At 43.6% G+C, this 72089-nt stretch overlaps 3 protein-coding genes across 4 annotated transcripts in view; 2 read left to right on the top strand and 1 right to left on the bottom strand.

The window, feature by feature from the left end:
• Positions 1-4271: 4271 nt before the first annotated feature.
• Positions 4272-5150, bottom strand: LOC133107562 (class A basic helix-loop-helix protein 9). Its single transcript, XM_061216553.1, has one exon. It carries the CDS (start codon positions 5148-5150, stop codon positions 4272-4274), a length of 879 nt encoding a protein of 292 aa, XP_061072537.1.
• A 27292-nt stretch (positions 5151-32442) lies between these two features.
• Positions 32443-49739, top strand: nufip2 (nuclear FMR1 interacting protein 2). Its single transcript, XM_061217559.1, has 4 exons — positions 32443-32797; positions 38866-40587; positions 43285-43317; positions 43685-49739. The coding sequence occupies exons 1-4, from the start codon at positions 32659-32661 to the stop codon at positions 43735-43737; spliced, it is 1947 nt and encodes a 648-aa protein (XP_061073543.1). The 5' UTR covers positions 32443-32658; the 3' UTR covers positions 43738-49739.
• A 12301-nt stretch (positions 49740-62040) lies between these two features.
• nlk2 (nemo-like kinase, type 2) overlaps positions 62041-72089 on the top strand; it is a 34843-nt gene continuing 24794 nt past the window's right edge. Inside the window, exons 1-2 of one of the 2 annotated variants that reach the window (XM_061216729.1) lie at positions 62041-62846; positions 63350-63909. In XM_061216729.1, coding sequence (XP_061072713.1) covers positions 63458-63909 — 452 coding nt within the window. In that variant the 5' untranslated portion in view covers positions 62041-62846; positions 63350-63457. Of the gene's footprint in view, positions 63910-72089 lie in introns of both variants that reach the window. The other variant, XM_061216728.1, reaches the window with a different exon arrangement.

Genomic DNA, 72089 nt, shown 5'->3' with positions numbered 1-72089 from the left:
AAGGAACAGTTCACCTAAAAATATAATTAAGGTATGGTTTCGCTAACCCAAAGTATCTCTGCATCCAGATAGCTTTGCTGAAATTTGTTTTCTAGATATTAGCTGCAGCTCTGTGGATGTATATCACGCCATTCGCAACAGTGAATGTCTAGGTATGAACTGTTCATATTCATAATTCATATGAATTCTATAGCTTATTGAAGTTCAGGGTGATTATTTCAAGAGGAAAACATGTGTTTGGGGTTTGCAGGCCTTTGCATCTTTCTCCTTGGTTATTTGAACTTGCACTGGACCCAATTACTTGATCTTGATTTTTAGGTTACCTGTCGACGTGGCCGGCCCTCCACACAAATAATAACAACAACACATGTTGTTGTTTCTTGGCCTCTTTGACATTGAGCAGAACCAGATGATATTTGCGAGGAAGATATGCTAGGGGATAAGTAATGCACTAAATGCAGCTTACATATACAGTACTGGCATAAATACTGGAAACATTGTGCAGTTTAATAGAGATAGACTGCCCAGTGATGTTGGTAGTAACCACATCATGGTAGGTGTCATGATCATTGCTTGTTTAAAACAAACAGCAATTATGTATTCACATATACTTTGATATTACAGTACATATATTATTATATATGACATATTATGCCAAAAGAGAAATTGTTAATATCGGATGAATCATCAAACAGCTTACAAATGTAGTCTATCTGTAATTTGCGCCAGTATACACTACTGTAGCTATGATTTTCACTACTGTCACATAATTCAAATGAAACCATTTTATGTGAGAAGAAAATAAGTTGCTTTATGCCATTCTTCTCATTACAGACGGGTGTAAGAAAAATAACAAAATACTGACAGAATTCTACAATAGGAATAGCCACAAACAATTAAAAGCTTAAAAACAAAGAAATACTGGAATTAAAATGATAAAGAAGAACAGAACAATAAATACAATGTATCAATGCATTTTTCCTGCTTGTAGGATATATATAAAAAACAAAACTGAGCTTGCATCATTAAACCTTTTATTTTGTTGTGTGCTTGTCTGTGCTTGGCTCCTCTGTTCCCCAGACCTGACAGATGCTAGCCAGGGAGAAGTGACAGGAGAGTGGGGAAGGATGGAAGTAACATCCCATGGAGGAAAATGCAGGGAATCAGAATTAGGAAGACACAGCAAGGTCTCTTTTCAACAGAGACATGCAAGCAGGCAGCACAAGATGTCCTAGTGGGAAAGCTATCTGTGCACACCAGCTTGTGTCATGTGACCTTTTCTAGATTAATAAAAAGGATGAAGAGCAGTCAGGGCACCTAGTTAATCAAAGAATGGTGGTGGAATTCAACAGCTAGAGGGCCCCAGGAGATGTTAAGGAACCACCACCACATAATGCATGTTTTTTGGTTTGCAATGTCTACCTGTTGCATGGGTGGAAAATGAGTCTACAAATATGGCATCATTAGAATTATGACTGCTTGATAAGCTTTGAGTCCTCACAACATACATTTATCTACAGGTTTAATAAAACGTTAGGCTACGATTCGATGGTCACTTTTGCCAAAATCAATGCTCATCAGGGACAAAAGTTCCATTCTCGGTCTATTTATGTTAAACTCATATATCCTAGAATGAAAATTACAGTTGATAAAAGTGAAGGACGTGTAAATGGGATCAAACTAAGAAGTGTTACTTTTGACCCAGCTCTCACCTACTTGGCGGCTGCCCCCCTTGAAGACACTTTAATTGATGCAACTGTTGATCTGCTCAGATTCAGTCTGCCCACAGTTGATTACATTATCCACAATTGTTGTTCTTATTTAATTTGCTATATATCAACTGTCATTTTTTCGGGCCTTTCGTAGCTCTCACATTCGCACACCCCTACCCCTACACCTCACCGCTGCGTCTCCTACTCCCTCTGTCTTTGATATAGGTGACCAACCTGGTGTGTCGCTTTGTGCGTGACTTCACAGTGGTTATTGAGTCAAGTGTTTTGTACCTCTGCATTTTCCCACACAGTGTATTCCCACACAGTGAGCTGACACAGTTGTAAAAGATTTCTCTATATTGGGAAAAGCTTGAGAATAAGCAAAATACTGTTGTGCAAACCGTGTTTTCAACGTGACAGTTGGTGAAAAATGGAGAGAATTGTGTGAAGAGAACCGGAAACCATTAAGAGTTCAGTTAATGCATTTGAAGTTGTGATCACTGCATGACTGCATTTGCAGTCGTAGATCACAGTTGCCAACAATGCATCTGAACAATGAATGAAAATAAAACTGTATTTAAAGTATACTTACATTTTTTTTCCTGAAGTACACTTATAATTAAATTGATTTCAGTAATTATACTATTAGTATTCACCATGATTAGAACACAGTGCACGTTTCAAAAGCAAAATACTCGGTATTTATTAAAAAATATATATATTATTCAATGTTTAATCCCTTATGTCGTATTTGCATTCATTCCTTTCTTCCATTCCAAATTTTCAATCAATATGGTCACATAATATACCGTCTGAAAGCATTGTTCTTTATAGAGAGAGGTTCTATCTCTATAAACTATTGTACTGTATTGACTATTCTAGATGAAGTAGTTGATACTTCAACCTGACATAAGGCCAGCGAGCCCTTTATTCATCCTAATCTGAATACCATATTCAGAAATGCACAGCTAATGCGTACACTTCAAAGTACACATACACATGCGCACACACACACACACACACATACACACACACACGTACACACTTCCCACGCATTTATAAACATGCGCGTGTGCACGTGCGCGCACTCCCAACACACACACACACACACACACACTCCACTCACATACTATGTGCACAATGAATGGATCAGAAAAGGCCGTAAAGGCAAGTTGATGACTAATGGGCGTTCGCACGCCCCTGTTGGGGGTGGTTGAGCTACTTCATTCAGTCTGTTCTGCGCTGACAGGCTTTCGTTGGGAACACAGGAATGTCGCCACCCCTGGTAATTATGAGATGAAGGGAAGGGCAAAGGTGCTCCAACACACACATTATTCACAGAGTTATGGCCGTACACGCTTTTTAATAACTCGCAACAACATGCTACTGTACCCCCCCCCGTTTCTCTGCCGTGCTAATGCTAACGGATAATGCACAGAAAGAACATCTTCATAGAAATCTTGGTAGGGCAGGAGCACTAATTGCGAAAGTAATATTTATAACGAAGGTCTTAAAAGTCTTTCATTCATTTGAATGATTGCTGAGCTTGGCAAATTATGTTTGTCACAAAATAAAAATCGAGACCTTAAAACCTTGAAGATTTTCTTCTTGATTCCTGACACTTGGCATAAAATGCACTAAAACAGCAGTTTTTAACTAGGTTTTGTTGGCATTGTCACTGGTTAGGAAGGCATATCCAACAAATATAAACCAAATAAGACCCAATCTCACTTAATGGTTCATGCTGTTTTCTCTGTTCTCTGTGCAACTTTAAATCTACAAAAAATAATAAAAAATCAGTTTCAGACAGAATCTCTGTTTCAGACATTATGTGAGCGATTTCTGTAAAGAAAAGATGGGACATGTTTGCGAATATAAAAGTTTTTATTAGTTAACAAGTTACATCTTTTGAGAACCAGTCATGAAAAAAATATATCGAGAAGTGAGGAAAAGGTATTGTGAGAGAGTGGTGGCGTGCCGGGCTGAAGGGCTCGCACAGGTGAGCTGGCCTCCCTCACAATGCATCTGTCTCTGACCCGCATTCCTACCTCACCTGCGTCAGTTTCTAGAGCATTCCGGCCGATGACATCTCTCTCGCCGTGTGATCAGAGCGTGTGCCACCCTCAGACAGGCTTTATTCAACACCCGCAAAGCACAGAGAAGTAAAAACAAATCCTTGCGCTTGTGCTACGGACGGCGCAAAGCCTTTGATGGTAACACTTTCATGCTCTTCTTTTCCTGTCAGAACTGTATGGCTGTTGCCGTGGCGTAAAATCCAGCTATGACCAGCTTGAAATGATCAATGACCGGCTGTTTCAAAACATAGCTTAAGTGGTCTCACCGTGTTGAGTATGGAGCTGGTCTGAACTGGCCAACCAGCTACCAGCTGTTTCAAAACCTTGAGCTGTTTGTTTTCAGCAGGGTGCAGGTTGTGTCCCTTGAGTCTCTGAGTGTTGTGTCCGTTGAGCAGGCCTGAGAGAGGGCCTGCCGGCTCACAGTTCCCTGTTTGCCTGTCATGCCGGTGTCACTGTGGAAGTCTCTGGAGCACCTGACAGGCTGTCAGTGCATGCTGAGGGACTGCTGGAAGCCGGACCCCCCCTGCAGGAACCCGCCCCCCCCCTGTATATAGCCCAGCTGCCAGGAGAGCGGGAGCGTGGGGTGGCCGTCCGCGAAGGTGTCCATGTGGTTCTGGTGACAAGAGGCCCGGACCCCAAACTGGTACCCGGCCCCCCCGCCGCAGCCCACGGCGTAGAGGGGGGGGCTGTGGAGCTCGTCCCTGGGGCCGGGGTATCGTTCGTGTGGGGCGAAGAGCTGGGCGTCCGCGGGGAAGTGGGCGTAATGAGGTGAAGGAGGGGCCCCCGGGGGTCCAGAGGGGTCGGCCGGGTAGAGCGGGGGCTCCCTGGGCATGGAGCTGTGGGGGTGGGGGTGGGCGGCGGGCGGGTGCCGGAGCAGGTAGCCCTCAGCCAGTCCGGGGAATCCGCTCTCCGTCTCGGCCCGGGGCCCGGGCGCGTCCGGCTGGCCGCGGCCCTCCAGGGGGGCGCAGAGCGGCGGGGGGTGGGCGCGCAGGAAGACGGACAGCGAGGAGATGCGGTTGATGGCGCGCCGCAGCGTGGCGATCTTGGAGAGCCGCTTGCCGCTCAGGTCGTGCCGCAGGGCGGAGCGCAGGGCGTTGAAGGCCTGGTTGTAGTCCAGGATGCGCTTGCGCTCGCGCACGTTAGCCGCCACGCGCCGGGCCTTGGAGCGCGCCGGCCGGCTCCTCCTCTTCCCGGCCCCGGGGTCCCGGGCCCCGCCCGGCGAGCCCTCGCTCAGACCCTCGCCGGCGTGCGGAGGAGACTCCTTCCCGCCGTCGCTGCTGCTGTCCTCCAGCTCCAGGCCGGGCGCCTCCGCCTCCTCGTCCGACAGCTCCGACTCCGTCATGCTGCTGCTCCGGCGCGACATGGACACGGCCGTCCCGGGGCGCGTGGAATCCCTAAAACAACCGCCCGCCTCGCCCGCTCGCCTGCCGTTTGGGGAAGGAACGCGTCTGCCAAACCGTCGTGCGAGAAGCAGCCGAGTTCCCCGTCGCCGGCCTGGACCTGCAGCTGTGATTGCTCCTCTGCCGGTGAGCAGGTTTTAAAGGCCGCTCCGGGCCGTGTCACATGACGCGGGCCGGCCTGTGAGGGGGAAGCGTGCCCCCTCGTTGTTTTTTACGGCAGCGCCTCGGGGAAGCGCAGGCGAGCGTCACTCAGCGGCCACGCCCACGCCCCGTCCGCACCAGCGTGTCAGTCACAGAATCAGCGGCAGGAGAGCATGCGGGGAACACACTGTCAGCGTGTGTAACGCCACAACAACATTCTTTTAAAATCACGAAACACACCGCAGTAAGTGGAGTTATTTTGTGCTGTTTTCAGTGTGTCGCGGCGAGGTGTTTAAAACTGTCCTGGATGTGTTGAGAATCCGTGGGAATTACCGCATACGTCCTTCATAAGAAATGCCGATAGTGAACAATATTTCATGACTAATTCCTTTTCCCCTGACTCATCACCTTCCTAATGATGTGTAAATAGTTTTCTTTCTTCTTAAAATAAAACAAATTATCTAACATACACTCAGTAAGCACTTCATTAGGTATTTATTAGACTTTTATTTTTTACTTATTGGTTTTCTGCTGCTGTAGTCTATCCACTTAGAGCTTTAACACGTTGTGTGTGCAGTCTGCATACCACTGTTGTAATGTGTGGTTATTTGCATTACTGTCACCTTCCTCTCAGCTTTGACCAGTCTAAGCCTTCTCCTCTGATCTCTCTTATTAACAAGGCATATCTGTCCGCAGAACTACTGCTCACTGGATGTTTTTTGTTTTTCACTGCATTCTCTGCAAACTCTAGAGACTTTGTCTAGCACCAACCATCATTCCACGGTCAAAGTCAGTTAGATCACATTTCTTTCCCATTCTGACATTTGGTCTGCAAAACAGCTGAAACTCTTGACCACAATTGCATGCTTTTATGCATTTAGTTGCTGCCACATGATTAGCTGATTAAATATTTGCATTAACAAGCTGGTGTATATGTCTACCTAATAAAGTGATCACTGATTGTATATTCAGTTGTTCTTATATTTTCTCCTTTTTTCATTTATTTTACTTCTTTTCTCTGGCATAAAACGAGCATATCATGGATCTTGTGTGGGAATAATTGCCTCGGGACCTTCATGACAAATTGTGATTTTATCAGATAACCGCCGTTTTATACATTTCCCTTTACACCTCGTCCCTGAGACAAAAAAGGGGAGGACACTTGTCTTCCTGTCTAAGCTGAGCATATCTCCCTGACTACAGTTAGCCAGGGCTATGTGGAGTGGCTAACCCATAGCCGCGCTGAAGGACAGAGTAATTTTGGGTGTCTGTTCCTGGGCCCATGTCATAAATCAGCGCCCCTAACATCGCCCCGGGACAGGAACTGACAAGGGTCGGGACTTCAAAGCCAAGGAAGAGGAACACAAATGTTTTACAATTATCACCTGTGTATGGCTGTGGGCTCCAGCGCCGAGCTTCTGCGTGCCCAGAGCGGAACTGTTTGTCCAAATTAATGGATTACGATACGGCCTAAATAATAGGAAACTTTCTTGTTATGATTTAGTGGGTCCCGCCAGCCTCTGCAAGGTGCCATTTTTCTCTTAGAGATCTGTCATTTTCTCTCTGGTTTTTGCACTGATATGGTTAAATACACCATGTACATACATATGTACTGTACATATACGGGTCTTTTTTTGTTTTCTTCTGTCATATTTTTCAGCATAGTCTGAGTTTCTGCATTCTTGTGAGAACGACGTTTTGGGACTATTGTCAAACGATTTGTTTAAAGGAGTTTTATTTTTTTCTTCTCAAATCAAAGTGCAAAAAAATCTCAATGTTCTCATTACTAAGGAAATAAAAAAGTGTGCCTGAGTGATTTATCTTCTTTTGGCCAAAGAAAATTCTTTCATAGCTTACATTTAAAATATTATCCTGCCCCACCGTTTCGCCAAGGATTTGAACCTGCATGCACTCAGCTATGTGTCTAGGACCGTGCTGCCAAACGAATGACAATAACGATAATGCCCATTCTACAGGCATTATCAGCGCATATTACTCTGATCCTGGATCAGACATGAACAATAGAGAAGGCCTTATTTTGTTCCAAATGCATTCTGGGTTTTAATGCACTTTACTAAAAGAAACACACACAAAACAGAACAAAAAGGTAATCTACCTGTTTAACTGTCTCATTTTCTCAGTTTTCTCTTTTTATTTCACTTCTAAGGCTTTGTCATTAAAGCAAAGGATTCCAGGACTATTAGCAAAAACATTTTACAACCAGACTCCAAAGAAAGTAGCTCTGAGCCATTTTCGGGAAACAGCCCCCCGTCCTGAAGACGGAGGTTAAACCGTTATGTTCTACAGCCTGCCGTTGCCCCCACCCGTATGTGCAAAGGGCAGCTGATGAGGCTTTTGTAGCGGCCCGTGTCGGGCGTGCAGGGGGCAGCAGGCCCTCCAGCCAGTCACTCTGCTGATGGTATCAGCGCAAAGGGGCCGCGTGTCATTACCATCACACAGGGAGTGAGAGGACATCAAGGCCATCGCCTTCTTCCTGGACCGGGTTTATGGTACCGCTCCTAGCCCGGTTAGACCTGCACACAGGCATATGTCTGTTCAGTTTCTGTTCATTAACAACATCTAGACTGAAAAATAAATGACAGGTTTTAATCTACAGACATTAACCTACAGAGTCTGGGTTTTTTATATTAAAGCAGTGTTTCTTAAGCTTTGGGATGGTTATCTAAGGCTAGCTAACAAGCTAGCTATAACTTTAGTTATTTTTGCTGGATTCCCTCCTGTCATTTTTCCGCTGATACAGATATATTCTATATGTATTTTAACGACCTCCTGAATTGTCCTCTTCACGGCTAGATTTCTAGCATTAATCTAATCTGCTATTTCCTCCCACATCTTCTGTTTTTTTTGGTCGCTGTCAGTCGGATTGAGTTCGCTTTTTAAGATTGTTTTTCTTTTCCCGTATTCCTCATCCATCCAATTTAGTTTCCTTTTTTTGTTGTCTGTATTTTCCATTTTTGCAAAATAAAATTTAATATCGCTAGGCGTAACCAATCAGAATGCATCCATGGTTACAGTCAAATTTTGTTCCAGTAAAACATCAACCACTGCAGCAATGCACTTAACTGTTTCCATGACCTAAGAAAACCGTATAAGTGTTTATATGCAACACCCTTAGGTAATTCCCTTAGCTACGGGGAAACCCTTCAGTGTCAGAGTTAAGGAAGAAACTGAAGGTGTTTTATGCAACCAGGCACTGGTTAAGTGCAGCCTCACTTAGATCTTTCTAACTAACACTTGGACTTGTGAAGCATTTTCTTAGTCTTAATTTGATCTACTTTTCCAGAGCTTGCAAAACAAGTTATGTGCAACTATCTCAACCGACTCTATCTTAGCCTGTAAACCAGGGGTCACCAACCCGGTGCCCGCGGGCACCAGGTCGCCCCCAAGGACCGCATGAGTCGCCCGCAGGCCTGTTCTAAAAATAGCACAACTCACTAGTGAGCTGCATCTAAAATTTAATTTTATTCTGTTGCTATTTTTTTTTTAATCACAGTTGCATTTATATAGATTTAAAAATGACAATATCTTAAAAATATGTTTATTATACATGAAGTTTAGAGTCAGTATTGTGCGCGTGACAAAACAAACTGGTAGCCCTTAGTATGACTCAGTACCCATGAAGTAGCTCTCAGTTTCAAAAAGGTTGGTGACCCCTGCTGTAAACATTACATCGATTTTCCGGAATCAAGCCTGCATTGCATATGGGTTCAATCAATGTTACTGAATATTAAGCTGAATATATTACTGGAGGGTATGTTGTAGCCAGATTCAATCATAGCCAATCAAATTACCTGTTTTCATTCCCTTTAAGAGCTGTGTACTTTGTGTTGAATCGTACTATCAATTTCCATGGTCTACCCCTGCAATGGAAGATGAGAATGTACTCAACTGAAGAAGCTGATGGAGTTCCTGTGTGGGAGGTGTAAATCCAAAAATGTATTTGTAAATGTAAATGTAAATGTCGTAAATAAGAGACATTTGTTCATATTTTCTACCATCAAAATGTAAATTAAACATTGCCTAAATGTATCATTGTTACTGCCAAGTTTTAATTCTCCATTAAACCTGTAGTCAAATAGTTGCTTGCTATTCTATAACTACGAAATAATAACAACAATATCATGAGGTTTTATGACACAAAATAAAACCAGGGAAGATCATAACAATGCCAATGATGCTTTTACCTTTAACTTTAAAATAATGCGATCAAATTTAAGGAATCTAGACAGGGAGCAAGTTCTTGATTGCAGTACTTTAGTTGAAGTATCATCCTATTGAACCTTGCAGGACTGTGAAGTTCACAGTCCTGCAAGGTTCAATAGGATTATACTTGATGCACAGTACAAATGAATTCCAAAGGTACAGAAAGGGAAGCTGAAAAACCAGTCTCCACAGTGGATGAATAAAGCTATACGTAAGTTTGTGAAAAAATAATAAATTGTATAAGATATGAAGGCTGAATATTGTAGAATGCATGCTAAGGTTAAAAAATAACTTATGTTTGCCAAAAGGCTATTTGAAAGGCAAATTTCACAAGCTGCTGAATTGTAATCCTAAGCATTTCTTTTAATACTGTAGTAGGACAAAGGAAAGTTAAATAGGAGGTTATTACAGTTTTTTACAGGAGCCATTTCAGAGTGGATTCAGAACTGGTTACGGGATAGAACACAAAGAGTAGTAGTAAGGGGGACCTTATCTGAGCAGGGTATTGTTGGAAGTGGAGTCCCACAGGGTTCAGTGCTGGAGCCACTGCTTTTCCTCACTTACATGAATGACTTTGACAAAGACATTGAAAGTACTTTAGTTAAATTTGAAGATGAAACTAGGAGGTTGAGCTCAAGGTTTGGAATCTACTAAAGTAATCCAGGAAGACTTAAAGATTTTTGTGTGAAAATGTTGTTATAAAACCATTGTAAATCCCTTCCTATCATTGAAAAAGGCTCAATGACATGTTGACTCACCCTCTGTCTGTGTTTATAGGGTTTCAAAATATGCAGTTGACCTTGAAAAAAAATCTAGATCTTAAAACACAGGCCAGGGGGCTGCAGGTTCAAATCCTGAGGACTATTGCTGCAGCCTCTGTCTCCATAAGAACAAAGGGATACAGCTAAATAAAACCCCACATGAAGTTGCTCTCTCAGTATGTAAGTTATCCATTTTATATCCTTTCCATCTTCACCCAGAGCATCATTGTTTGCATTTCAAAAAACGTTTTTTGAACTTTGATGGAGGCACAGGTTTTGCAGTAATGTCTGTTAGAATTCTATCACCTGCAAACACAGTAATGTTTGTTTGGGGTCTGCCGAAACAAACATGTAGAGCTGACTTTGAGTGATGAAACAAACGTAGATAGCTGACTTTAAGTGTTGAACCAAACTTTGAGAGCTGACTGAGTGACAAAACAAACGTGGAAAGCTGACTTTGAGTGAGGAAACAAACTTGGAGAGCTGATTTTGAGTGACGAAACAAACTTGGAGAGCTGACTGAGTGTCAGAACAAACTTGAAGAGCTGACTTTGAGTGATGAAATAAACTTGGAGGGCTGAGTTTGAGTGACGAAATAAACGTGCAGACCTGAGTTTGAGTGACGAAATGAATGTGCAGAGCTGATTTTGTGTGATGGAGAAGCATGGCACTCCTGCACCTTCAGCCAAATGGGCTAGCACCAATCAGCAAGCTGCTTTCCGCATTCTAACATGGCAGTAAAAGACAAATGTGTTTTTTTAGTGGAAGAAAGGAGTTAAGGGAACATTGCTACACAATACTACTCTTCCCCTTTTCTGTAATGCAATTAGAATGAAATTAGTAGGTTGGTTAAATACAGTGCCCTGCATTCCGTCATAGTGTTTTCTCTCTATAATTTGAAATTAGCTGTAAAAACCATAACCCTTCCATGTTAATTGCAGGTTGTCTTTTCTGATGTTGGGGGAGGGGGTGAAGGGTGGGGAGGAGCAGGTAAATCTTTCAACTGAGGCAAGGACACGCAGGGAAACAAAACATTTTCATTGCTGAAACTTTAAAATGTACGTTGGTTTCTTTTATTGTACAGAAGCAACAGGAAATGATATTTCAGAAGTATTCAGTGTTTGGGTACTTCCTTCACACCCTGTAGTTTCCAGGCTATAGTATGAACCAGATTAGTCTCCTAGGGGCAGGAGGACATGGCCAAAGAGACTACATGCAAAGTGACACATAGGCCTGTAGTCTGATGGCTAAGGTACATGACTGGGACCCGGGAGATTGGTGGTTCAAGCCCCAGGGAAGCCAGATAATATCCACACGGCTGCTGGGCACTTGAGCAAGGCCCTTATCCAGGGAGGATTGTCCCCTGCTTAGTCGAATCAACTGTAAGTTACTTCGGACCGTAGGGGAGGTCTGTTGCATGTAGAGTGGAACAGTGAAGTTCTGCCTTATTCAAGGTGGAATGCTGATGTTCTTTTGCATACAGGCTGGAACAGTGATGTCTTTTTGAATTACATTATTGCAGAGTGTTGCATGTACAGTATTACAGTGGCATTATTGTATACAGATTGTTGCATGTACAGTATTACAGTGGCATTATTGCATACAGAGTGTACAGTATTACAGTGGTATTATTGCATACAGAGTGTGCAGTATTACAGTGGTATTATTGCATACAGAGTGTGCAGTATTACAGTGGTATTATTGCATACAGAGTGTACAGTATTACAGTGGTATTATTGCATACAGAGTGTGCAGTATTATAGTGGCATTATTGCATACAGAGTGTACAGTATTACAGTGGTATTATTGCATACAGAGTGTGCAGTATTACAGTAGCATTATTGCATACAGAGTGTGCAGTATTACAGTGGCATTATTGCATACATAGTGTTGCATGTACAGTATTACAGTGGTATTATTGCATACAGAGTGTACAGTATTACAGTGGTATTATTGCATACAGAGTGTACAGTATTACAGTGGTATTATTGCATACAGAATGTGCAGTATTACAGTGGTATTATTGCATACAGATTGTACAGTATTACAGTGGTATTATTGCATACAGAGTGTTGCATGCACAGTATTACAGTGGTATTATTGCATAGAGTGTTGCATGTACAGTATTATGTATTGCTTTTGAATAATACATAGCATTTGAAATTATGGAATGTGTTTGACTTGTTGATGGGGGTTGGTATTTTACAAAAAATTAAATGAATGGACCTCAATCAATACATTAGTATAAGTATAAGATGTTATTATTGTGATTATTGTATTTTTTTTTACAAGGAGAGGGAGGTGGGGAGGGACAGGTACAGGAAGGTTGGGGGAAGTGCAAACACTTTTTTCCAGAATACAACATTGTCTAATTTAATAAGCAAAATACTGTATTTTACACCTCATTGGACCTATAACATTTAGTTTCCATGTGTCCTTTTTGAGTCTCCAAATATCCTTTTTCGAAAACTGCCCAACATAGCTTAGAAAAAATTATGCAGAATACTCATTTTTTGTGATATTATCATCACATGTGAAAGAGGATTTGTCGAGTGTTGTGACTCAGCTCCATTGTGTTTCTGAGCACACCAGCCACAGCCAGAATAAACTGTATCCACTCAAAAACATAAAAAAAATATTTTCATTGAGAAAAAAAGCTTCCGCTTCTACTGTTTTTGAGCTTCTCTGACTTTGTTTCATAATATTTAGAAAAATTCTGACTCTTGGAAAACAAACTCCAAAGGGGTTAAGGAAAGGCAAATAATGAGGGATATTCAACAAAAATGTTGGTTTTCATCAAACCAATTGTGGCCCAGATCAGCCCGGTGAAAGCGTATGCCACTGTCTTGCTCCCTCTCATCATATGATATGCAAGTATAGTCGAGTGTGCCAAGGAAAGTGATTAGATCGTAACAACTCTGATTGGTGCTGTGGTCCCCTGCAGTAGTACACATTAGGTACTCTGCAGGGCAATGCAATCAACCAAGTATTTTGTTGATATATTACATTATATAACGGGGTGGCCAACCCTGGTCCTGGAGAGCCGCAGGGTGTGCTGGCTTTTGTTTTCACCCTAAAATCAGCAACCAATTCGGACCCAAGAACCAGGTCAGGTGAGTTAACTGTGTAACTGCTTTAATTGACCAATTAACAGCTGAGTAACGACAAAAGCCTGCACACCCTGCAGCTCTCCAGGGTCAGGGTTGGCCACCCCCGGTATATAACAAAAGAAAAGATTTACCAATTCTAATTTATAAATGTTTTCATGGTGGAAGCGACTGTGAAGAGACTGAACTCTCCCCGTGATTTGACCCCAGTGAACCCACGGCCAATCCAAAGTCACCCCGATCTCATCTGGGATATTTGCCCTCCTTTTTCTTCCTCATCCTCTTCATCCTCCTCTGGTCATCCTCTCATTCTTACTCCTTGGGTGCGTCCCGTCATCGACAAGTAGGAAAGAAAGATACTTTTATCTTATCTTTTTTTACACTTACTCTCATCTATTACCCTTCTATATGTGCTAAAGCTCTGATTGCTGATTGAATAATTTAATCAACTAGTGTTTGACTGAAATGAGACTGAAATCTGTGTGAAAACAAGCGAAATAATCTAATGTACAATCTATTCTAATATTTTACACTGCTAATCTGTGATTGACCAAAACATGGCCTCCTTTACCAATCAATAATAATTATGGAGACAAGGACCAAAAACTCCACTACTTCACTGCGTTCAGAATGCCATATCACCTCATAGTGGTTGACCTATTCACAATAGTCTTAGAGTGCAAGGGCACAAGGTTTTTAAACTTTATTATGCTTTTAACCCTTTTTATTGTGTAGTATCATGAATAATTAAATCCATTTTGAATTGTCTGGGTGCTCACAGTGTCACCCCATCCCAGATTCAGGGGGACCCCGGAACCCAGGCCTAAAGCCCAGGATGGGCCACGCAGATAAGGCCCCTCAGCCAGCATGCCTGAGTAATTACCTGTGCTCACCTGTGCTGAAAGACGGGGGGTGGGGGCCTGTCTGCTGGCCAGGTATGCTAATTGAGGGCTTGGTTCTGGGGGCTGCAAGCGTGGGAACCCCAAGGCCTCTGAATGCCAGAGAGAGTGGGATGCCACAGACACCCACACCCCTGCCTCCCCCCCGAATCACGAACCACGCAAAGCACAGGACCGTCCAGCTCAAGGAATCTCCCTGTTTCCAGGCTTCAGTGTGGAAGGCAGTGTGACCTCCAGCCACTGTGAGAAGCCCTGCTCCCTGGTGCTGTAAATCCCATTATAGTACCAGCAATAATTGGAATGTTTGAAATTTCCCTCATTTTCCCTCGTCATTCCTTTGACTGTGAACTGTAATAGCTTTATTTAGCAGATATTTTGCATGTGTTTAAGACACTGTAGGTCTGCAGATCATTTCTTTGTGATTCAACACACAGATGCAAGTCCAAGGTCTTCATTTCTTGGGAAATGTTGATGACAGAATGAGAATCACTAGAGCTTTCTGCAGCCTCTCACAGACACATATTATTATAGTTTGATTCGGCAGCCTGCCAACTCTGAGGAGCTGTGAATAGAATAAGTGAGACATGCTTAAACAAGGACTTTTGCTCAAAATTGAGGAGAAAGTGGGTTTCCTCCAGGTACTCTGGTTTCCTCCCACAGTCCAAAGACATGCAGGTTAGGGACTACAGATGAAAATGAGCTCATTAGCTAACTTGATTGAAACTGAAAATGTTGATTAATGTGCACTGTCCATAGTACAAAAATAAAAATAATAATACTAATAGTAATATGCTGTATATATTTATATATATTATTTGTTTTTTAAATATGTGTCTACCTTGTGCAGCACAGTATGGTGGAGCTGCGGCTAACACTTTGACCTGCTGATGGAGAGGTCAAAGGTTAAAGTTACTAGCCCAGAGCAAGGCACTTCACCTGAATTAGAGCACTTAAAAACAGTGTAGTATAAACGGCTTCCAAGCGCAGAGGCAGTTTGGATGAAAGCGGCAGTTAAATGCAAGATAGACAGTAATGACGGTTCAACTCATGCGCCAAATTTAAAATTCTAAATGAATCTATTCCGATTTACAACCGGAAACATATATGTATAAAATGTTTCGCTTGAAAGGACAGCCTGAGGTTGAGGTGTTTGACGTTTATGAAGTGTTTACCGGAGCTTAAGCATTACCTCACCTTCCACAAACCTGCGGTCGGATATCTCGCCCGGGTCGGTTTCCTATCCTCTGTAAAATGTTTAATGTGCATGCTGCATCATTTTCTTTTAATTGGCACTTTCTATCAGAACCATGAGTGGTTTTCTGTGTGTGTCTCTTGCCTGTGTAAGCATAGGTAGGCCTACTGAATATGCACACCATAACAGCAAAGCTTCCTATTCGCAATTCCCACACCTTGCTCAGCTCACACCCGCAATTAGCGGATATATAACTTATTTTTTGCATCGATTGTTTTGTTTGAGAAGCACGTGGCATTTCTAACCCATACCACAGTATTGAGTAATGCAGCTCGGAGAGCTAACCGCCTACATTCGGGGCGAGCTGATTTGTGACCGGTTTTGGCAGATTTATGTCCCAGCGACGAAAGCTCGAAGTGTGTAGTTAGGAGCATTGAAGGCCCGGCCTTTTCACAGATGACAAGACACTAGTAATTATGAGTCGCCATGAATAAATCAAGGCTTTTATTGCACCTTCAGTGGCTTCCTTCAAGGTATAACCTTTTTCTATACTTGCCCGACCACACTTTCCAAAGATTTTCTAAATCCCCTGCCCAGGCCCCAATAATGAGAGGTTGTTAGCCAGCTTTTATTAGAGGTCTCTGCCGTATTTTATAGATGCATATTTCCATGGGGGCAATTAGGGTAATATGTAAGCAGGGCTTTGCATGGTCCAGTGGGCCGGCTGTGACTGGTATGTTAATACATGCTCTCCAAATGGGGAAAAATAAGTGGAATTTTCTCACCTCACCGCAAAGCACCTACAGTAATTAGGGGCTATGGCGTACCTCTTTCTCCACATACAATGGCAAGAAAAAGTAAGTGAACCCTTTAGAATTTAGCATTTGTATATGGAATATATGTGTCTTACAATATGGTCTGATCTTCACCTAAGTTACAATAATGAAGAAACACAATCTAAAAACACAGAAATTATTATATTGTTCAGTTCCATATTGAATACATCATTCAAACATTCACAGTATAGGTTGGAAAAAGTATGTGAAGCCCTAGGCTAACTTCAACAAATTATTGGTGTCAGGAGTTAAGAAACCTGGAGTCCAATCAATGAAACGAGATTGGAGGTATGGGTTAGAGCTTCTTTCACAAAATACACTCAAAAATTTTGAGTTTGCTATCCACAAGAAGCATCTGCTGATGTGAACCATGCCTTGCCAAAAAGAGATCTCAGAAGACCTACAATCAATAATTGTTGATTTACATAAAGCTGGAAGGGGTTACAAAGTAAACTCAAAGAGTTTTGATATTCATCAGTCCACAGTTAGACAAATTATCCATAAATGGAGATGATTTAGTACTCTGGCTGCACTCCCTAGAAGTGGGCGCCCAGCCAAGATGACTCCAAAGGCACAACATACGATGCTCAATGAGGCAAAAAAAGAACCCTGTGACAGCTAAAGGCTTGAAGGAATCATAAGAACTAGTTAAGATCTTTCTTCATGAGTCTACCACACACAAAATATTGAACAGGCATGGTGCCCATGGCAGAACACCACAGAGGAAGCTGCTGCTCTCCAAAAATACACCGCTGCGCACCTGAAGTTTGCCAAAGAGCACCTTGACACAATGCTACTGGGGAAAATGTTTTGTGGACTGATGAAACTAAAGTTAAATTGTTTGGGAACATGCAGCAAGACATATGGTGTAAAAAGAGCACCAACATCAAAACAATGTTGAAGCACGGTGGAGGGAGCATCGTGATTTAGGGCTGCTTTGCTGCCTTGGGGCCTGGACAGCTTGGCATTATCGAGGGGAAAATAAGTAACCAAGTTTATCAAGGTATTAAGTAATTATGAGCTTGGGGCTGGTCAAGCTGTTACAGTCCACGACCTTAGAGCACCCCACTGGTACCACTGATGCATTCTCAGTGCCACCGGTCATGTGTAGTAACCACTAGCTTCATCTAGCACCCATCTTCAGAATGAAACAATGCTGATGATGCCACCCCACCAAGCTATAACTGATTAAAAGCCTGATTGTAAAGGTGCATTTTACATCTAGATTTAAATATTGAGATTATGTCTGATTCCTTTATACATTTTGTAAGGGTGTTCCACAGTAGTGGGGCTCTCTATGAGAAAGCTCTACCACCAGTCAGTTTCAATATTTTTGAGACTACCAGGTAGCCTGCATCTTAAGAACGTGACCTTGTAGACTTATAGGGTAACAACAGGTTAGTTAGGTAAACTGGTGCAAGACCATGCAGAGCTTTAAAAGTCAGAAGCAGGATCTTGAAATCTGTTCTATACTTGATAGGTAGCTAGTGCAGGGAAGCTAGCACTGGAGTAATATGCCCATACTTCTTAGTCCTAGTCAAGATGTGTGCGGCAGCAGTCTGCACAAGCTGGAGATTCATTAGCATGGCATTAGGGCAGCCAGATAGCAGGGCATTACAGTAAACCTAGATGTAACAAAAGCATAGATCAGTTTCTCTGCATCCCCTGCTGATAAAAAGTGCCTAATTTTAGCTTTGTTCTGTAACTGAAAGAAAGCCATTCTGGATATGTTTTGTATGTGTCTGTCAAAAGTTAGGTTGGGGTCAATACTAACACTAAGGTCTTTTACTACAATATTTGATTTCACAAAAGAACCATCAAAATTCAGTGTAAAGGTACACATTTTCCCCCTTAGTTTGTTTGGGCCTAAGACCAATGATTTGGTCTTTTCTGAGTTTAGAAGCTTTCATATCTACGATACAAGCCTCTAACCGGGAGATAGGTAGTGCTTGTGTTTCTTTGAGATATACAGTAGTGTTTTTGCCCAGTCTGAGTTGTAAATTGTATATCGTCTATTTATAAAATTTTTTGCTGCGGGTTGCTTGTCTGATTTTGTTCTCTCGTCCGTCTCTCTCCCCATTTTATAAAACCAGCAAAATCAACCAAAAGTAAATCAGAAGTATTCGGCGATTAACTCTAGGCTAGTAGCTAGCTGAACTTTCCTATGGGGTCGTTGAAGTGAATGCACACGCCAGACTGACAGCCCGTGCAGCAGTTGCTAGGTGATAAGGTAAACATTTGTATTTCTGCTACTAATTAAAAAGAAGTATAGGCATATGGCCAATCGTCGTTTTACTCATTTTTACCTGTTTACAGACACGGGATTGGATGTCTAAACATATAGAAGAAAAAACTGAAAAGCAGTAGTAGAATCCGGTTTTATTTTGAACTCTGAAATTTAGAAGTACAAAAAACAATTTGTGTCCCGGGAAAGATTAGTCATTTTCCGGGGCAGTCGCTGAAAAAAGAGAACAATCCCGCCAAAACAAAAATGTGTGGCAAGCCTAATGCTATCCCTGATTGCTTTTTTAGTTTCAGCGAAGTGTTTGCACCTGTCTCTTACTATCACTATGTCTTCACTCTATGCAAATGTCTACTCCATAATCCGGAGCCGTATGTTTTACATGTGTATTTACGTGCATCCAGTCTGCGTTTTCGTCTCTCTCTGTTATTGTATTATTACCCTATTATGTTTCCCACCTGTTGCCTATTTGTTTAACCCACCTTTCTTCCGAGTCCCGCCTAGATTGTCACCTTCCCTCATATATTTAACCTCAGTCTCCGCAGTACCCATTGTCAGAACGTTGATCATATTCAGTGCCGAAATTTAAGTATGCCTGTTTATTGAGATTCTTACGACACCCCTTTGTTTTTGATTTCCGAGTTTGCCTTGCCCTCTTGTTTTGGTTACCCATCTGCTTCTTTGGTTTTTGATTATTTTGTTGTCCACATAGCAGTGAAACTCTTCATTGTGTGCCCAAATAATATTGCCAAGGGGTAGTATATATAATGAGAAGAGTAATGGTCCTAGCACTGAACCTTGTGGAATACCACATTTCACCACAGAGTAGCTGGACTCTTCTTCCTTTAGCTTAACAAACTGTTTTCTGTCATACAAATATGATGTAAACCAGGCGAGTGCCTGTCAATAAAGACCTGGTGTCTGTCCAATAGAATCTCGTGAGCTATTGTATCAAAAGCTGCACTCAGGTCAAAAAGTGCAAGTTGTCTTTAGTTTGGGCAAACAACTCAAGAAGGCCGTCTGTTTGCATGCTTACGGCTTAAAGGGAGGGGCTATTTAAACCACTTCTGGTCGGGCCCTTGCCCATTCTGCTGCTGCCCTGCTGCCATTCTGCTGCATTGCTCAAATTGTCCTGCTCTGGAAATCATGTGAAGCTGCCCTGCTGTCTGGCTCAGTCTGTATGCTGCTGCCATTGCTTATTCCTGAAATCATGCCTTTCAGAACGTTTGTAAGCTCCCACCACTACCCCAGAAACCACCTGTGAGCTCTGCTTCTCAAGACCCCCATGATGGGGGGGTTTGTAATCACTCCCCGTTGTTTCGGCAAGTTGGCATTTACATTAAAGCTCAATAAATATTGCTTAATTCATTGTGAGTCGTCTGACTGAACTTTTGTAATGATGTGTATACAAAATGGCTGCAATAGCAGGAGAATCCTTAAGAGGGGCTGGCACCATGCATCTGCTGGTCTCCATATCACCCCTCTCCCATAAAAAATCCTCTGCCTTTCCCTGCTCAAGAGCACAACACAAATGCTGACATTTTTAACGTATTTTGACTTAAAAGCCATCATTCCTCTTCCTTCCAAACAGCTCTTTGAAGTCACATTCCAACCTGGCAGAAAAAACATAATTACAGAGAGAGGTCATTATGGGCCGTAACTATCGCACTTAGAACAGTGGTCAAGGTTAGGGGTCTGTCGACTGGTTCCCACACAAACCGTGGTGAGAAAGGGTTTTAGGTCCTGGCAAAGGACACAGCTAATCACTGCATTGTGTGCTCCAGCAATTAATATATATATTAGCTTAAATATTGCAAAAAGGCAGTCTTCCAGGTTTGTCTGATTACGCAGCAGGAATCATAACAAAAATAAAAGAGTATGTACATTGAATGTTGGCACCCCTGATAAAAAAGAAAAAAGGCTGCATATAATAAACAACACAGATAATAATCCATGCATTATGTTGAAACATATGGGAAAACTATATACTCCTAATTCAGGACTGCTCTCATGTTTCTCAATGTTTTTTAAGTAATAATTTTGTTTTCTGAAAATCACAAGTGTCAAAATTACACCCCAAACAATTTTTGAAAATAAAATCAAACAAATTCTTATTGTCACTACAAAAAGGAATGATATTGGGTCATTCCACCACTTCCTGTTTCACTAGAGTATAAAAATGAGGTAACAAGCGTGCAAAATACTTTTGTCATCTATCAGCATAGGAAAACCCAAAGAGATGTAAATTCAAAAAACACAGATGGTAATTGACCTTCACAAGTTGGGTAATGGGTACAAAAAACATAAAACAGGGCACTTAGCACTGTAAGGGCAATAATAATAAAAAATTAAAACATGCGGAATGGTTGCAAACTTGCCAGGAAGAGGACGCAAGTGCATGTTGTCCAGATGGATGGTGAGGAACATAAAGAACCCAAGGATCACAGTATATATATATATATATTTTTTTTTTTTTTCCCTTTTTCTCCCAATTTGGTAGGCAATAGTACCCCGTCTGATTCAATTAGAGTTAGTATTAGATACACCACCCACACCCCATCCATCGGCAGCCTGAAGGAGAGTGACACGCCTTCTTCAAGCCGTCTCGTCTCATGCTCGTGACCGTGATTCCGAGGCGCCCGGGGTGCTTTTATTGTGCGGCGATCTACTAACCCTGCCAAGTCCCTCCCTCTGGAGCAGCGAGCCAATTATGCTGCTCCACGTGAGCCGGCCAAGAATCAAACCCCGGTCCCCGGTGTGCAACTGCAGCAAACTGCAACCACAAGTCTGCTGCGTCTTAGCCTGTTGCGCCACCGCAGCTCTGGATCACAATATATTAATTGCAATCATGGTATGGTTGCATCATGGGGTCACCAAGTCTCAAAAAGAGCCATAAACTGGCACCTCATACACTCTTTGGAAGGTTGGCATGAAGAAAGTCCTTACTGAACACAATAAACAAAATCAATAAAGGCATTATTTTTTAGTTAACAGTATTTTTTATGCATATTTATTAAGGGTGCCGATAATTCTGGAGCTGATTGTACATTTGTGGAATAACTTTGTCAGCATTGTCCTGGGCCCTGAATCATGAAGCAGGATTACTGAGTTTTCACTCAGAGTAGAACCCTGAATCCTCCCAAACCTGCAACATGTACTGAAGTGAAAAGAGCTGTTCTGGGATTTACTCAGGGTTGTTGATCTAGTTAACTCAGTTATAAAACATAAAACAATTACAATGGCAAAAAGCAACACTGTTGTCACCAATAATTTAATTTAATAAAACCATTTCTAACCAACAGCAAGCTTTCCATCCAAGTACAATGCTAACTGTAGCCCCACATTGCTTCAGCAAGGATAGAATTTTCCTGATTATAGTCAGAAAATACAGATTTTTGACCCCGAAGGCTAGTTTTCACAGACACAGCCTAAGATTAGCCTTGGAATAAACTGAGTTTTGCATGGAGAAGCTCTATTCAAAATTGAATTTCGTCATGGACTAGGCTTAATATGCATCTGCAAAATGTCAAAATGTCTCAGCCAGAGGCAGGCGACCTGAATACACACAAGCGCTTTTGCAGCCTTTCACAGTGCTGATATCAATAGAGCATGTGAAATAATAATGCTATTATTTCCTGGGTGGTACAAAAGACAGTATACACACCAACCCTCCAGGAATTGAGGCTGGCATATTCAATACCTTTTTGATCTCTTAATCGCACTCCCTACTGAAAGAAAAATAGCTTGAGTTAGGTTTTAAAACAGCTGGTAGCTGGTGGACCAGCTCAGACCAGCTCCATACTCAATATGGTTTGACCAGCTCAGACCAGCTCCATACTCAATATGGTTTGACCCGCTCAGACCAGCTCAGGCCAGCTCCATGCTCAATATGGTTTAACCAGTTCAGACCAGCTCCATACTCAATATGGTTTGACCAGCTTAAGCTATGTTTTGAAACATTTACACCAGGGCTCGTATACATGGAAGAAAACAGAAGTAACAGAAAAAACAATAATTCATAAATAATACTTTTGTTTTCATCTGGTTGGTAGGTCACTGCATTGGAAGCAGGCACACTCTTACCACACCTTATTGATGAGCACACAGTGAATGAGCCGTGTTCAGAAGCACTGCCTAGTCCACAGCCAGCATGCATACAGAGGTCCACAGCACACACTTTGAGTGTGGTCTGTTATCCTGAACCTGCAGTACCCTCTTGTGGTCATGTCTTAGATTACAGATTTAATTATTTGGAAGACATGAATTTACAGGTGCATCTCAAAAAATTAGAATATCGTGGGAAAAGTTCTTTATTTTCTGTAATTTAATTGAAAAAGCGAAACATTCATGTATTCTAGATTCATTACACATAAAGGTTTACAGCTCATGAAAATCAAAAATCCAGTATCTCAAAATATTTGAATATTGCATAAGACCAATCAAAAAAAGGATTTATAATACAGAAATGTTGACCTTCTGAAAAGTATGTTCTTCTTATTTTATGAGATACTGGATTTTTGGATTTTCATGAGCTGTAAGGCATAAGGGGCGGCCTGTAGTGTAGTGGTTAAGGTAGATGACTGGGACCTGCAAGGTTCATCTCACCTCAACTCGGCTTCGACTTTTTAATTGGACATTTATGTACTTTTATTCATGTTTGTATTTAAAACCATTCTTTCAACAAACCGGTGTCAACCAGTGGCAGATGGGTTCCCCTACTCAGTTCTGCTCACGGTTTCTTCCTGTTAGCCAGGGAGTTTTTCCTTGCCACTGTTGCCCTTGGGATACTCTTGGGAACTGGTTTCTCTGTAAAACTGCTTTGTGACAAATGCCTTTTGTTAAAAGTGCTATACAAATAATAATGGATTGATTGATTGAAGGTTGGTGGTTTGATCCCCGGTGTAGATATTACATTTTTTTAAGATGCACCTGTATTTGTTATGGCTGGGCCAGTGACTTTAATCATTAGCATACTGATATTTTGAAAGTAGAAAGAATTAAATATATTCCAAATTCATGTATCGGAAGAGGCCAGAAGTTGAGGAGGTAGATATGAACTGACTGATTCTGGGTTATCTGGGGGGAAGACATTTTACAGATTACAGAAAGTGTCTCAAAAAGTGGACAGTGCTGGGGTGTAGATTCTCCACCTGGCTCATGGGAAATACAGCCCCCTATCGGCCTACTCACCATCGCCAAGGACAGACCAGGGGCTATCTGCCAGGAAGGACAGTGCTAACCAAGCCTATTCCTGCTGAAGTAGGGGAGAGCTGGACTTATTGTTATACTTTTCACTCTCTCTTACATTCCAGACTCAGCTAAACGCTTGTCTTATGTAGTCCAGGGATATGCCTGCTGCTCTAAACTAAGATGTACTGTAGATACAGTGGACTCCAGAATTATTAATAAGTATGCCCAGAAATACTCAATAACTAAAAAATAATATAGAAATTGACATTAGCTTTCACTTCATTAATGATCTAATGGAGTCACCCAAAGTCTTACATGAAAAATATATTTCCCAAAAAAACAGGTTTCACAATTATTGGTTTAATAATACTTTGTGCAAACACGCCTGGCAAAGATGACAGCTATGGGTCTCCTTTTATAATGTGTGATAAGGTTTCAGAACACATTAGAAGGGATTGTTGGCCATTGCTCCATGCAGAACTTTACAGCATCATTGATATCCTTGGTTTTGTGTAAATGTACCCCCCTCTTCCTTTCAAACCATAGTTTTTGATGAGATTTAAGTCTGGTATAAAGTGAGGTCTCAGACTTTTGGACCCCACTGTACACCAGACTTAAATCTCATCAAAAACCTATATTTGAATCATTGATCCTGGAAATAAACAGAAAGTTTTAGAAAAAGATAAAACAAATTAAAGTTATTTCTAAGCTTTACAAGAACTACTTGAAGACCAAAGAAGAGCAAGGAGTGCTGCACAATCCACAATCACCTGACTGCATTTATGGGTGCACTTGAAGACTGACAAAAGCCAAGCATTCAGTAACATCACAGAATGTTCTTTGGAACAAATTATGGTGGAACAACATGAATCATCACGTTTTGCACAGATTTGTGGAGGGCCCAGCCAAAACTGATAGATATGAGAGAAAAGGAAGAAAACTCACTTTAAGTACTATTTATGTATGTACACCATTTTTCCCCTGCCAGCCAATAGGACATTTGTTCCCTTAGCCTATACAACAAAACTGCAGTAATTTAGTAATATATATGCTGAAATTGAGCCATGTCTTTTATTTCAAGAAATAGTTTTTCAACATTCACTTTCATAGTCTGCATGAAACTAGGTTGTTGTGGGTGCAGAAATAAATGCTGCAATGCTGGACAAGCATGACGTTGTTGGGTGTCAGGCTTGATAGTTCTTGGTAGTAAAAACTCTGGTCTTTCTAGTGTTAACAGGTTCATCATTGGCATTTAATATTCACAGGGACATCATAAACCACGCTAAAAAGCTACAGTACCACACTAGTACTATCAAAAGCCTAATTTCCAAGCTTTATTGTTAATGCTTTCCACCATGCCATTATAACAATTGCTCTGTGTTGTCAGGGGATCTCAACAAGAAGGCCTAGAGCTGGACTGCCAGCTGGATAGACTTTAAAAAGCTAAAGCTTGAAATTGAAGAAGTCAATCTTTTTAGTCTATCCTATTAAATTATGTACAATACTGAGGATGGTTGTAAGGTAAGGCGAGTGGACATTTAGAAATCCACACATGACTGGTGGCACTGAGCAGGCCATAACGGTGGGGTTAGTGGGGTTAGTCACAACCTGAAACACTGGGGAGGTTTGTGTGGTACTGGCATTTTGGGCATGGTCAGGATAGTGGTTCTAGAAATCCACAAATGGCCAGTGGCACTGAACTGGCCTTAGCATTACCAGTGGGGTTAGTAATCCAGCCCTGTTCCTCCCCTGGTTCATGCCCACACCTTGTCACATCCTGGAGCTCCAATTGTACCCTGCCCCTCTAAAACTGCTCGCTATACTATGCCGGTATCACTATGCCATTTGGACTTCCTACTTGTCCAGCTAGTTTATTACCTTTACTGTAACCAGTTCAACCCATTTGAATTGCAGTAATATAGTTTTTACTACATTTCTGTTTTATCCATCCTACCTTCACATGCCAGCCAGCAGAGGATGGGCTCCTCCCAAGAATTTTCTCTCACCGCCGTTTGAGGGTTTTTCTCCCCACTGGGGAGTTTTTTCTACCTCATGTATTAGCTATTTTGGGGCCCTGACATGGTGTTTGCCCTTCTCTTACTCTAAATAATCTTCAGTAAAAAAAAAAAGTGCCATGGACCGTTCTTAATACGTGTGACAAACCACGTGACCTTGACTCATCTGCTAAGCTGCCCATAGAACTCAATGTATTTTTCCGCAGGTTAATGACAAAGCATATACAGTGCATCCGGAAAGTATTCACAACGCTTCACTTTTCCCACATTTTGTTATGTTACAGCCTTATTCCAAAATGGAATAAATGCATTTTTTTCCTCAAAATTCTACACACAAAACCCCATAATGACAACATGAAAGAAGTTTTTGAATTTATTAAAAATAAAAAACTAAGAAATCACATGTACATAAGTATTCACATCCTTTGCTCAATACTTTGTTGATGAACCTTTGGCACCAATTACAGCCTCAAGTCTTTTTATGATATGATGCCACAAGCTTGGCACACCTATCTTTGGGCAGTTTCGCCCATTCCTCTTTGCAGCACCTCTGAAGCTCCATCAGGTTGGATGGGGAGCGTCGTTGTACAGCCATTTTCAGATCTCTCCAGAGATGTTCAATCGGATTCAAGTCTGGGCTCTGGCTGGGCCACTCAAGGACATTCACAGAGTTGTCCTGAAGCCACTCCTTTGATATCTTGGCTGTGTGCTTAGGGTCGTTGTCCTGCTGAAAGATGAACCGTCGCCCCAGTCTGAGGTCAAGAGCGCTCTGGAGCAGGTTTTCATCCAGGATGTCTCTGTACATTGCTGCATTCATCTTTCCCTCAACCTGACTAGTCTCCCAGTTCCTGCCGCTGAAAAACATCCCCACAGCATGATGCTGCCACCACCATGCTTCACTGTAGGGATGGTATTGGCCAGGTGATGAGTGGTGCCTGGTTTCCTCCAAACATGACGCCTCGCATTCACGCCAAAGAGTTCAATCTTTGTCTCATCAGACCAGAGAATTTTGTTTCTCATGGCCTGAGAGTCCTTCAGGTGCCTTTTGGCAAACTCCAAGCGGGCTGCCATGCGCCTTTTACTAAGGAGTGGCTTCCGTCTGGCCACACTACCATACAGGCCTGATTGGTGGATTGCTGCAGAGATAGTTGTCCTTCTGGAAGGTTCTCCTCTCTCCACAGAGGAATGCTGGAGCTCTGACAGAGTGACCATCGGGTTCTTGGTCACCTCCCTGACTAAGGCCCTTCTCCCCCGATTGCTCAGTTTAGACGGGCAGCCAGCTCTAGGAAGAGTCCTGGTGGTTCCAAACTTCTTCCATTTACGGATGATGGAGGCCACTGTGCTCATTGGGACCTTCAAAGCAGCAGAAATTTTTCTGTACCCTTCCCCAGATTTGTGTCTCGAGACAATTCCTTTGATTTCATGCTTGGCTTGTGCTCCGACATTCACTGTCAACTGTGGGACCTTATATAGACAGGTGTGTGCCTTTCCAAATCATGTCCAATCAACTGAATTTACCACAAGTGGACTCCAATTAAGCTGTAGAAACATCTCAAGGTTGATCAGTGGAAACAGGATGCACCTGAGCTCAATTTTGAGCTTCATGGCAAATGCTGTGAATACTTATGTACATGTGATTTCTTAGTTTTTTATTTTTAATAAATTGGCAAAAATTTCAAGAAAACGTATTTCATGTTGTCATTATGGGGTGTTGTGTGTAGAATTTTGAGGGAAAAAATGAATTTATTCCATTTTGGAATAAGGCTGTAACATAACAAAATGTGAGAAAAGTAAAGCGCTGTGAATACTTTCCGGATGCACTGTAAATCATGATTCTTGCCTGGTCCCTACGGCTCCAGCAAAAATTAGCCATATCAAAATCTATGTTTGCTACATTGTTCAGAAGCAAGAATGTACTGGTGAGCAATGGCAAATGACCTAGTAGACAAGTGTAGTGGATGACAGAAGAATCTTTTGAATGGAGAAGAAACATCCCTTTGTAACTTCAACAAATCAAGAACACTCCAGGATGTAGGTGTAGATGTGTCAAAGACATCATGTGAAGACTACACCAGCATAACCAGTTCACCACAAGATCCAAACCCCTGGCAAGCCTCAAGAATAGAATGGCCATGTTACAGTTTGCAAAAATTTAAATGAACAAACCTGTAGTTCTGGAACAACATTTTATGGGCTGATAAGACAAAGATCAATCTGTAACAGAGTGATGGAAAGTGTGGAGAAATAAAGGAACAGCTCATGATCCAAAGCATGCCATCTGATCTGTGATTCAACATCATGGTGAAGGTAGTGTTACGGCTTTGGCATGTGTGGCTGCCAGTGGAACTGGTTCCCTTGTGTTTATTGATGATGTCCCTGCTGGTGGCAGCCGCAGGATGAATGTCTAAGCATACAGAAACATCTTGTCGATTAACAGATCCAAGCAAATGCCTCAAAGCTGACGCTTCACCCTAGAGTGATCACATAGATAAAACTTGAACCCTTGAAGAATAATCAGAAAACTTTCCAAGTAGCAATGCACAGTTGGCAGATAGTGAAATGATTGCCTATAGCATATATGGCTAATTATAACAGTGAGGTAGTGCAGCCTGAAGAGGTTAATTGATCAGTGGGCTTGAAAGTGGTCATCCTCTGCTGTTCTGACGTTCACATGAAAGTCATTGCACCACCGTGGGGCCAGAACAGACAGCAGTTTTGACCGAGAAGTGCAGGTGCAACGGGGGCAAGGCACCAGGTGTCCAGAGGTTATGGAACAGAGAGGTCTGGAAGGTGTGCAGGGTCTGATCAGCTTTTGGATGTATGCTGGGGATGATCCCTTAACTGCTTGGTATTCAAGCACCAATGTTTAAAATTTGATGTGAGCTATAACAGGCAACCAGTGGTGGTTTGTGAGGAGGGGGGTGATGTGGGAGCGTCTGTGGACATTGAATACCAGACGATTCACTGCGTTCTGGATTAGTTTTAGGGACCTGATGGCAGATGCCAGAAGGCCAGCCAGCAGAGAGTCGTAGTAGTCCAGGCGGGGCAGGACCATTGCTTGGATAAGGAGCTAAGTTGAGTAGATGGTGAGGAAGGGATGGATTCTCCGGATGTTGTACAGGAAGAACCTGCATCCCCGGGTCACCGCCGCAATATTCTCGGAGAGGGACAGCTTGTTTTTCATCACCACTTCAAGGTATCTTGCAGTGGGGGATGAGGTCACTGAGGTGTCCCCTACTGAAATGAAAAAATCAGAGAAGGGAGAAGTTAGAGCAGGGATGAATATTAACTCTCACATCTTACCTGGGTTGAGCTTTAGATGGTGGTTGTCCAACCGGCTCTGGATGTTAACACTAGAAAGACCAGAGTAGACACAAGTAGACCTGTGTGTGTCAGATGGGGGAAAGGAGAGAAAGAGTTGGGTGTCATAACAGTGGTATGACATACCATGAGTAGAGATAACAGGACCAAGGGGCAGAGATAACAGGACCAAGGGATCTAGTGTAGATGGAGAAGAGGAGGGGACCGAGGACTGAGCCCCGGGGAACTCCTGCAACAAGGGGACAAGGGGTTGATACTTTACCAGCCCAGGTAATCTGGGAAGAGCAACCAGAGACATAGGACTCAATCCAGTCTGTGCCGCAGATCCTTGTAGCTGTCAGGGAGGACAGGAGGATGGAGTGGTTGACCGTGTCAAATGTCACAGAGAGATCTAGAAGGATCAGGACAGAGGAGAAGGGATTAATTGACAGAGAGGAGTGTGGTCTCTATCAAGTGGCCAGGTCTGAAGCCGGACTGGTCGAGGTCCAGCAGGTTATTCTGTGAAAAGAAAGAAGGGAGTTGGTTGAAGGCAACTCGTTCAAGTGATCTGGATATAAAAGGAAGGAGAGATACCGGATGGTAGTTCAGTTTAATGGAGGGGTGCAGAGTAGGCTTCTTCAGGAGTGGGGTGAAGAATGAGGGGAAACATCCAGAAGACAATGTGGAGTTTACGAGGGAGGTGATGTCTGGTGCGATTGCCTGAAGGAGAGAGGAGGGGATAGGGCTGTGGTAGAGCAAGAGCTGAAAAACGTCAGTGTCTGTGAGGGGGGAGAAAACCGGGGGTGGGCACAGAGAGGGGGGCAGGCGGTTCATCAAAGAACGTTGGAAAGAAAATACGTCATACATGCCATTTTCGGCAATTAAACTGAGCGGGACTTCCGGCGGATCTGGTGGCCGAGACAGATTTGTACGCTGGCCTGTAAATGGAGCAGACCCATTAGGCTTGTTTGAGATGAGCTTGGCCTGCACAGTTTGAACCACCACCTTCCTTGCCAAGCGCATTGCATGACGGTTAGAATGTTGTCCGACTTGCTCTGGAAATCCGACTGCACAAGCTACGGAAATCTCACGGGAGCGAGGTGCTCAAAGTTTTCAGGAAAAGATGTCCTGAAGCTGTCCCACAAGTAACTTATGAGACTTCCATCTTATCCATTATTATTCCAAGATAAATGTCATGAATGGTCAGACACCAAATTATTTTTGATCATAGTACTAACATTCACAATTGAACCCTTTATATATTGAATATTGAAATAACTGTATAAAAATCCCTGAATAAAATATGAGAAAGTAATTTGAAGAAGCTGTTGATAATAATAATAATAATAATAATAATAATAATAATAATAATAATAAATGAAGACTTGTTTCACATCAATATTTAGTGAGTGTTATAGTATTTCTAGGTGTTCTCATATACCCCCCACATAAAAATCCAAAGAATAATTAGCTGGCCAAACATTATCAGTGGTCTCCAATAATTACCTGAAATTGAAATGAAACCAGATGTAGACCCAATTTTATATGCAGGTAAACTATAATCTAGTTCTATCTATATCTCGTTGTACACATCTTGCATAATAAAGTGTCAGCTGAATAATTATGTTTTGCCTCCATATGAATATACACCCAATGAGCACATTATTAGGAACATTTTTAATTACACCTACTTATTCATGCGATTATCTAATCAGCCAATTGTGTGGCAGCAGTGCACTGCATACAATCCTGTAGATGTGGCTCAGTAGCTTCAGTTAATGTTCACATTAACCATCAGAATGGGCAATTTTTTTATCTAAGTGACCTTTGACCATGGAATGATTGTTGGTGGTGGACAGGGTGGTTGGAGTATCTCAGAAACTGCTGATCTCCTGGGATATTTGCGCACAGTAGTCTCTAGAGTTTTCAAAGAATGGTGCAAAAAACAAAACAAAAATCCAGTGAGCAGCAGTTCTGCAGACAGAAATGCCTTGTTAATGAGACGTCAGAGGAGAATGGCCAGACTGGTAAAAGCTGATAGGAAGGTGACGTAATGCAAAAAATCACACATTACAACAGTGGTATGCAGAAGAGCATCGCTGAACACACAACGCATCATAACCCTTAAGTGGATAGGCTACAGCAGGAGAAGTCTAAAAAATAAGTAATAAATACCTAATAAAGTGCTTGCGAGTGTATAATATATATAAAGTACTGTGTAAAATTAGGCAGGTGTGAAAAAATGCTGTAAAATAAGAATGCTTTCAAAAATAGACATTTTAATTCATTAATTTTTTTAATCAATTAACAAAATCCATGAACAGAAGACATGAATGAACAGAAGAAAAATCAAAATCAAATCAATATTTGGTGTGACCACCCTTTGCCTTCAAAACACACATCAGTTCTTCTAGGTATACTTGCACACAGTTTTTGAAGGAACTCGGCAGGTGGGTTGTTCCAAACGTCTTGAAGAACTAGCCACAGTTCTTCTGTGGATTTAGGGAGCCTCAAATGCTTCTGTGTCTTCATGTAATCCCAGACAGACAAAAATTCACAGGAACTGTGGAATGTAGTTAGAAACAGGTATTTCAGCCAAGGATTAACTATGTGCCAGAAATTGGTTGACTCGGTGCAACGCAGATGCACAGCAGTTATCAAAAACAATGGTTATGCAACTAAATATTAGTTCAGTAATTTAAAGTGAAGTTAAATCTTGAAAAATGTCTTCAGTTTATACAGTTTGAAAAGAATTTGAAGAGAAAAATGTCGACACTGCCATTTTTCTGAACAGCTTAATATTCCTTTTATTTGCTTCCTGTAAACGAATAACGCAGACTTGATCAAATTTGCAAATGCTTTGATTTGGAATTGAATGTGTAATGTTTCCACATTTGAAATATTGAACTAAAAGCTATTTTAAAAATGTGTGCTTTATTCACTTTTTTAACACACTGCTATTTATTTGAACATAACGTGTGTGTGTGTGTGTGTGTGTGTGTGTGTGTGTGTGTGTGTGTGTGTGTTTTTGTTTAGAGGTTTAGATAATTTATGGTAGGCTATACGCAGTTCTGTAAGGTTTTAACGTTTTAGCAATGCTAGTTTTAGGAACCTTATCTTATTTTGTTTACAAGGTGTCTTCTCGATTGCTTTCTTCACATTTATAATAACATTTCACTATAGAAAAGCAGCCTATTTAGTGACGCGTTGTGTCTTGCCTCTGCTTAACTTGAACACCCTGAAAATGTGCGGTGCAACTGAAGCAAATTAAATGACCGGTTGACCTGTCCTCTCAGTCTCTTCGACTCGAAGTGCTAATCTTGGGGTGTAGTGAAAACAGATCGGGGCCAAAGCAGATGGTTGCACGGACGGACTGCTGACGTTTCTACTCAACTTTAACTTAGGAGGCGGCGGAACGTACTAAGTACAGCTGGCTGTAGGGCCTCGCTGGATTCCCTGAAATCGCTGGCGTTGATTGGGTGGTACAGCAGTCTCCACATTACTCGCTCTGTGCGCCAGAGTGCACACTGGTTGGAGCCGGAGAGTGTCCCTTATTACACTTAAATGGAGGATCGGCCCAGCGACCGGGCACACGAAAAACGCTACCACCATGGAGGAGAGAGGAGCCCAAGTCGCACAAAAACATCGCTGAAAAATGATCCAAGCCAGTGCCAGCTCCAGGAAACGCAGACGAAGAAAACAGGTTGGATTCGTACATATGACTAAACCCGAAAAACTTATCCAGTAGCATAGAGGAGGGGGTCGAATCAAACGGGAGTCGTAGTGGAGGAGTGTGCCGTTTGATTGGGGTGTGTGTATCAGCGATGTTTGCATGTATGGGTGTTTAGTTGGTCGTGTATGGACATTGACCTTGTGCACCACCGGGTTCCATCCAATTCCTGCTAATTTTCAGACTTCTTCGGCTATTTAGTCTCGTTCCACCGAACCATTTGTAATGCAACTACCTCTTCTTGGCAACTCATTTGGGTGAGTTGAAAGAAAAGAAGATCTTAAATTGACGAAAATTTCAGTTTAGCACGCTCGCCTCCCAGCAACACAAGCCGGCTCCACTGGAATGTCCCTGCATTTGCTTTGCTCAGTTGCTATTTCCTGTCCGCCATGTTGGAAGTAAAAATCATACTAACTGGTTCTTTAGTTAAGTCTTTAAACATGTACAGTGGGTTTGTAACACGGAAAATACTTTACAAACACTGAAGTTCGTATCAAGTGGTGTTGAAACATTCTCTCTTGTATTTTGTCAGCTTGGTACAATCGCGTTTTGTAGGTGGGCCTGTTGCTCTGAAGTGTGCGTGTCACTGTCATACGGAGAGGGCCTGTTGAGAACTCTAGCTGGTAAGCTAGCCAGCTAATTGCTACAAACATGTTTTGAGCTCTGTGAACAAGTATAAAATGCTAACTTACTCCGATTTTGGAGGAGAACAGTATAGCCAGCAACCAGTAGCTTGGAAAAATATGCATGACAGCGTCTAGATCGCTGTAGACATTGAAATGAGCAATATAGGCAGTAGCCTGCTAATGTTAGCTCGCAGTATAGAAACGTACTGCTTGGCTAGCGAGCTAACTTAGCTAGTCCACCCAAACTGGAGCAACGCTCATTTCCCGTCGACATAGTTTGCAGTTTAAAAATCTGTATTTTGTATATATTTGGTTAGTTAATGCACGTGGTCATATTCAAAATAATCGAAAACTACCGATGATCACGGAATGCCAATCACAAATTAATTCAATCATAGCCCATTTAATACAGGCCAGTCTGGTTTCTTCAGTGACCCACTTAGCTGGGTAGATAACTTTACTCATTGTCTACTATTACGCACTTGACAGCTAGCTAGTTCGTAATGACAACTTGTTAATAATAAATATCTTAAATATTGCCCCTTTATTTGTTATTTTCCTGAAATGTTTACGACACATTAGCTAATGGTTTAAAGACATTCAGAATTCGTCCCCCACCCCCGCCCCAAACCGTGCTCGTGCTGTGCAATCTCGCTAGCTATAATAATACAATCTGTATAATTGGCTCTGATTTTTCGCGAAGATTGTTGTATTAACATGTTGCTGTAATGGGATATGTAAGAAACGCAGGGGGATTATCCGGGTTCAGTTGAAGTAGGTAGCACCTAGCTAGCAAGCTATCAGCGTGGGTAGAGTTTAACTAAGGAATGTGCTGTTAGTGCAGTTCTGGATAGTTAGTTAGAGCGGGTTCAGACCTCCGGTTCAGCCGAATGTAGCAGCGGTCCCACCTCAAAGTGGAAAGGAAAGGAATGGTCGCTTTCACGTGATTAAAACCAACATTGTGATGTTTGGTTGTCAATGAAGCATTTTGCTCGATTTGAAATTAATACCATACACGTTCTAAAACGACCACCTTTTCTAACATAAATGTTGGCTAGAGATTGGTATGAATGGAAACCCTCAGTTGTGTGACACGTCATGCGTGAGGTTAAAAATAGGACGTGAGAACGCTCGCCTCAAACAGTGAACTGGAGACCCCGTTCCCCTCAACTTGGATCAGTGCGTTGGATAACCATCACTACTGTTTAAGGGCAGCAGGGAAAGGTTTGACAAAAGTGTTTATTTAAAAACGGTGCACGGATAATTTCACTATGCAAGGTTAAAGGTCAGAGATTATTGTAGCTTGAAGTTCGATCAACGTATAACAGTACCTCGTGCCTGTGTTCATATCCGACAGGTCAGTGAACTAAAAAAGTTGTCAAACTTGAAGCAAAATACTTTTTTCCCCCAAATATAACAAGTATAGCAAGGACTTATGGGATCAGTTTGTGATAATGGTTTTCATTTACAAATGAAGCCTTTTAAATCGGGACATTTCAAATGATAATTTGAAGAATAATTGGGTAATATAATATAATATCATATAATATCATCTTTGAGTATTAGTCCAGACCAAAGTCTGGAAGTGTGAGTACAGATAAAGTACCCGGATGCGCACTCTGTTTCTTCAATATTTGGAGTGCACATCCTTGCATAGTCCCAACAGCTCAGACAGAAAAAGAAAAAAAAAAAAATCCAAGAATCCATTTTGAGAAAAAGCAGTTCATAAAATGTTTTACACTTTTTTTTGCAAAACATGTCATTTCGTGTTTTTAATACTGAGCTAGCTGAATAATTCAGCTAACTATAGCTGTCTTAGTAACGTCAGCTGTTAACAGCAATGCAATTTGCTGTGGCTAACTGAGCAGCTAGCTTGCGTTAATCCAACATAGCTAGCTCTAGGTAGCTGTTAATATTCATATTTGTAATCTTAATTAGAAATATATTCCTGTGTGCTGTAGCTAGCTGGCAGGATCGCTACAACAGCTAGTCTGCATATAACCTGTCCATTAAAAAATAAAGCTAGCAAACGTGTATTATTTGTTAAAATCCAGCTATGATTACAAATTTGTGGGAAAGACGGTGCATGAAGAGAATATTCTATGTGAATATATAAGTAGTACAATGTGAATGACACAAGAATATGCGACCTAAAACAACGCTCTTCTTTAAGATTAAGTACATGCACTGTGATAATGTTAACCAGTGTAGCAACGAAGCGCAGCCATCTGGCGAAGTACTGCTCTCTTCATCACCGCAGTTTTTCCGGTCTTTGCAAGGATCCTCATCTGCAGCCCATCTTTCCACTTGACTGCAAATCACACCCCATTACGACTTAGCATAGCCACACACATTACCGGCTCAAACTTGCTTGTAACCAGAATAACTGAATAGCCTACCAAGCACCCAGCCCCTAAACGGCACGGAAGTAATGAAAACAGACCGTCGCTCACAAGGCAATAACGACTTTATTTGGATGTTCAATAAAAGTTGTTCCAAGCTGCAATTAATATCAGGCAGCTATAATTGCCTCCACTGACCTGGCTTCTTAAGCACTGCTTCTTGAACACAAGCGAGACACATTTCACTGTACCTTTATTTTGGAGTGTATGTATAGCTATCAGACCATTTCTACTTGTGCAGCACATTCATCTGATGTTTATTTGCAACGTAAATGCCATCGCCATTTGGTAAATGGTTGGAATTTATATAGTGCTTTTATCCAAAGCGCTGTACAATTGATGCTTCTCATTCGCCCATTCATACACACATTCACACACCAACGGCGATTGGCTGGCATGCAAGGCACCAGGGCACCAGCCATCTCATCGGGAGCATTTGGGGGTTAGGTGTCTTGCTCAAAGCTCCTGTGGAATTACTTGGTGTATTTTATCAGTGTAGACCAGGGGTTTTCAACCCTTTCTCTCAGATTTGAAGGCATCCAGGGGACCCTCATCATTAAAGTTAAAAAGGGTCACATTAAAAAAGTTCTTAAACTTCCAAAAACCTTCCCAAAATCTATTGAATATCAAGTCTGACCAGGGATCCCAAAGATGCCCAGGCGTTTGCGGATACCCTGTTGAAAACCCAGGCCTTACGCCACAAATATCCTTCATTGCACAATAAAAACGACAAGGTGGACTAATCGTACACTACAACTGAACCTGAATGTCAAAAACACCCCTGAAAGTCAACTTTAATTAAAAGGGCCACAGCAGTCATTTATGCCCTGGCTTGGGCCTGGGTAGGGCCAAGATATTACTTAGGTAGGGTGTTTAGATATTACTTAGGTTTTATCTTGGCTGAACGACCACACCCAATTGTGAAAGCCTATCTAGATCTGGGTCAATTATGTAATTCTTTTGGATTCAAAAACTTTTCTGTGGTCTTGTCTGGTGCAGTTGAGCCAACCAAGAGGACCAGAAGGCAGATTTAGTACTTTTTGAGAGCATTTCATAGGTTCCAACATTAGATAAGCTCAGTAAAGTGTAGAAAAGTGTTTGAATCCAAGATAATTACATAATTGACTCAGGTCTGCTACCTTGGTACTTCTGGCACACCTAGTCCTATACAGGACAAGCTATATTAATATTTTTGGCTACGCTGCTGGTTCAATGTAGATGTGCTCATTTGTGGTGTTGGCATTTAAAGCCAGTTTGTCCCTTAAAGTCTACAAAGATGATTCCGATAGGATGCTTCATGATCTCGCCAGCAGCTCAGTGAGGTCTGAGTATGTCCGGTTTAAAGAGTACCGTCTCGCGCTGCAAGCCCTGCCTGTATGCATGATAACCTAAACCAGAAAAGAGAGTCAAAAAGATAGATGGGAATTGTACATTCCCAGCACAAATTTTTGTCTGTTTACGTGAAGATGTATATTAGGCCAGTATGGTTATATGCCGATGCACACTCTCTGATCTGTATTCAGTATATTAGGTCTGTTGCATTGTGTATCTCAGGAAAGCATATCCAAGCCTGTTTGCGAACCTGCAAGGTTAATCAGTGGCTTGCTGTGCTGCTTTGTCTGTATCTTGGGCTGTACTTTTTTAAAAATTATAATTTCTTTTACAGCCTTTGTTATGGTTTCAAGGGGCAGCACAGCGTCCTCGTAAATGAGTGGAGCTATATTCAAAACACAGCCTAATTTCTGGGTGGCCTTTTTATTTTTAAGCACACCACCTCAGTTATACATGATATTATCATTTATATGTGTATAAAATTTACATTTGTTTCTAGTTTAAACCCAATACAGTGTGTCTCCTGTGAGTGATTTTAATTCAATGTTATTTAAAATCAGCCCGGCAAGGGATCAGATATAGCGGTACCCTCAGTCGCGCTTGGCCTGAAGTCACCCGGCGCCCTCAGTCTAAACATCCAGTATCGCACCGCACTGCATTGTGGGACCTCGCCACATCTGAGACTGGGGAGAGCACTGGAGCCTGTCTTAATCTGACTGGTTGCGATAAAACGCCCGGCAAAAACACATACCTCTAACATTTGTTGTGACTTATTTTCTGTGTCCTGGTTCAGTTGTTCTCATGGCCCCCATTGGCGAAGTTTACCGTTTCATAAACGTATAAGCCCAATTGTATAGAAACCATTGGCATAAAAGTAAAATCGTTAGGCCAGGCTGGTATCTGCACAATATTCCCTACCTAAATAGACCAGAGTTATTGTGTCGCCACCACGACCTGGTGTTATCATTTTACTGTATATCATGCAAATATTGGACATTAACATGACGAAGGAAATTTTAAGAGCCAAACCCTGTCTCTAACAAAGTTCTCAATGTCTGTCAGGCAGAAGCCATGGGGATGAGAGATGAAAACACAAAGAATTATCATTTTAACCAATGAATTTTAAAAAATGACACGCAATCAACTACAGAATGTAAATCTTTAATTTGGCAATTAGGCAATCTGATGTAGAATGTTGACATTTAAGTGAAACTATTTAAAAATAAAGTTTGAAAATGCTGTTCAATTTTCAGTTATCACGATCAGTGACACTGTTAACCGTTTAAAAAAAAATGGGATGGTAAACAGTTACAGAAACTGATTTGTCACATCCCTAATGTATACAACCGATACAAATACGTGGTTAATATAATTACAGGATGCTAATAAAATATGACTACATAAGACTACATTAGGCATTAAAGGGATCAAACATTAAAGGCAACTATGTAAAAGTGTGTTTTGACATTGGATTTAAAATAAGGCTCTCTAAACTCTAGAGAATTAATGGTTGGGTGTGAGTGTGTCAGAATTAATGGGTGGGTGAATGAGAGGCATCGTTTTGGTTAAAAGTGCTGTATAAATGCAGTTAATTTACCGTTTAGCAAGTTGGCATGAAATGGGAAAGCCCCTCTGACCTAGCTGTACCCCAGGCTCACGCTGTTCTCTCTCATCTCGCCAGGCAATGGGAAAGTAAACGGAGGCGCTGCGGAGAGGGAGTGTGCCACGCTTTCTGCCAGCGATTCCGTGGGTGTCGCCTATCCCACCAACGGCAATGGCCACCAGTCGCCGCTAGACTATAACTGGAGGCCGAAGCAGTCTGGGAGGGCTCACTGCGCCGTCTCGAAGCTGGGCAGCCGAAGCCATCGAAACGGTGTCATGGACGGCAGGAGTGACCGTGCACCGGACCTCCTGGCCCTTGAGGGCAAGGAGCTGCCCGCCCTCCCGAACGGGGTCTCTCTGCCCCTGGGTCCCGGCTTCCTCACAAACGGTTACCCCGGCAACAAGCCGCTGGCGGGCCCCGACAACGACGGCAGCGGTTCGGAAAGCGGCTACGCCACGCCCAAGAAGCGCAAGGCCCTGCGCAACGGCGGGAGCAAGGGCGGGGCCCCCGCGGCCCACCCCCCCCGGGAGCCCCCCGCCCCCGAGCCGCCGGGGCCGGCCGCCAAGGCGGAGACGCGGACCAACAAGCCCCTGTCCGTCTCCACGGTGACCGCCGTCCCCACGACGACGCCGCCGCTGCCCACGGCGACGTGCGAGCCCCAGCGCAAGAACTTGGAGGCCAAGGCCACCGGTGCCTTCAGCAAGAAGCAGGACGAGAGACCCGGCAAGACGAAACCCAACGTCAGCGCCACCTCCAAGGAGAAGGAGGACCCCTGGACCCTGTTCAAGCCCCCGCCCGTCTTTCCTGTGGACAACAGCAGCGCCAAGATTGTGCCCAAGATTAGTTATGCAAGCAAAGTCAAAGAGAACCTCAACAAGGCCGGAGGGGAGAGCGCGGCCCGCCCCGGCTCCCCCTCAGCCCAGCTCCCGGCTCCGGGGCGGCCCTCGCAGGTCCCCATGTCCGCCATGAAGACCATCCGTTCCTCCGGCTTCGCCAACGGCTCGCTGTGCCCCGGAGAGGGGAACGCCTACTCCCTGTCCGGGACCCTGTTCGCCAGCACTGTCCCTCCGGAGGACGTAGCGCCCCCCGCAGAGGAGGGTGGGGGTGTGCCAAACTCCGCTTCCGCCCCCGCGTTGGTCGTGGGTGAGTCGAGGAAGCCCGGTTTTTTCGTTTACCCCCTCGCCCCTTCCTCATCGAATATGCAACTTGCCCTTCCCAGCGGCCGGCAGGCTGACCCGCCCGCCTCCCCAACCCCTGCCCCCGACCCCTCCTCTGCCCCCGCCAATCAAAAGGCCCTGGGGGACATCTTTCAGAACCAGTGGGGCCTGTCCTTCATCAACGAGCCCAGTGCGGGGCCCGAGGGGGGCGTGGGGGGGGTCGGGGTAGGGCGGCGGGTTTCCGGGAAGGGGAAAGTGCTGGAGGTGACCTTCCAGGGGGACTGCCCTGCCGCCCTGCCTGCCCCCCACGAGGCTCCCAAAGCCACGGCTCTCCCACCCAAAGCCCACGAGGTGGAGAAACGGACTACCCCCCAAAGCCACGGCAGTGTTTTAAAGGCAGGGCCGCCCCCTGCCCCGCCCCCCCTGAGGGACGGCACGCCCCCGGCGCCCGGGCCGGATGGACAGAAGGACGATGCCGAGGCCCGAAGCCTGGGTGCGTTAGTGTTCGCTTCCCCTAAAGACCCCCCCACCCCGACTGAACCCCCCCGGGAATCACCACGGGCCCCCGCCCCTCCCAAGGGCCTGGACAGGGGCAGCTGGGGGCTGTTTGATCTCAAAGCTGCTGTTAATTATCACACTAAAGGTAAGCCTGGTCCTTGAGAGAAGCAAAATCCGCTGATCCAGTGATAGTCTGGGGAAAAAAAACAAAATTAATAATAATAATAATTGTAACATTGTAAAAACTTTAATGTTTAGAATGACAAATCAAGCTAATATGTAGGCATATGTATATTTTAGTAGTAACTAATATATTGGAAATATTGTAGGTATAGGTAACATTTAATGAAACTGGGTGATTTGTCTTTTTTGTATTACTGTTTAAAATGAAGGTGCGCCAAACGTCACTCACAAAATGATTGATTTTGAAGAGTCATACCTTTGGCATTAAAGCAGGGAAAACCTGAAAATGTGGACTCTGACACAATGTGCTCTCAGCGTTCTGATTGAACTTCAATTTTCATGATACTGCTCAGAAAAAAGTTTTTGAATAATGCAAATATTTGATGGCTTACTACATCTTCCAAACTTCCAAAACTTTTAAGACATTTTGGTTAAGAACAGCCACAAGGAAAATGAAGGAAAATGGTCAAATTTGGATCCTGCCAGAAGATGACCAAAAAGTGCATATTCAACCGTGTAGTTGTACTAGTAGTAATAGGTGGACAGTTTCTGATCAAAATGAAAGTTTGTATACTTCAAAAGGTTTAAAAGATTACCTTAATTCACTATAAAACATGATTTGGTGGCTTCCTACATCAGCACCACTTGTTATATGGTATCCAAACTTTAAATACTAGTAAATACCTTGGTTAAGAACAACCACAAGCAGATTGAAGTCAAATAGATCATTCAAATAGATGGTTTCCAATCAAAATGAAACTTTTATTTTCTTCAAAAGGTATAATAGGCCAATTTATGTAAAAAAAGTAGATGCTGTAATAACTTTGCATGTTTTGATCAGTTCAAACAGGACCCTAACAGATAAATTGTTAATGTTGCCTCTGATTTTCATTTTCACAAATATTACTGCAAAAACAATTCTCGTTACTTAAAGGTACAAAAGGTAATTTCGGACTCTTAATGGTCAAGAGAGGAATTGCAGCATCAAACCACAACAGTGTTTATCCCACCCCTTCTCGATGAGTTGTTGAAACCCCCCCCCCCCCCCCCACAAATATAGGTTTAGCTAAATACGCACCGAGCCTTGTCGCTATGCACATGACACATAGGTCTCATTTTATTTGGTTTATCATTCAAATCTAAAATGGTGAGAAAATTATTCAGAAAATGATTTCTGACGGAATGCCCTTTATGTTAAGGCATATTGTTTTCGGATGAAAAAGCTGTTGTATCAAACAATTGAAAGCCCAGACTGATTTATTGTGGAGTTTACATGTTCTCCCCGTGTTCGCGTGGGTTTCCTCCGGGTACTCCCTCAGTCCAAAGACTTGCAGTTTAGGCTGATTAGGCTGATTGGAGAGTCTAAATTGCCCATAGGTATGAGTGTGTGAGTGAATGATGTGTGTACCCTGCGATGGACTGGCGACCTGTCCAGGGTGTATTCCTGCCTTTCGCCCAATGTATGCTGGGATAGGCTCCAGCCCCCCTGCGACTCTGTTCATGATAAGCAGGTTAAGAGTGGTGTTGTAGTTCTCGGTGTGGATGGGCCGTAACAGTGGGATGTAGCTTCATGAGTGGAACGTAGCTTCATGAGTGGAACGACTCTGACTGAAACGTGTGTGTCGAGTTGCATCCCTCTCATTTGTTTGGTTGAGATTCATGCCCATGCTCGCCTCTGCCATCTCCCTGTCGGCGTTGCGCACGTCTTCACGAGATGAAGCTGGAGATTAGCTTTCCAGCCAGCCATCCGTCTCGCCGGTGATTAGTTATACCTGTTATTAATTGTATTTGCCCTGTCCAGACTACTCCTGCACACAAATTCAACTAGCTTTCAGTCTCCTGCAGTAAGTAGCCTGGTCTCTGGCAGCCGGGGGGTAATTGGCTTCGGTGCTCGTTTAAATAACGTCCTCTTACTCTCATCTGTCACATGCAGCCTAAAGAACATCGCTCGCAATTATATAAACCCATTTTCATCCTAAACGTATCAATGGCATTTTCCCCATTTTATTGCGGGAACATGTACGTGAAAATATTCACTATTTGTGCCGCTCTGAATTTTCAGCTCTGTTTGCAATCCTTATTCTGATTTGCTTCTTGTTTTTTTGTGTAGTAGGTCAGTAGGGAGTCTTGTCCTTAAAACAAAATCTTTCAGGGTTTGGCTTTTTTTTCTTCTTGTCGAAGTTATAATTTTAGCCTGTTGCTGCAGGTGAGTCATGTTGAAATTGTATTAATTCATTTTCATGCAATGCAATGAATTTGACAGCAGTCCCCACCCAACAGAAACCGCCGACATATTGAATTACTCCGAGGAGAGACGGGAAATGAAAACATCTGCCAGTGGTGGATGCCCCCCTAGATTGGTCACAGCGCCCCCCCTATTCACAAATGCAATAGAAGGGTGCAGTAGTCAGAACGGAATGGTCAAAGGCCGTGTATTTCATGGCTTTGCAGTATTCATTTAATCTCCCGGTTTGCGGTTGTCTGTGAAACGTATGGCGTGAAGCGCAGCAGCCTGGGAGCGGGTGAAAGGGCCAGGCTGTGCTGTCTTCGTCCTGAGAAGCCCACCCTTTCACATCGAGAAGAATGCTTTTGCCTTTATTACAGTCGTGTTTTTGTACTTGTTGCAGTGAATTGATTATCTCTTTGTTTCTCTCAACAGAAATGGAGTTTATTTTGCATTTGCAAAAACAAGGTATGTATTTTTTAAATTAAAAAATATATATATTATAGAAAGGTGGGGGGTGGGTTGGGGTGTTCTCTGGGCAGGATGAGCACTGACTCCTCTCTCTTGACGAAAGCTTCATAGACACCACAATGTCTGTATGCAGTGTGCAGTAAATGTGCTGTGTTAATGTGCTAAGGCCCGTGGCCCTGGTTGAGTTTGAATTTACTTGGGGAAGGATCCCTTTGGTATTCTCGGCACTGCGCCATGTCCCTGAAATATCACGGGGGAGAGAAAAAAAACCCAGAAAGTGAACTGTGTCTATAGGGATAGTAAAGTATTGTTTGTGTTGTGTGTATATTTTATGACCTTTTGACCCGCCCTACCCCCTCCGCAGATCCAAAAAGAGTCGTCCTTTACGGCGAGTCCAAGGACGGGCCCAACCAATGAGGGCGGGGCGCTGGGGGAGTCATCACGCTGTGGCAGGAAGCCATCCTGACGGTCGCTATTCACTCCTTTCAACAAACCAATCACAGTCCAATCTATCGATTTCAGACTCGAATCAAAAATCCTCACTTGAGCAGTGGAGCTTCAAGGCTGGGGTGGTGAAAGAGACTACCCCTTCGGAAATTCTGGAGAAGGGAAAGGTGTCGGGGTTGGCTCGTGGAGAGAGACTAGAGTTTTTAAGAGGGAGAACATCCATGGAAGGCCTCTCTGCAATGGGGGCCAGGGTCGGTCGTGGATCACCGGCCGGTCGGAGCAATGGCTCTGGGTTGGTCAAAGGGCAGCAGCGGCTGTGACGACGACCCGCTCTGGCACAGAACGGACGCGGGGACCCCCGGATACGGAGGACAGCGTGTGACCTGGGGGCGCGGGGTCCGGAAAGCGGGGAACGCCGAGGCCGGTGGGGGTACGAGCTGTGCTCCTCGTGTCCGGAGAGGAGGGAGAGGAGACGAGGTCACGGCCGTTACGGGACGCCTGCATCGTTTCTTTATCAATTCAAGTTCACCGTCTATATCTGCCCGTTGCTTCATGCATCGATATACCTGAGCAAATTTGAATCCATAACTGAAAGTACAATTGTAATGGACTTTTCTTTTTTTTTTGCTGAACGGATGCCTTCAAACTGTACAAAAGGAGAAATATAAAAAATAAAACTTAAAAAACCCTAAAGACAGATGGGACGTGGAGGAACTGGGAGTCCTGCCTAATCGCAGGTGAACTAGAACACAAGATCTAAATCTGAGCGGGGAGCAAGGCCGGCTGTCGGGCCTCGGGGGGAAGAGTTGTCTTAACTTTATTTTGAGAAGAAAGAAAAAAAGGCTTTTGCGGACAGCAATGCTTCCCGGCTTTGTTTAGGGGTTTCTTTGACATTTTGTTTTCATTTTGTTGTTTTTATTCACTCTGTTCCACTAAACACTGAACACAAAAACCAAGTGGAAGGGGGAACAGCCGAGGGCAGGAATCTGCCTCGTAAGAGCGGGGATCCCATCCGTAAGAGCGGGATTCCGGCCTGTGTCACACAGGAGACCCCTCGTCCAGAGTGGTGGTTCACGGTGTTCTCAAATCTGTCTTTGCTTTTTTTTTTTTTTTGTCTTTTTCTTTTCTTTCCCCCTCCCCCATCTTCAACTTGTTTGTCTTTGCTAACCTAGGTTTCAATATTTCATTTTCAGCCTACACCAGTGCAACAGTCGCTCGAATGTGTTGCCACCTCTTATCGATTCCACACCTCCTTGGTTCCCAAAATGGCGGTAGAGGAGGGTGAGGGTTTCTGGATGGCGGGGACATGTGCGTTTGTGCATGCATGTGTATGTTTGAGAGAGTAGACGAAGGCTGTCATTATGTAATCCTTTCATTTCTTTAAAAACTTTTTCTTTTGTTTGATTTTTAGTGGTCTCTATAGAATATTCATACGTTGTCATACGGGTTTCGAGCCCCCTAATTCAAGCAAATTGCCCATTTAAATTTTAAAGAATCTTGCAAGCATGTGCGCACAGGTGCGCCTCCCAAATTTAGCCAGGCTTGGTGTAAAGCTTTGCAAACATTTGCAAAACCGCACGGTTCCTGACTGCTAGCTCATTTCTTCTTCTTAGCCGATTTTGCACAGTGAAGTGCTTGGTGGGAGAGTGAGGGTTCAGGCTCCAGGGGTCACTCGGTGTCACCGACGCCGCCATGATCCGAACCAGTCATCGTGTTTAAGCAGTGAGGAGTTTCAGTTGGCCGCAGTGCTTTGGCCCAGCATAGCCACCTCTTACGGTGGTCTCAATCTGCCACCATAACCGGTCCGGTCAGTCCTCATTGCCATTAATACACCTTGGTTGTGTCTCTCAACAGCCAAACCAAGGTCCGCTTGCAGTGTCCATAATCAAAGGCTCGATAAAGTTGCGTAAAGTGTGAACAGTGGTCTGGAAGCAGTGACTCGGTGCAATAGCTGATAGTTGCAATGATTGGATAGAGGGCTGTTCCTGTAAAACGCAGTAATGGCACGTAACACTTTTTTTACGAAGACTGTTTCTCTGTCGTATTTGTTTCACCCCACCCATGTTTTGATGACACATTATTAGCACTTTAAATATATATAAACATTTTATTTTGAAAATAAGTATATGAAAATGAATACAATGCAGTGAATAAAACACAATAAAGCATACTAACCCTGAAGCTGGCTTTGAGCAGTTTTTGTTTGCTGCTTCAAAGCTAGAGTTAAAAAAATAAAAAAAAATTAAAAAATTAAAAATAAATAAAAAAAACCCTCCGCTACAATTAGGAAGGTACGGCATCATGATTGATGCCACGGTTCGTATTCAGTTCCAGGGGTGAATTTCAGTGGTGAATTGTGGAAACTGAGAAATGATTTTTTCCCCTTGGTCTGTGACACACACTAGCAAAATGTTTAGCAGGGACGCTATTAAAGCCGATCCGGGGGAAACGGGCTTGTTACAACAGCTCCCATTCATTTATCACCATGTCCTTTCTGCCCATAGCAAGCCCATGCTGCATTTCCAACTATTTATTGCTGCTTTCCTGCTGGAGTGACTGAGCCCCCCCCCCCCCTTGCAGAATAGTGGATGGAAATGAGTGTGTTCCGTGTTTAACACTTCCAGGGCTGGGTCAGTGTGGGCTTTTTTGCATTCATTGATTTGGAAAAATTTGTCTTTTTTTTTTTTTCTTTTTCTTTTTTTTTTCCCACAGTGCAATTGTCAATCACTGTGGTAGCACGATATACCGTTTGAAAGCGTTAAAACTCACAGTTCTCACTGTATGCCGTTGCTTTAGCGACAGCAGTTCCCTATTTTGTAACGTGGGTGGCAACTCAATTATGGGGGGGACCCCGCCTTCTCTGCATTTCGGAAATCCACAGACTACACAAGTCAAGGTCATGTCAGTGTCATTTTCACAGCAAGGGTCCAGCGAATGAAATGCATAATGGTTTCTAATTCTTAAAAATGCGTAGTTCATGTGTGCAATGACGGGCGTTTCTTACAGTGGGCCTCTTGCTGTTCTTCGACTGTTTCTATCCGTGCGGTGGTGACGTGATCCGTTTTACGTTTCCGTCGGCTTTTACTCCGCAAGGTGTTGGCACCTTTTTCCAGAAGCTTCTCTTAAAGTGGGAATTGCAGCGCCTCATTAGAGTTGTGCTGTGAGGATGGGAGGCGCAGTGGAGACCATGAAGGAGAACTGCTAATCAGTGGAGGGGCGTCATACTCAACCAGCCCAGTGTCGAAAAGTAGAAATGAAAACTATCTCTCCAGTTCACTCTGTCGTTCTCTGTCCTCGTGCACACAAACGCTAGCACAGTCTCACGGAGTGCTGTAATTCGGGCGTAGTGCTGTAATTCGGGCCTGCTAGTTTCTTGCTCATCGGTGTGGGAGAGCAATTCTTGACCCTGTAAATGGCTGCAGGTCTTCTGAGAGTTTTTTTTTTGGTTGGAATCAGTGAGTTACTGACGATACATGATGGGTTCACTCAGTTTGGTGTTCAAGCTCTCCCTTTACCAGGAGTTGTAGTCTAATATGGAGATGAGGCTGGGAGAGGGACCCTGGGGATTAAAATACTGTGAAATATTACTAACAACCCCCCCCCCCCCCCCTTTGTTTTAGTTTTTTTTAAACAACAGCACTTAATTCAGATTTTAAGATTATTTTGTATATGCAGATGGAAGAAAATGTATATTTCTCCCTTTCTACACTGTAGTAGGGTCACATAAAAACCAAAAACTGGTCCAGGAGAGTTACTTGGATTTGTGTCTGTGTGGGGGTGAAATGTGTTGTCTTATTGGAAGAAAATGTTGAGTGAGTCTCGTACCATTTGCTTAACCTGCGGGACGTGAGTTTACCACAGAAGTGTTGACATCGCTCTCATCTAAGGATGGGCCAGGGGAGGTTAGCGCTGGGTCAGGTCCTCCTAAGGGTTGGTCAGGGGAGGTTAGCGCTGGGTCAGGTCCTCCTAAGGGTTGGCCAGGGGAGGTTAGCGCTGGGTCAGGTCCTCCTAATGGTTGGCCAGGGGAGGTTAGCGCTGGGTCAGGTCCTCCTAAGGGTTGGCCAGGGGAGGTTAGCGCTGGGTCAGGTCCTCCTAAGGGTTGGCCAGGGGAGGTTAGCGCTGGGTTAGGTCCCTCTGAGGATGATCCAGGGACAGGTCCTCCTAGGAAGGCTGGTGGACCTCCTGAGTATGTTCTAAAAATCATGATATGCAAGCCTCCCAGTCTTTTAATGGGGTGCCTGTGTTTCACAAATGTTTAATGCGATCCACTTGATAATCACAAGAAAATAAATCTATATATTTATATCACACTCAGTGGCCACTTTACTAGGTACATCTATCTAGCATTGACTAGGCCTCCCTGCTGCCCCCAGAGCAGCCAGAGCTCTTCTTGGCGTGGAGTCAACAGGGTTCTGGAAACATTCCTTCGGGATTTTGCTTCTTCCTAACTTGATGGCATCACAGAGTTGCTGCACATTTTTTGGCCACACATTCATGGGAATCCCCTGGTGTACCCTGGTGCTCTTGTGGATTGTGGTCTTGGTACTGTGCAGGTAATTGGAGTAAACGGAAGTTACTGTCATGTTCATGCAACCGGCTTGAGATGATGCATGCTTTCTGAAAAAGGGTAGAGTGTGGCCGTAAGTGGATGCACATGATCAGTAATGGTGCTTCGGTATGCTGTGGCTTTCAAATGATGCTCAGTTGGTATTAATGGGACTAATGTGTGCCAAGAAAGCACAGTTGTCCAGCTTTGATGATCATGTGCCCACTGTAGCCTCATCTTCCTGTTCTTAGCTGGCAGGAGTGGAATCCGTGGTCTCCTGCTGCCCATCCACTTCAAGTTTCGACACGTTGTGCTTTCAGAGATGCCCTGTTATAACTGTGGTCAACAGTTACTTAGGCACGTGTGGCCTTCTGTCGAAGTCTGCCCATTTTCCTCTCATTAACGAGGTGTATTCACCTACTGAACAGTTTATCATCATTTATTCTCTGCGAACTGTAGAGACTGTAGTGCATGGAGATCTCAGGGGGGCAGCTGTTTCTGAGATGCTGTTCCCGTCATGGCTGGCTCCGACAATGATACCAAGGTCAATGTTGCTTAGATCATGTCTCTTGTCCACTCTAATGTTTGGTCAAATCACAACTAAACCTCTTTGCCATGCCTGCATGCTTTATATATGGATGGAGTAGCCACATGATTCCCTGTTTGGAGGAGCGAGCTATTGACATTAATGATCAGGGGTGCGTAACAAAAGGGCCACTGTGTGTGTGTGTGTCTGTGTGTGTCTGTGTGTGTCTGTGTGTGTCTGTCTGTGTCTGTGTCTGTGTCTGTGTCTGTGTCTGTGTCTGTGTCTGTGTCTGTGTGAATTTTTCATTTAATTTGTATTTTTTTGATCTTCTATTGTTTTCTGCAAATCTTCATTTTGTGCCATGGTTTGAAGGTTTAATGATGTATTTACTATTGGCTTTGATGTCCAGTTTAGATTTTTTTTTAGATTTTTTTTGTTTTATTAATATCTCTTTAACTGTTTCTGTGATCCTGATACAGCAGTAACAGGATTCACTGAAATCTTAAATTGTTGCCGCTAATAAATGTTAGAATTGAATCCGTTTACTTTCATCAGAGATGCACCATCACTTTTACATGAGAACCTGGCTGTTCTATCCAGCCTTTGGTTAAGAGCAGTCTATCTCAAATATTACATTGAGTTGATTCAACACTCATGTTGTTGTTCATTTTTTTGTGTCATACATTAAGGAAGGTTGTGCTTGTAAAATTTCTGAATTGTCACTTTTTATTTATATTTGACTTGGATGCACAATATAGATTTGACGTACACCGATCAAGATAATAATGGGGGAGACTACAGATTTATATTTTCACACTTTTTCATCAAATGTTTAGAATGAAATGATTAACGCTAATGATTAGTCAGTGTTAATAATAAATAACTGTTAACACATTTAAATGTTTGTTGCTTTTTAACCCTTGTTGTAGTTATGTAGGTAGTGCCCACTGTCCTCTGATCTGTTGGAATCTCTCGCTCTCTCTCAGTTTTATTCTGGAGTGGGGCGACCTGGGGGTAATTAGGGTAAAAGTTGAACCCATGGGTCATGTTGGTTGGTCACCTTGGTTTGGTTTCAGCCAATGGGCTGCTTTCTGTGATTCGTTTTTAAATTATAAAGAGTGGGTGATTGCAGAGTCTGCTGTTTGCAGACCAATCCAATAATGAGTAAAAATATATATATTGAATGATTTATGAATACCTGAAGTGCTGCTTCTGCATTCAGTTCTTGGGCTCGTTCCAATCGCTTGTTTTATCCGGTAGTCTCCTCGGTCCTCGGCTGACCCGGGAACGAGTCGAGGTCGGCCGTCTTTCAGGGCGATCCGTTACATGCTCCGGGGCACGGAGGCTCCCAAAGTCCGCTTGAGCAAGGAAAATGAGCGTGTCATTTTAAGAAGTTTTTATTTTATTTTTTATTTTTTTGAATATGTGAAGACTGAAATCAATGAGTGATCAACATGTGGATCCGCCTCTTCCCCGTCTGCACGTCTGTAACTGATGTGGCTTCAAACTGACGCTCGACTGAAGGAAGGCGTTTAATTTCCCTCATACACATTTCTTTGATTCCTCTATCCTTGTGTCCTTTTCTCGCTCCCTCCGTTGAGGTGAGGAAAGAAAGCGAGGTGGTACAAAGATTGGAAAAAGCCCACTTTGGCCTGTAATGGGTGTAACAGTTCCCACTTTGGCCTGTAATGGGGTGTAACTGGCCTCAGGTGCATGTGTTGCAGTCCTGAACTGTCCACATATCAGTAGAGATGTCATTTGGTTTTAAATTCCCTTGCGTCCAATTCCTCATAATATATTAGCTGCTTTCCTACCATGCCATACTGACAGAGGAGGGGGGGGGGGGCTACCATGTGTGCTACCATGCCATACTGACAGAGGGGGGGGGGGGGGCTACCATGTCAGTCTGACTGGTTGGGGGGAGGCTCATGCAGCACGTACTGTAATGGGGAGCTACTGTCGGTCAGAAGCTCCATTGGGCCAATCGAATGACTGCTGTCACTGGTGGAACACTATGACTGGTTCCAATTGGAGAGATCTTTGGTACCTCCTCCCATTTCTGAAGCCTCTCCTCCTTCCATCACTGATGATGTACGGAGTAAGCGCTTGCACAGAATCCATTGCTTGCTTTCTGAAATGGAGGGGGGCCATAGGCATTTACCATTTATTTCCCCCCCTAAATTAGCTTTCACAAATGTGTGTGTGTGTGTGTGTGTGTGTGCGCGCGCTTATGTGTGTGTGTGGAGTCTTGATGCATCTTTCTTTTTGTCCACTTTCACAGATGTCAGCACACTAAGCAATGTTCCATCTGTTTATTTTTTTGTCAAGCATGAAAATGTCCTTCAAAATTCCAAACCAATGTAATAAATTCAAAAGATTCAACTTATTTTGAACAATTTTCCTTTCTTTTTTTCATTAAATTGTTAAAGAGTTACAAATAAGAGCTGGTATAATGTTTTTCCTGGTTATTTCCTCGCAATGCCGATGCTTTTCTATGGGGTGAATTCAGCCAGGCAAACGGTTTAACTACAGACTACAATGTCCTTACATTTATGCAACAAATTTAACCCACCATGAAGGGGGTTTTGAGGGTACTGAATGAACAAACTATGTTTATGCCCCCACTGCAGTTAAATGTCTGTACGGTTTCAAGGAGTTGACTGTCTTAGGCAGGCATTTAACAAAACCAAAAGGACTGAATGTGCCAGACCATTCTGCTTTAGAGGGGAAAATTATACCTACGCAATAGAAACTCGGAGGTTCAAACATGTTGCCCCCTACTAATGGTGCAGTGTCATCGCCTCCGATTTCATTGGGTGGGGGAGAGTTACTTTACACCTATGGTTGGTAGTATGAAGGTAAGCTAATGGACAAACAGTTCTGAAAACAGAGGAACAGCATTCTATGTTGTCATATTGGAAGCTACAATCCAATTGCTAAAGAAGAGCTACAATCCAGTAGTCTAGCAGTGGTTACTCCACTGCTAGAGTTAGCTAACTACATTGCTTTCATTTAGCAGACTACAATATACAGTGCAGTCTGTAAGTATTTGGACAGTGATACAATTTCTGTTCTCTTGGCTCCAGCACATTTGGATTTAAAATGAAACCAATTCAAATGCAGACAGTCACCTTTAATATCACGCTAAATCCATATTGGGCAATCCATGTAGGAATTGCGTCCCTCCGTTTTAGCGGACCAAGTAATTGGACTGTTTTTGATTAGTAAGGTGTATTCAATTACTTCCTTCGTATAGGTATAAGAAAGCTTTCAGTATCTAGTTTTGATTTGAGACTTTTGATTGCATTAATCAACATGAGGACCCAAGTTGTGCAAATGACAGTCAAGAAAGCCATTATGAGGCTGAGAAATTAGAAAGAATGAGGGCCACCAGGTATTTGATGTGTTAACTTCTAACTTTGTGCTAACAATTAGCATTTTCTTCAACATAAAACACCACACCATCAACCAATATATTGAATATCCTCAATCAACAAAGTTTTTACTTGTAGAATCTGTAGAATGTAAGATCACTTTCCCATAACTGCTCATGTTCCATAAATGCATACTAGGCTAGTGGAAATACTTTTAGATTTAGACTAAAAGGTTTAGATTCAATACTTGGATTATTGATTTGTCCTTTAGTAGCACCTAGTAACATGGCAAACACAACACTTGGACTCCCATTGGTCATAGGATGTTGTGGATTTTTTTTTTTTTTCACATACTACTTGAGTATCAGCGTGTTTCGAGAAACACTCATAAAATTAGCATATGTCTTGGAAGAGATTTTTAGACTTCCATTTTTAGTGCTATGACTTGCTTCAGGAAACTCACCCAAGTTTGACATGCAAAAGTCCTATCTTGTCTGTCGAAATCTATATATCACTTCTTTGTCACAAGAGGGCGCCATTTTCCAAGTAGAGTATCTACAACAGGTGTCTATCTACAACACTGAAATAGGAACGTGGGCCCTATTTCAGTGGCACCCCCATCTGTAGGCAGAGTATGCAATACCTAAGTGCGGTTTATTCGCGCGACTGAATCTCGGTCAATGTGCAAAGGGCTTAAGAAATAAACTGCCTGTAAACATAAAGTCGTATGTATCAGTGGCTGTGTCCAAAACCGCAATAATACTGACTTCTTAGGCAGGAAGGCATCGAGTGCCTTCCCATTCCAAAGTGTGCAAAACATCATGCCTTCTGAAGTGCCTTCATTTGACCGATTCTGAAAACACCATTGTTGCATCGTTCTCCGGGTATGATATCCCATAATTCTTTGTGCGTACCTTATGCTTCTTAGTTCCGTTAAATGAATGGCGGCTGAAAACAGTGGCAGAGTCAGGGGGCCAGGGATTGCCGTTCTCTGAGAAGCTCGCAAGCTCCAGTGGTTACTCCAGGTTCACACTGAACTAATTTCTGTCCAACGACTGATTTATTTTCTGAGGCCCACAGAAGATCTACGATTGAATTAATTCCAGTTTGGTCCGCATGGTTTTACGTCACACTGCACGGCCCTGCTACGCAGGCACACGCGCCCCTGAACGAGTATGCGGCTGTGATTGACTCAACTCGGTATGCTTGGTTGAGCTCGCTGCACAGAATCGTTTCTTATTATATTATTATTTTGATATTATTACAGTCAATCATTTTCTTACCGGCAAAATCGTTCTTGTGTCCATTGTTCATGGTAATGAATCGTTACATTACATTATAGGCATTTGGTAGACACTGTTATCCAGAGCAACGTCCTATAACAAAGTGCATACCCATAACCAGGGGCAAGTGCACTGAAAGTCCCTAGAGGGAAGTACAGTTTTAAGTGCTAAGTAAGACTACAATAAAGATAAGGACTTAGGCCATGTAGATTTATCTGACAATGACTTGTATCTATAAAAACGTTTTTATACAACACAACGCGAAAGAATGATATTGCTTGCGTAGGAACAATAATAAACTGCTTACATAGCCAAATAAAAGTAGCAATAAAACCATCCTAGCGAACACAAGTCCAGGAGCCTCATAATAACACACAGTATTGTGAGAACTGAGAAGTATGTGGGCGGCCTGTAGTCCATCCATCCATCCATCATCACCCGCTTATCCGGAGTCGGGTCGCGGTGGCAGTAGGCAAAGCCGGGTATTCCAGGCGTCTCTCCCCAGCAACGCATTCTAGCTCCTCCTGGGGGATCCCGAGGCGTTCCCAGGCCAGGAGAGATATATAATCTCTCCAGCGGGCTCTGGGTCTCCCTCGGGGTCTCCGCCCAGTTGGACAAGCCCGGAAAACCTCCAAAGGGAGGCGCCCGGGAGGCATCAATTGGCTCCTTTTGACGCGAAGGAGCAGCGGCTCTACTCCGAGCTCCCTCCGGATGTCCGAGCTCCTCACCCTATCTCTAAGGCTGAGCCCAGCCACCCTACGGAGGAAGCTCATTTCGGCCGCTTGTATACGCGATCTCGTTCTTTCGGTCACTACCCAAAGCTTGTGACCATAGGTGAGGGTTGGGACGTAGATCGACCAGTAAATTGAGCCTGTAGTGGTTAAGGTAAATGACTGGGACACCAAGGTCAGTGGTTCTAATCCCGGTGTAGCCACAATAAGATCCAATTTAGGGCCCTTGTGCCCTAAACCCTGCATTGCTCCAGGGGAGGATTGTCTCCTGCTTAGTCTAATCAACTGTACGTCGCTCTGGATAAGAGTGTCTGCCAAATGCCAATAATGTGATGTGTGTGTGTGAGAGTGTCTTTCAATACTGCTGATAGACAATTTCACCTAGTCTTATCAACTGAAAATCACACATGAACACGCATGCATGCACACACACTAAACTACACAGGCTGCACTTAAACATACGAGACATTATTTTTGACTAATATCTTTCTCTCACACACTGTACATTCACACTAACACAATCACACACATAGAGATACAGCATGCCGCACGCAGGGAGAGCAGCCTAATGAGCAATCAGCAAGCTCTGCATTCTGTGTTCATTTCAATCACAAACACTGGAATACACTTAGATTTCTACAAATGCTAATCAAATACATTTCTAAAAAAGCAATCAGCGGGAACAAACTAAACTAGCTGAAACTTACAATGAGGCATCGAGAAAGGTTACGCCAATCCTAACTAGGCTCTTAATCATGAATAGCACATAGGTTTTTGGTTTTCGGTTGTCTCCATAGTCTTTCTTTTTGCCAGCTCCAATTCTGTAGCGACAGCGTTCTTGCTCTCTTTCATCTGATTGTTGTCAAATCACTTGTTCCATTGAGCTTTTCAAGCCTCTGCTAAAAGCACATCAATTTAAGATGCAATTAAATGTGTATTGTATATCAAGGAGGCAAAGAATACTTATCAAATGGGCAGTGTAGGAACAACAAAAGGAATTATATGGGCTACATTTTTGCATTGTTCCAGATTCATAAATAGGCTCCACTCCCATCAATGTTTAGAGGAAAAATGTTCTTTGCAATTTGTTAGTCAAATGAGTGGCCTATTAGAAATAATATTATGCAAATGTATTCATAGCCATAGTCTGCATTTTATATGTAAATCCATTGAAGTTTAATTTTTCAAGGCATTCTGTGCCTCTCTCCTTCACAGGTGTGTGTTTCAAAACTTTGAATCCATATTCATTCATACATATGCAAATCCTGTTTGTCTATAAATAAATTGTCAAGGAAACTGAAAATGCATTGACCATTTGACTCTAACACAGCCATGAAACATTGTTTTGCAAGGGAAAAAATGTACAGTCTTTTATTAGAATTATTTGATAGAATTATTATTATCTTTTATTTGATCCCTGGTTCCTTTATATAAACCCTGCATTCCCCATTTCACAGGATTTTTGACTTCTATTAATTCTGGAATGGAGAAGTACTGAACAGCGTGTTGCTTTTCTGCTCTTCTCACAACTTCATGCTGATGTACAACCTCTGTTCTAGCCTAGAGATAAAAGCCTCCCTCATTTAATCCAAACCCGTCTGGTTACATTACAGTCATTTGGCACTTATCCAGAGCGACTTAAAATAAAGTGCATAACCATAACCAGTAAGGAAGTACATTTCCACGTGCTAATAGTGACCAGATAGATAACTTGAACCCTTGTAGCTTAATCAGATAAACTGAACAAGAAGCGGCAATGAAACACTTTTGGCAACTATAACACTAAGAATAGTAAAATAAGTATACAAAAGTATGATAATTACAGCATACATTATACGTGGCTAATTAGAAATTACAGGGAGATAAGAATGGGAGGGGAAAGGTGCATCTTCAGTCTGCATGAAGTTGGTCAATATGAACAGTTATTCATATGGATTGGCGCAATACATAAATAATAAATAAATAATAACAAATCGACCTTGTAGGAGGTAACAAGGAGATTCTCTTTAACCAAAAATGTGAATTAGGTGACCTAATTACCTCTAATCTCCCAGCTGAAGTGACGCATTCGACGCGTTTCTAAAAACAGCCCCGGTCTCCAGCTCTAAATCGAGCAGCCCGTCAGTGACAGTCAGAGAGGAAGGGAAATGCAGCCGAATCGCTGCATCATCAGGAACGCACCTCCCTGTGCGCAGACGTAGCGCGGATTCTGCAGACAGTGTGATGCCCAGCTGGGGAGGGCCTCGGTTTCAGGTAATGAACAGACCTACAAACTCAAATAATAAATGACAATAAGCCAACCCTTAACACAAAATCAAACAATTAACAAAAGTCCTCCAACAGTTCGGCCTAAACCAAAGTACTCCCAGGTTGGGACAAGGGAGTTTTTAAATTAAAAAGTTAGTTTACTTTCGTGCTGGTTGCTCGCAGCCAATACAACTCATCACGCAACAGAGATGTCATGCAGACAAACATTTAAGAAAGGCACACCAAAAGAAAGTAGTTCCCACCAGTGCGCACAGCCCCTGTAAAGTACACCCATATTAAGCGATCTGAAGTAGCAGTAAATGACGTGAAAAAAGCAGGGTAACCTACTGTCTGGCTATGTGATCCGATCATAATCTTGTAGCTGCTTCCTTGATATTTCATTCAAACTAGGCAGCTATCCATTTAGCCATCTCAACATGGCAGACCCAGCAAGCTAAATAGCTAGGTATAAATCGCACTTTGAAAAATTTGTTTTAATTTCAAAATATACCTGCAGTTGAGGTATGCGGCTTGTGTAGGCCACTCGGCATACAGATATGGGCCATGTTGAAGCAAAATGCAGTTTCTTCACACGGATTGTGTGTATTTATTTGGGGACTGTACGTTTTCATACTTTCAGTGTTTGGAACACCTTCAATTCCTTTAGAATCCACATAACCAGGGAAATGTCATTGTTCACAATATGGAATCTTTAAATCTACCATTTGCATGCCATGGCAGGAAGACGAGAGGCACTTAAGGTTCGCAGGAAAACAGAAGCCCGAAGGTCCTGCCATTGGAGAAGACCCAGCCCATATGTGCCCTCTGGGCTCAGGCCCACAATGCAGGGGCTCTTCTGTGGAAGTACCGTTTGCACACAACATACTCGCCCACTTATGTACATCAGGACCTTCCCTTTGGTGCTTATGCAAACATGTTATTTATGTGTTAAGTCTAATTTCAGTCATGTTTCTGCATGCTAAGTGCACTGTTTATAGTATAATGCTTCATTTATGCCTTGTCTGTGCATTAATTAAGTTCCGTCCTTGTCTGTGCATTAATTAAGTTCCGTCCTTCTCTGTGCATTAATTAAGTTCCGTCCTTCTGTTTTGTTTTCTATTTTGTTCTGGTCTATTCGGTTGTTTTATATTTATACTCAATTCTAATTCAGACCTGTCTATTTTGCTTTCCTTTGTTTTCTATTCGGTTGTACTCCATTCCATTCTGGCACATTCTATTTTACTGTGTGTTACTTTCATGTTATTCTGTCATTCTTTTCTATTTTGCTTTTTTCATTTTTGTGTAATCTTTTTTCTCTCATTCACTCATTTTATTGTTTTTTTTCTGAATTCCTCCCTCCTATGTTTTAATCTAAACCGAATCAGCAGTGAGAAGTAAGTAACATTATATGTTATCATTTCATCATTTATATCAATGCTGTTTTCCACTAGTGTTACTTTTTTCTTACTGCCTCTAATTATATCGCTCAGGGCAGCATTTAGCGTGCTGTAATCTGTAATGACTTGGAATAGCTGTGAAAATGATGGGCCTGTCAGTCTATATTTAGACAGTTATAACAGCATTGTCTAGTGGGATGGATTTAAATATGCTCTGTACATTGACTGAGCCTAGGGAACATAACATTATGCACTGCTCTTGAGCAGTTGGTAATCTGATGTTATTTAATGGCTGGTGTCCAATGAACTGCTGATTCCTTTTTTGAACTAATTCCCATCGAAGGACCGGGCGGTTGAAAATCTTATTAAATACATGCAGTAAAAATCTACATCTTAATTCATGCAGTTACGATATAACCGACATTTCCTTTGCGGGGTAGCTATAATGGTAATATAATGATTATGATGAGATATTATTTTGCATAGGTGTACCATAATTTCTGCCTCAGCAGTCATAAAAAACCAATGCTATTTCTGGTGCGCATTAACATCATAAACTATCTATGTGGTCACTTCTGGAGCTGTACTTCCCTCTGGGGTTTTCAGCGCACTTGTGCCTGCTTATGCACTTGTACATGGCTCTGGATAAGAGTGTCTGTTAAATGCCTGTAATGTAATGTAAACTGACACAAAGGGGAATAGGGTTGCCATTGTGGGGGATGAATCACACTTGACAGATCTGCTCTTTCTTATATTTTAATATTTTAATATGCCATATGATAGCTATGAATTATACAGAATTACAGGTTCTTATAAGAATCAGTATTTTCAAACTAATTACAAATATTTATCATTATAAAGGATGAGAGATGAAGATGAGAGTCTCATTTCCCTTGCAAATGAGTTGTTTTTTGTTTTTTGTGGGTCTGTTAGTCAGAGTGTATATGGAGCGTGTCTCCATCTCCCTCAGTGAGTAGGCCTGTGGTTAAGGAGGGCAGTGTTTTTATTTTCAGCACAAGCTGGGGATTAATTATCCCGTCTTAATTAGTTCAATTCAATTCATTTTTATTTGTATAGTGCTTTTTACAATGCAAGGAGAATTCTGTGAATTCTGTGGCAGAAATGCTGTGTTAATGATAGAGGTCGGAGGAGAATGGTGTGAATTCTGTGGCTAAAATGTCGTGTTAATGATAGATGTCGAAGGAGAATGGCTGTATTGTATTTAGTAAGGCATTTGGCTCTTCAGTCAGTGTGAATTTATGTATAATGTGAGTAAAATAGTTATTATGGAGCATCCATTCAGAAGCTCATTCAGAGAGTCCTGAGTGCTGTTACATGGCCTTTCTGCTCCACTTATAAAGGTGCCTCTCCCCTTCCTCAACCTTCACGGTGACATTAAAATTGTGACCTCGAATGTTTTACGCCCGCGGGGTAGGTCAGAGTTGAAGGTGTTACAGAAGGACTGTCACAGTCCCCAAATAAATCCACATGATCAGCATGAAGAAAATGTGCATTTAAACGAGCCATTTGAGATTTCATGAAATATGATGATATGCGTGTTTGTGTCAGCACGGCCAACAAATCCAAGCGCTTGGCACAGACTGTCTTCAGTTTGTTGGAGCTAGCCAGCCAATCAGAACAGAGATTAATTGATATCATTGGGCCTTAAAGGCACAGTCACTAAAACAGCCTGTTCTTGGTCAAGCTAATGAGAGTATGGACATGTAAAACTGCATAGAGACTGCACTTAAAACCATACAAACAGGCTATCAGGACCTAAAATGGAACCCTGGAAAGGTGTACAATACGGGACCCTGAAGGCACCGCTGGTGTGCTGGATACGTGAGCCCCACAGTGTTGAGTCTCAGGCAGAGTCCAGTCTCGGCCGTGGCCAGCAGCCCCACGCGGTGTGGGAGGGCTCAGTCAGTCAGCGGTCTGCATTCACTGAGTGTCCGTGTACTGCATGTAAAACCGCGTGTGAAAGGTCCTCTGTGCAAGCTTAGTCTGCCTTCTGAAAAGAAGCAGCTGAGGACCCCAAGTGTTTCGGCGGAGACTCACTCTCCTGAAAATGTATATTTTAAAAACATTCTTAAAGGCAAGATCCTATTCATCTAAATGCATTGAGTTTTATTTCAACAGAAAATGTCATGGTTTACTGCGGCCCTCCAGGACTGGAGTTAAACCAGAAGACATTACGGCCCTCCAGGACTGGAGTTAAACCTGCAGACACTGCGGCCCTCCAGGACTGGAGTTAAACCTGCAGACACTGTGGCCCTCCAGGACTGGAGTTAAACCTGCAGACACTATGGCCCTCCAGGACTGGAGTTAAACCAGAAGACATTACGGCCCTCCAGGACTGGAGTTAAACCTGCAGACACTGCGGCCCTCCAGGACTGGAGTTAAACCTGCAGACACTGTGGCCCTCCAGGATTGGAGTTTGACACCTGTGGTTTACAGGATCTGACGTTATTAGTGTACATTACAGTACAATTTTTTTTTTTTTATTGTTTATAACATCAATGAGTATGTGTTTATATGTCATTGCACTGTTGAAGGCATGGAGGCAGGAAGACTTTGCCCCCTTATCTGTTTAAAAAGTTCAATTATTGGCTACTGCCATAGAATTGTACCATTTGCTGCACTAATGTTAATGTGCAAAATGTCTTTTTTGATTTTGTATGGTATTGGATGAAACACAATATGGCTCATTCATATTACTGTAATATCTATACTCATTGATATGACTCGCCAAGAAGTTATATTAATAAAAAATCTAAATCATAGTGTTATGCTGAAAAGAGGTACAAAACGACTCTGAAAACACACACAAATGTGTGCGTGCGTGCACACACATACATACCCACCCACCCACACACACACACACACACACACACACCTGCTCCCACCCTCACAACACTTTTCCCTTAAATTCAAGCTGCTTAATTTCCCTGCAGTAATGTTTTGTTAAAGAACATAAAATTAAAGCATCTTGTGAAAGGCACAAAATTATTATCCATAGTAATATAATTTCAATTTTCAGGAGTAGTATAGGGTGGGACGGATGGTGCAGTGGGTAGCACTGCCACCTCACAGCAAGGAGGTCCTGGGTTTGAATCCTCGTTGGCCGGGGCCTCTCTGTGCGGAGTTTGCATGTTCTCCCCGTGTCTGCGTGGGTTTCCTCCGGGTACTCCGGTTTCCTCCCACAGTCCAAAGACATGCAGGTTAGGCTGATTGGAGAGTCTAAATTGCCCAGAGGTATGAGCGTGTGAGTGAATGGTGTGTGTGCCCTGCGATGGACTGGCGACCTGTCCAGGGTGTATTCCAGCCTTTCGCCCAATGTATGCTGGGATAGGCTCCAGCCCCCCTGCGACCCTGTTAAGGATAAGCCGGTTAAGATAATGGATGGATGGATGGAGGAGTAGTATACATTTCAACCAGTATACATTTTTGTTTGAACAATTAGTAATGTGTTTGAAATATGAGTAATACATATGCATAGATAATTATGACTAGCTTGTTTAATAATTATTGTGATTTTTTTTACTGAACCAAACTAATATAACACTTAACTCAACATAAGAGTTTTCTTTTTACATTTTAATCGCCTTCCAGTTGCAGGAAACACCAGGGGGCGTACACACCCCCACCATACGACCGTGACAACTGACTTAAAACACTCATGTTGGGCGGATCCACTGATCTCCCTGATCAGGTCAATGCGCGGGTCACGCCGCTGTCACTTGACGGCTGTCTTCGGTGCACGCTGTGGTTAAAGCGCAAATATGCTTGCGTTTTGCTGGAAGTTGCTTCGGAAATATGTGTGTGAAAACGTATATACACTGGTCATAAGTTATTTCCAAAAGCAGGCATGCCGTATTATTTCATTGTTTGCCAAGATACAGCGCTTCGCGGCCAGTCACCTTGTGTTAACCCTAACTCTTCACGGTGCGACGTCAGTCGTCATTGGTTACTTGATAATGGCAATCACTTCAGACAGACAGGGATCACTCCCCGTTTGGCAGACATAGATTAGTTTAGTCTTTCGCGAAACCATTGAAAGCAACTGGGTTTCTTTGCTGCCATTTTGGATCGAAAGGGCCATGCATATGAATGCAGGGCTCGCGGATCTTTTAAGCCACAATGGCGGTAGTTTCGTGTTGGATAAGCCTTAGATATTTTGGGAAGGGCCATGTTCCAGTCTCTGTTTTTCATTGGCTACGCCACTTCAATTGCGTCAATATCTCTATTCTGATTAGTGTAAAAACCTTCCACCACAAGAGGAAAGGGCGGGTACCCATGGAGCTTAGGCTGCGCGTGTCGTTTCCTCGGTGCAGGCAGCACCATCCGGATGAAGGGAGTCGACTCTGTCGCCGCTTGTTTTGTTATTGCAAAGGAACCGGTCGGGGAGTTTTATTTTAATTTCCTTTACGTGTTTCTGTGTCTGTGTTATATTGGACGACACTTCAACGCGAGAAGTAACAAACGCGATGGACCAAATGGGAAAAATAAGTTGACTGTTCGCTCCTGGGAGTTTGTTTTCCTCGCTCCAGAAGAGAGATTGCTAGTTTTGATAAAAATCACTTGGGCTTCTGAAAATAAGGCAATGCAGGTACTGGGTGATTTCTAAAGCAAGGAAACGAGCGACCTAAATTTCAAACAACGTCGGAGTGGTGGATAAAATTATGGGGTGGCAATAATTGTAACGACAACAACCACAGCAGAGGAACACATCTCTTCATTTTCGCGCATTCGGGTTGTGTGGCCCGAACAGTGCGCGGTGCTACATCAGCGGATTTGCTCCACGCGAAACATTTTCTCTTTCAGTGTCGCTGGAATGCTGGAAATAAGCACCCAGCTGGTTACTGTATGAGCCGAAGACGACGAATACCGTCGCAACTTCTACAAACTGAACGCTGCACTGGCAGTGGACACAGCGAGGATGCTGGATTTCACAAAAACGCTACCATGAGGAAATGTAAAAGATGAATACCATATTTCCTATGTGATACATTTCCCTTTGATTGCGAAAAGGGAAATTCTCCGACTTTCGCAAGTGGAGAGGGGAATACTACCTCCAACATGAGGGAGGCGTAGGGCCGCAGTGTGTTTGTTTATTGTGGGGGGAGCGGGGTTTTATGTCGCAACCACATTATGTTAAATTAATTTTAAGACGATATGAATCTTGCATTTGCGTTACTGCTCAACGGCATTTAAAATACGATTATCAACGATAGGAAACTGGTGTCAACCGCAAGAAGTAGGTCAGATCTTATAAATGATACTATTGGAGTATTTGCGAGAGTAAGGGATAGTCTCCCGTAATTATGGCAGTCGTTCCCTTCATTTGATTTATTTTCCAGTATTTTTTTGTTTTGTTCCCAGGCCTGAATGTCAGGTTTGCTGTAGCCCGATGACCGTTTGGCTGCCACCTGCCCAAAGCCCCTGGACTCTCATCCATCTCTTTTTCGCTCTTTTTAGATCTTGGAAGGAGTTGCAGTTTAACGAATATAGACTATAGTCTTAATACAGACTGTAGTCCGTCTTCTTCGTTTTTCGATATTTCTTTTTCTAATTGCTGTGGAGTTAATGGCTCTGTGCGAAACAACGGCCACCAATGCCGCTAAAATGATGGCTGCGTACAACGGTGGCGGTTCGACCGTGGCGGCACACCACCCACACCACCACCACCAGCTCCCGCATCTCCCACCTCCTCACCTCCACCACCACCCAGGCCAGCATCACCTCCAGCACCCCGGCTCGGCCGCTGCAGTCCACCCGGTCCAGCAGCACGCGTCCACGGCCGCAGCTGCTGCCGCCGCCGCCGCTGCAGCGGTGATGCTGAACCCGGGCCAGCAGCAGCCGTACTTCCCCTCGCCGGCACCCGGACAAGCCCCCGGGCCGGCGGCCGCTGCAGCGCCGGCCCAAGTTCAGGCCGCAGCTGTCAAAGCCCACCATCACCAACACTCGCATCACTTACAGCCACAGCTGGACATCGAGCCCGATAGACCCATCGGATACGGAGCATTCGGGGTGGTCTGGTAAGCGACTGTTTACGATTGTCTCGCCCTTACTCACTGCCACGATTTCTGCTGTACCACACTTTCCCTCTTAACGCATATGCTATAATGGTACAACCTTCCCGTGTGGCGTGGTGTTTGTGAAGTCGCGGTCTATTATCCTTTCTCGGCGTATCAATGAAGTGACCTGCCAGATCTGTGAAGGACCTCTTTATCTCACATACAGTACATAATACGAGATGCTGTGCGAGTTCAATCTCAATCACCAGCGTGGATTCTGATACCCTGTTTGTATAATTACCCCTAGCGCAGTCTGGTGTCAAAGTGCGAGCGGGTTGAACTTTCATGGAGTGCAAGGTGCCAACTCAACGGTGGCATGAGCGACCTCACCTGAAAAAAAACAAGCTCCGTGCACGGTTCAAGCAATGATCGGGCCCGGGGTGTGCGAGTGGGAGTAGGCGATTCTGGACTGACTGTCGGTGTCATTGTAGAGTTGTAACCATCAATGTGGGGAAAAACGAACATTTTAAAACCAATCCAAGAACCGCAACGGAGACTAGATTGTTTTAAAGCAAAAAAAAACAAGCGCTGAGGAGGCAACAGCGGGCGGGGCGCTGCGCGAGGGGTTACGTTCGGGCGACATGCCTGTCGAAGGGAGGCACCAAATCGATGACTCTAATGCATTCCTGTGGGTAAAGGCATTTGCGTGGAAATGTTTTCGTCTTGTTAATGTATTGATGTGCCAAGTGAAACTTTGTTTACCAATTTAACTTATGCATTTGTCCCATTAGTAATTTATTTTGCGCTCGTTCTCTGCCCTTCCGTGTCTCCAAGTCCTTTTGCTCCCCATGTACCGTAAGGTCCGGGAGTTCAGCTCTGGGTCCTTGAAGGTACTGTAAGGGATCTCTGACCAGGCTTGAGATGCATTGATCTGAAAAACTATTTTTAAATACAAAACCTTTTTTTTCTTGAATCACTTTAACTTAATATGGGGTTCCCTTGCTGTCTGAGTCTGGGTGAGGCCCCCTGGTTTGGTAAATTGAAAACTCAGTGCAAACTAGCGTGTGTCCCTCGTGCCCGCGCACCTGCTTTCTGCGTGCTGGGGGCGTCATGTGTTTAATCCTGGTAGCGCTCAGCTTGTTTCCCTTTCCGGAGGCCTCCACCCCACCCCAGTCACATGGCTGGCTAGATGGCAAATTGATCGTCAGAAGCAAAACTGATGGACATCCCCCCTGCCCCTTAAAATCGCTCTGTAGGATATTTAACCCCACTCCTATGAATATGTAAGGCTTGAATAAAAGGCTTGCGATGTTTGGACTCCACTGTGGTTGTTGTTTACAGATGGGTTTAGTAGTGTCTTGCCCGGCTAAGTGCTGTATGTGCAGGGTTTAGTAGTGTCCTGCCCGGCTAAGTGCTGTATGTGCAGAGTTTAGTAGTGTCCTGCCCGGCTAAGTGCTGTATGTGCTCTGTGCAGGGAGTTTAGTAGTGCTCTGCATGCATGGGTGTTGGTGAGAATCCCAAGCTCTCTATCGACTGTTCTGTTGAAGCATAGACACTGCTGCAGGCTGTAGGGTCAGGGTTTGACTGGGGACAGCACTTCTGGGCTGCAGGTATGAAGCCCTGGACGTGGCAGACTGATCCTGGATCAGCTGTGTTTGACGTGTTTGACAGGGGCGGGCTGGAAGTCCAGAGGGGGGAAACCCAGTGACATTGATTGGAAAATTTCAAGAAATGTGCAAATCATCTGCTTGCCGATTCCAGCTGGACCAGTTCTGCGTCAGCCAATCAACCGAACAATCCTTCTCTTCCCGTGCTTCTGCTGACAGGTCCTCGCAGTAATTTGGTTAGAATCTAAAGCAGTTTTCAGGAAGTGGTTTGTGAATGAATTTCAGCATGGAAGAAAGTCAGAGACTGCAGTGCTGTAGTTTCATAACCACTTCAGAGCAGCATGATTAGGGTTATTCATGAAATGCTGGAACAAAATAAAATTTAAGTCCCGTCCTGGTTAGAACCAAGTCTTTGTCTATCATTATAAAATGTGAGGATAACCTTGACCTGATTTCTGCAGCTCAGTCCTTCCTGAGTGTTAAATTTGACTCGCTGTGGTTGTTCCGGTGGGACAGTGTCAGTGAATATAATGCATCAGCCTTCGATGAGCTGAATTGACTCTTTCTTTCTCTCTCACTCAGTTCAGTTCGATATGCTTTTTTAGAATGACAGCTTTGTGCAGCTGTATTGCCATGGCTTGTTGGATGAGAAAAAGTAACATCGCAACATAGTCTCAACAATAATAATACATCTGGATAATATATAAGTGGCTGTGATTTCTGTGGCAAACACATAACTTTCGGTTTCTTAGGCCCTATAAAATGCACTGCCTTGCACTTGAGAAGAATAAACGCAAACTAAACCGGATACAGAATCACATAATAAATATGGTAGTAATATGGGATAGATAAGTCATTAAACAATTGAACACTTGCTTAATTTCTTTTTGACCAGCCTAGGATATTTACCAAAACACTTTCGGTACTTTTTTAACATGATTTTTCAGTTCCAGGGCATACACTGGTATGCTGTGTAAATTTTAGTTTGAAGCGATCAGACAAACCAACCTCATACCAACCTAAAATGCTGATGATGTTTTCAGAGTTTAATTTTCCCATTGGGCTGAGATAAAGTCCTGCCTCTGTCTGTTCCTCTGTCCGTCCATTTCTAGCTGCTCTTTCCCAGATTTGCATATTGAGAAGTCAGTCTGACGCCAGTGACACCATGTTGACTAGCGGCAGTACCAGTCTGATGCCAGTGGCACCATCTTGGCTGATAGACTGGTGCTGCCGCTGACGCCAGTGGCACCATGTTGACTGATGGCCCCAGGACCAGTCTGATGCTTGTGGCACCATCTTGGCTGATGGCCACAGTACCAGTCTGACGGGAGTGGCACCATGTTGGCTGATTATGTGCCATTTGCAGAGCTAGAAAGGGCTTTCTCTCATGCCATGGTGTTCTCCTTCCCATTTGCGAACATGTTTTTTCTTTTTTCTATTGGGTGGTGGGGGGGGGATGTTATTAGTAACCTTTCCTTACATAATTAAAACTAGCTTATCTGAAGTATAAGTGACACCTACGGGTCTACCCGGGACACAGTTGTTCAGACAGTCATGTTTCCATGGTTACATTGGCCTGCTGTGCACTTAATTTCACATCATTCTGTCCAAAGTTTAAGCAGCATGCATCTTGGTTTGAGTCTGGCTTGTTTTACAGAATTGGTAAATACCTTATGTTCTGAGAGTGGAGTTTCGGTTCTTAATTCTTAATAAATAGTCCCGAGATGCACAGAACTGGGCGTGTCCCTCAAGCTGGGGCCTCCTTCCCTATCTGCCTCTGACAGCCCCTCTCCACGAGCCTGCGTGTGGGGATAACCCCGGGCCCCTCTCTACGAGCCTCCCTGCCCTCCTGCGTGTGGGGATAACCCCGGGCCCCTCTCTACGAGTCTCCCTGCCCTCCTGTGTGTAAGGATAACCCCGGGCCCCTCTCTACGAGTCTCCCTGCCCTCCTGTGTGTAAGGATAACCCCGGGCCCCTCTCTACGAGCCTCCCTGCCCTCCTGCGTGTGGGGATAACCCCGGGCCCCTCTCTACGAGCCTCCCCGCCCTCCTGCGTGTGGGGATAACCCCGGGCCCACCGACCAGGAGCGCAGGGCCGCGTCCCGCTACCCCCCCCCAGGGTCTGCCGGCGCTTTTCTCACACTCCGATCGGCGGTTTTGGCGCCCCGTCCGCGGGCTAAACGACGACCCCGAGTCTCGGGCGTTAAACCGGCCGTCCGCAGGGGGGCCTTGTGCGCTGTCATCCCCCCACCGTAGTTATCAGGGCTGTCAGGCACCATATGGCCGGATCCCTGATCCTATTTGAGGAGGTTTACCTTGGGATTGAGCCAAGAGGGGGGGTTTTCCTGATAAAGACGTGCGTAGCTGTTCCCATGTACATCCTGCCCTGAGATCCGCTTAGTCTTGGTGTGTGTTTCACTGGCCCAAATTTTCTGAATCCTTACAACTTCGCTCACGCATAAATCTTCGGACATTTTTACGGTCCAGTCCAGTATTATTGGCACCCTCGATAAATATGCAGTTGTGTGCTTTGGTTGAATCCATCGAATCATTAATAAAGTCTTCCATTCTTCAAATAAAATTGAATGATGAACTGATGAGAACGGCCCTAATGCCCACTTTATTACCCCGTGCACGCCTCCACCCTTTACCTGCAGACTCTCCTCTGACTGAGGACGATGGCTGGGTTCAGGGCAGGGTAGGCGCTCCTTTAAAGGGATATTTCACTTTGGTACAACAAGTGATTTTTTTTGGATCTTAACCAGTTTATTTGCAGCATCTGCTGTCCCTACTGACGGTTAACGGTGTGGCCATATTTTCAAATTTGTCCACCTCCCATTTCACTCCTATTAATTAACTCTTATTCACGGTTTTAAAGCACACGCTAACTGTGGGGGATTTTTTTACATCTGATGCCTGTTCTCAATTTATTGCTTTAAAAAAGAAAAAAAGTTCCAGAAAAATATCCAATAACCAAACCAAACTACTATTCACTACAAGCAAATAAAATGGGGTCAGCCCTGCAGATGTGGATGTGTTATACCAAAGCAACACACCCCTGGAAGGGTCGGTGGTGAAGATGGGTTGAGAAGGCGTGGTTGAGCAGACGGCGTTGTTCTGTGAGGCGGTGAGGCTGGAGAGCCTGACCTTCGTGTAAACCCCTGACCGGCCCATCTTAGCGTGCTGCTAAGCCTCCTGGGTTGGGAATCCTTCATAAACCTGTGCTTGCTCGGGAGATCACACCCTTTCTGTGTCTGGCAACCACCAACCGGGGCCCCTGTTCCACCTCAGCTGGGATCCCATTGGCTGTAGAACAAGCATTAGCCTCTTATTGTTTTCACTGAGGTGTTTCCGCCATTTTGTGAAAGGAGTGGAGATAAAGACTTGAGTGGTTCACCTCTCTACGTAATGTCCTCATTCCGGCCGAGAATATCCTGGATAAGTCTTTCAAAGACAATCAGAGTTGTTCTGATATCGATTCCAATGTAATGTAATGACACCAGTATCGGAAATGCCCAAAAAACTGGATCGGGAATCGGCGAGTATGCGTGTCTATGCACCGATCCAATACCACATAATATATTGTGATGATAGCTCATTTACGCTACTCCGCAAACACGTGCGGTGCTAGCGGAGAGTGTAGTAAGAGCTAGCAAAATGTCAGCAATTTGGCAATATTTTACACTGGAACATCCCACCAGTAAAACAGCAATGAGCACAGCATGCAAGGCTTTAGTTTCGAGTGGTGGCACTAGTGTTGTCAGTTTCAACACCAGCAGTCTTATAAAGCATTTGAAAGTCCATTACACGAAAGAGCACGATCGGTTCATCAAGGCAAGAGTTTTAAATGTTCGTTTGACACGAGATCTGTGTTTATTTGTTGACACGCAAATTCAAACTACCAGATAACTGAACATCACTTTCCACTATGCGATGTCTACATGAAAATAAATTAAGCAATACATTATCATTAGGCTATTTATCTATTGGATATTGAAAGCGAAAAATGGACCATGTTAATCTCACCACCATGATTGTCCCGCACCATATAAAATGCATTGGCAAAGTTTGCCGTGACATAAAAATATATCGAATTGTACGGAGACCTGTATTGGCGTGAAAGTAAAATCATTAGACCAATCACCCATGGTAAAATAGACCCGCTATTAGCATATTATATCAGGCAAATATTGCGTGACCAAAGTTATTAACAGCAGCATATAACTTTGATGTAATGCCGATCAAGTCTATCAGGCAGAAGCCATAGGGAAGAGGGATGAAAACATGAAGAATTATCATTTTAACCCATGCATTTTTAAAATGACACAATCGACCAGCATCCCTGGACGTAAACTACAGGGATTTAACTCTGCAACTGTGAGGTTATACTGCACAATCTCAATATAAATGTACATTTTTTATTTGGCAATTAGACTATTATCTGACTTACAATGTTGAAATGTAACTACTACGATGGCCCAATATAAAGTTTTAAATTGAAATTAAATTTGTAAGTACTCGGTTACACAAGGTTAACGCACAGCTATCGGATCTTGGAGGGGATATGGGGTGATTGTGGCACGGTTGTTTGTTTGGAGGGGATATGGGGAGATTTTGTGGGGGATATGGTGTGATTGTGGCAGGGTTGTTTGGGGTGGATATGAGGTGATTGTGGCAGGGTTGTTAGGGGCGGATATGGGGTGATTTTGGGGGGGATATGGTGTGATTGTGGCAGGGTTGTTTGGGGGGGATATGGGGTGATTGTGGCACGGTTGTTTGTTTGGAGGGGATATGGGGAGATTTTGTGGGGGATATGGTGTGATTGTGGCAGGGTTGTTTGGGGGGGATATGGGGTGATTGTGGCACGGTTGTTTGTTTGGAGGGGATATGGGGAGATTTTGTGGGGGATATGGTGTGATTGTGGCAGGGTTGTTTGGAGGGGATATGGGGTGATTTTGGGGGGGATATGGGATGATTTTGGCAGGGTTGTTTGGGGTGGATATGAGGTGATTGTGGCAGGGTTGTTAGGGGCGGATATGGGGTGATTTTGGGGGGGATATGGTGTGATTGTGGCAGGGTTGTTTGGGGGGGATATGGGGTGATTGTGGCACGGTTGTTAGGGGCGGATATGGGGTGATTTTGGGGGGGATATGGGGTGATTGTGGCACGGTTGTTTGTTTGGAGGGGATATGGGGAGATTTTGTGGGGGATATTGTGTGATTGTGGCAGGGTTGTTTGGAGGGGATATGGGGTGATTTTGGGGGGGATATGGGATGATTGTGGCAGGGTTGTTTGGGGTGGATATGAGGTGATTGTGGCAGGGTTGTTAGGGGCGGATATGGGGTGATTAGGGGGGGATATGGTGTGATTGTGGCAGGGTTGTTTGGGGGGGATATAGGGTGATTGTGGCACGGTTGTTTGTTTGGAGGGGATATGGGGAGATTTTGTGGGGGATATGGTGTGATTGTGGCAGGGTTGTTTGGGGGGGGGGGATATGCAGTGATTTTGGGGGGATATGGGGTGATATGGGGTGACTGTGGTGGGGTTGTTTGGTGTGACCAGGGTACCTCAGCCTGCAGAGCAGCTGGCGTGCGTGTGTTTGTCCGCATTGTTCCGGCTCCTTCTATAGACACACCTGAGACTCAAGGGCTCTCAGCGGCTGCACCTGGCAGGCCCGGCCACACCTCTACTCTAGTACTAACGGCACAGGAAGTGAACACACGCACGCACACACACACACACACACACACACACACACACACACACACACACACACAAAACACACACACTCTCTCACACACACACACACACACACACACACACACACACACACATATCATAAACATTGTGCGCACAAACGTATATATCTCACGACAAACACGCGCACACACACACACACACACAAGACAGGCATGCATACATCACGCACATGCAGACATGCATGCATGTGCACACACACACACACACACACACACACACACACACACTCTGCGCACACCCGCGTGCACACTCCACAGCCTGAACTACAAAGGCAGCGCTCTGCTGATTTGCATCCCTGCTTTGTGCGGGCAGTGTGGCGGCTCCCTGCCCTGCACTGAGGCACCGCGGGATCAAAGGAAGGGAATATGTTTCATGAGGGCATCCTCTCAATACTTTATGCAAATATGATAATGCATTTTCAATTTTAAAGAAACTGCCAATGAGCGAGAAACTGATTATTGAATTCAGTCCACTAATTAGAAGATGATTGACATTGGCTCATTAGCTGTGACTGTTATTTGCTGTGTTTCTCAAGATGATGAAGCTCATTTACGTGAGGTCAAATTGAAGCCTTTTTCAGATTGCATGTCGCAGGTGTGTGAGAAACAAATGTTGCTTTAAGCGTTTTTTTTTTTTTTTTTTTTTTTAAACGAGCAAACTGAGCTCAGCCTGTCCTCTCTGTGCTGCTCTGTCTCCACACTGAGCTCAGCCTGTCCTCTCTGTGCTGCTCTGTCTCCACACTGAGCTCAGCCTGCTGTCCTCTCTGTGCAGCTCTGTCTCCACACTGAGCTCCGCCTGTCCTCTCTGTGCAGCTCTGTCTCCACACTGAGCTCAG

This window comes from Conger conger, chromosome 13, assembly GCF_963514075.1.
Source record: "Conger conger chromosome 13, fConCon1.1, whole genome shotgun sequence".
Lineage (NCBI taxonomy): Eukaryota > Metazoa > Chordata > Actinopteri > Anguilliformes > Congridae > Conger > Conger conger.
Note: the sequence above shows the minus strand (reverse complement) of the source record. Positions and strands in the feature narration are given on the sequence as shown.

What these genes read in the sequence shown, in the direction of transcription:
- nufip2 (XM_061217559.1), top strand. Translation starts at nt 32,659, where the DNA reads ATGGAGGATCGGCCCAGCGACCGGGCACACGAAAAACGCTACCACCAT. An exon ending in TGTTAATTATCACACTAAAG is followed by an intron (nt 40,588 to 43,284) that starts GTAAGCCTGGTC and finishes TTCTCTCAACAG; the next exon opens with AAATGGAGTTTATTTTGCAT. An exon ending in TTTGCATTTGCAAAAACAAG is followed by an intron (nt 43,318 to 43,684) that starts GTATGTATTTTT and finishes CCCCCTCCGCAG; the next exon opens with ATCCAAAAAGAGTCGTCCTT.
- LOC133107562 (XM_061216553.1), bottom strand. Translation starts at nt 5,150, where the DNA reads ATGTCGCGCCGGAGCAGCAGCATGACGGAGTCGGAGCTGTCGGACGAG.